Raw genomic sequence first — 72,089 nt, forward strand, 5'->3', positions numbered from 1 at the left:
CGCCTCACACAACAGACACCAGTTTGATTTCTCCCTTTAACTGTAGTGAGGTCACACTCCTGGGTTTGTGACATAGCACCAGTTGCCATGGAGATGATAGCTTTATCAGCAACTCCACTTGCAATGACTTGACAGAAAGGTTACCAAGAAGCAGATGGGCTGTGAAGGAGACAGAACCCCTTGTCTAAACACAAATAGCATTGATAATTAATTAGTTGAAGCAGTGGGGGAAATTATGAAAATGTGTGAAAGGTAAAAGGATTTTTATTTATTACAGATTTGATTGTTCTATTCCTCTTTTGCCAGAGGAAAATCACATCTCTTCCACCCTGGGAAATGTTGCATGGAACACTGAGTTAATGTTGCACTAACTGGTTTGAGTACTCAGGGGTTCACTTTCCAGACCCATTGACTTTTTGGTTAAAGTCGCAAAGTTAGTTATCTTAAGTGATTGTATTTTCTAAGGTCCAAAAAGAGATTGTAGAACAAAACAAAACAAACCTCAGATTACTGGGATGATTAAAGGATCACAGTGTCAATTTATTTCAACTTCTAAAGGCTCAATTTGAACACACAAATCCTCTATTCGAAAATGTATCCTTTGATGATAAAAGCCCTTGTATTAATTTTCTACGGCTGGGATAAAATATCACAGATCCCGAGTGACTCAAACAACAGAAAGTTGCTTTTTCACAGTTCTGGAGGATAGAACAGTTAGATCAAGGTCTGGTTTCTTGCCGAAAGTAACACAAAATTGTAAAACAACTATACACTAATAAAAATTAAATAAATAACCCAAATAAAAGGTCTGGTTTCTTTGAGACCTCTCCCCCTGGTTCACAGTTGGCCACCCTCTCGCTGGACACATACATGGTCTTTCCTCTGTGGACACATCCCTGATGTGTTCTTCTGTGTCCAAATTTCCTTGACTTATAAGATCATCCATCAGATTAGATTAGGGCCCACCTTAGTGGCCTCCTTTTTAAACTTGCCTCTTTAAAGGGCTATACCCATACATAGTCACCTTCTGAGAAACAGCTCTTCTAATGCGCCAGCCTGGGCCCCTTCACTACATCATCTGAAGCAGCTTCTATCTCTGCCTTCTTGGTTTAAGGCACTAAGGGGGAGATGATGTATTATTACATGTCTGGTGGGAATTTAAATTACATAAATAACTGTATCTTTGAGAAAAGGGTAGCAATCCATTCTTTCCTCAGTCAGTAGATGATAAGAACTTTGGGAAGTGAGAAGAACTTTGAGACGGTTTAAAATGAATGACCTAGTGATTGAACGATTGATGTCCACTCTCTGAGGTTTCCAGAGAAAATGGCTAATTTCCCAAGCCCGAAAACAAAAAACAAACAAAAAATGAAATAAACAACAAATTTTTAAGATGAAGCTAAAAACACTCCATAATTGAAAAGATATGTTCCCTGTGAGCCAGCTGTCACATCTTTAACCTTTCTATCTGTTGGTACATATTACAAACAGGAGGATAAAGCCCCAAACTACATCTAGCCTGTTAGCTGGTAATTTGATTTCCATGAATTTGGGAGCTGGTGAGGCACGCTTGCCTCCCTGTTTGTTTCAGCATTGAGGCTGGCAATTAACCGTCTTCCCTTAAGTAATCAAAGGTGTTTGCTGGGACCTCAGAGTCACCTCAGACGGGGCATTATGCTAATAACCTGTTTGAGCAAGACTCAAATTGAAGTAGGAATGGTGGCAGAAAGATGTGGCCTTTCTCTATAGAAATATCTTTATGAGCATAATTAATTGAATAGATAGTGAAAACAAACTTGTTGAGAGATTACTGAAATGATTTTCAAGTTTTCTTGATGTGAGATGCAAAGAGATATGGAAAAACAGAAACTTAGAAAAAGATAATATCAATAAACAACATGGAGAATATCACAAAGCTTATTTCATTAAAAAGTAAAGTATTTGCATCTTCTTTGTGATGTAAGCCAAATTTGATGTCTCAGGGGAGGTCTGGAAGATCTCCACACAGGCCCCTCCCTCAGTTCCTCTCGCAGCTGTCATTCAATTGATAATGTTTCTATTATGTATTTAGGCCACTGAAATGCATTATATTTCTGGGGCTGAAATCAAATGGGACATGTGGGTCTCAGAGAATATAATACGCTGTGCTCTGTCAGGTTCCTGCTGGTGGTCCTCACTGTGATGCCTTACTTCTTCCTCTCGATTATTTAGGATGGGAGGATAGGCAGGAGAGACAGAGTTAGCAAGAATCTTTGCCATCTGGACTGATGTCTCCAACTTACATCCAAACAACATTCTTGAAATTTCTTTATGCCACAGTCTTATGTCAGCATTCTAGCATGATAAAGAGTTTTTGAAGGGCTACAGAGCAGACACCTTGAGGTCATTCTTCTCCTTCAAAAAAATGAGAAGTAGAGAGCCAGAGATCACTCCCTTCCTTGTTATTTCCACAGGAAAAATAAGAAGCCTACTCCTCTTCTATTTCCTTGATACCTGTGATCATTAACAAAGCACCAAAAGAATGTGTTGTCCATGCAGGAGACATAAAAGATGCAGGTTCGATCCCAGGGTTGGGAAGATTCTCTGGAGAAAGGCATGACAATCGATTCCAGTACTGCTGCTTGGAAAATTCCATGGACAGAGGAGCCTGGTTGGCTTCAGTCCATGGGGGTGAAAAAGAGTTAGACATGACTGAGCATGCACACTCCACTACCAAGTATCTGGGGAAGGTAGTTTTCTGGGGGAAGAGGAAGATAAGTACTTAATTTATTTTCTTGGTTTGAATTCTATATACATTTCTCCTGTATATTATGTTTGACTTTTAAAAACAGCTTTATTGAGTATAATTAATATACAAAGCATATTTAATGCATTTAATTTAACAAGCTTGGAGATTTGCATACACCCATAAAACTCACTACAATCAAGGTAAGAAATATCCATCAACCCCAAAGTTTCCTTTTGCCCCTTTGTTTCTCGTTTGTGTATGTGGTAAAAACATTTAACATGAGTATCTGCTTTTTTTAAGCCACACAGTTTCCAAGTTATCCTGATTTTCCTGAACACTCCACCCATATTAAATCAAGACAGATTAAATTCTATTACATTAGAATAATATCTATCTACTTACTTACCTATCAATCTATGAGAATAACAATAGTAAGTACCTGCTCAAAAATCTGCTCCATTTTAATAATACTCAATGCATTGAAATTTGATCATCACCAAGAATTTTGATGGTTCATCACTATCCACTTATCTACTCTTAACTTATCAAACAATTATTTGGCATCCAATGGCAACCTGCTCCAACATTCTTGCCTGGAGAATCCCAGGGACAGCAGAGCCTGGTGGGCTGCCATCTATGGGGTCACACAGAGTCGGACATGACTGAAGCGACTTAGCAGCAGCAGCAGCATGTGCCAAGTACCATCCTAAGTTCTGGGGACCCAAAGACAAGTTTAAGGTAAGAGACTCTCTTGTGCTTAATGTATTTTACTGAAACAAAATGTTATATGCAGAAACATATCTTTTAAAATGGGAACTCATTTCTTTAACCTGGTCTCTCTCACCTACTGAGCAAGTTATCAACCGGCTGCTATCAAGTAAGGCAGAGTATTCCCCTTTGAATTAGTCTCTTCTGCATCAGCCCCTTGATTCCACCTCTCCATGAACTTTCACCAACCTCCCATAGTCCTTGTTTCCATCTTCTTTTTCCCCTGAGTTACTCCTTCATAGATGTTTCACTATAGAGAACGAGAATTACCTTCTCTGAATTTCTGTAATCTAAAGCTGGATCCCTTATGTTCCTTCTCATCACCCAGAGTAGCAATTTAAGTCCAAGAGGTACAACTTTTCTACCCACTTTCTGTCTCTATTTCTGCACAAATCTTTTGTGTATTTTGCAAAAGAAGAAGTTTAAGATCATATAAAAATAAAATTACAGGGCAGAACATACCACCTACTGTCAAATCTCCTATAAACTGATAGTAAGGGTTTTACAGAGGATTGCTTCTTAATAACATAATAAAACACATGTGTTGGGAGCCAGCGTGAGGAACTCCGCCCATGGCAAAGGTCATGAGGAAGGAAGCTTGGCATACGCAAAGGCGTGATCAAGCCTCAGGAAACCCCCTGTTCCCGAGCATCCACCCCAAAACCAGGGTACTTTACGGGAAGCTCTCCCCCATAACCATTTCTCTCAGAGAAGGAGTTAACTTGCAGCTCCAGTTAATAAAAATTCCTCGGCGTGATAAGAGTGTTTTAACTTATGAACTCTGAAGGTTCTCTGGCCTGCCTGATCAGGCTCGTCCGGCCTCATGGGATTGTTTACAGCCTCCCAACTGTGAGAGGCACGGGATGTTTTAAAACTTTCTAAATACAGACTCTTTTGAGAAGTTAGAAGATCATTAGTATAGTACTAGTAGGTTGATTAGGAATTATATTGGTGAAGGGTTTTTTTTCATTTGTCATGCCAATAGTTACTGCTAATTCCCTGCCCTGGGTGTGACAAGGATGTCTCAGGTCAAACCTCTCTGCTGACAGACTAGCTTGTGTGACAACCTCTCAACCATAAACAGCACAGAGAGTTTGGAGTATTAGTGTAGGGCTTTTTTCATTGATGAGTCAATGATTGCCATCAGGCCTCCATATCCTTAGGCACCTGGGAATATATTAATCAATGTATTTGGAATATAGAAAAGGAAATATAGTAGTTTTTGATGTTAGCAATACTAGACTTTTGAGTTAATGAATCTTCTCTTTTGTTATAGATCACTGTACTTTGTTATAAATCACTATAAATCACTATGCTATGTAACTTTATCACTATCTTAAGACAAAATAGATCTTAAGGGGAACATTGGTAAAGGGTTTACATTTGTTGAGCTAATATTTGCTTCTAAATCTCCATATTCCTGCCCTTATAATGAATATAACTAGCATATAGGAAAAATAAGTATTAACCTTTAAGATTAATCATGTTAAACCTTAGGTTAAGTAAATTCCTTTCTTGATTGTAACTCACTACACCCTCACCCTATAGGAATGTAACTTTATTTGGAGGGTGGCCCCTGATTTAAGAAAAAATCACCCCTGGAAAAATAAGTTTTCTGGTTAACTGACCAGTATCAGAAAGGGCCATAAAATGTCAGCAGACCTCATGGCTAAAAGATGATGAAACTCGTAAGACCTTTGTATAATTTTATATGAAGCACCTGATTGTGACAAGGGTCAGGTCTGCTGACCCCTGCGTGACTCTGTATTCATCCTTATGTATAACAAAAAGGTATATAAACAAACCTGAAAAATAAAGAAATCGGATCAGTTTCTGGAAAGACTGATTCCTCTGTGTCATTTCTTTCTTGCTCCCCGCTTTCCTGGCTGAATTACCATCTGAAATGTGGGTACTCACCAAGCCTGCTTATTCTGCCTGGGCTTCTGAGATCGGACCGAGGAGGCCTCAGTGCCTCCTCTCTTTTGGGAGAATGGAAAGATGCCTGTGACCTACATAGGTGGTGATTGGTATTCCATGTAAACCAGTTATTCAGCCTCTTTTCTCCACTAATTCTCCTACTACACTATCTGTTTCTAATCTCCCTCTATATCTGTAATTAAATAAGTTTTTTTCAGGACGCTGACTCTGTCCCCACCTTTGAATCACCCTGGATCCACCGGGGCTGGACCCCGGCACACATGTCTTGAGATCTTTTACCAATATGGCTTTCAGATGTGTAGGCTTACAGAATCTGAAGTCTTTAGGGCATTAATACACTTTCACCAACAATTATGGTCACTGAACTGACAAAATGCTGAATCATTCTCTGTCTCCGATCTTCACCAGTCAGACCTGTGAGCTGGTACCCTAGTTCACTGCTGTTTCCTCCTGAGTGAATCATTTAGGCTTAGCCATGTAGCTGTTCCTCTTACTGGGTCTCTGGTAAGGCCCAGGAGAGGAAAGGAAGGTCAACTTATTCTTTAGTCACTGTTTAGAAAAGGCAAAATAAAAGGGACAGTTAAGCTGGTTTAAAGCCTTCCTACTTCAAGAGTGGTCCACTGACAAACATTATCTCTATCACCTAAGAGTGTGTTAGGGATGCACAATGTCAAGCCCCACCTGAGAAGCACTGAATTAGAACCTCCATTTAACAAAGTCCCCAGTGATTTATATTCACACTAAAATTGAGATAAACTTGAGAAGCATTGGCTTAGAAGGTGACTCTTTCCATTGACAAAGGACAAAGAAAGAAAGTGGCTCATAAATTGGGGTTAAAAAACTTTTCTTTGGAGACAGGAGAAAATGATGGTGGTAAAAGAGAGGAGTTTGGGTGTCTGTTTCCATCTCATACAAACACACACACACACACACACACACACACACACACACACACCTCTACCTGTATTTTTCCAGCCCACTCTGGATCTCAGCTGCTAGAAATTCCTCTCAAATGATTGCTGGGTACGTAGACACCTATTCCTACCTTAGCTATTCACATGATGTCCTAAGCAGCAAGCGAATAATCTTCCACTTCTTCCTTAGCCCAAGCATTAGTTTTGATAGAGGTTGTCTCCCTAACATTGCCCTCACTGGCCAAGGGTTAAGAAGCTCACTGAAAGAAGCTCTCTTTTTGATTATTTGAAGCAAGAATCCAACAGTGCTATTTTTCCAGAAGTGGCACATATTTTTCTTGATCATTTGGGCATTCTTCATGTGGCTCCATCAAACTGAGGACTGTTGATTTTCAGTGTTAGAAGGAACCTAAAGGACCAGTTCATATTCTTATCTGATGCTGAAATTCCTGCCACAAGTCAGCTTGTCATTGCCCAGCTTATGCTTGGAGGAAACAAATGAAAGAAACCTCAAAATTCATGCTCATATGCATACATCAAGCACTCAGTGACACTGAAGCTGTCTCACTCATTATTCGAGAGTGCAGCCCTCCACTGATGACATTTACCAACCTCCTCTTAGTCCGGCATGCTTCTCTCATCAACAGTTTAGTTTCAAAGAAGTGATGCAAGAAGGGGGAAAGTCCCCTCACAAACAAATCCTTTAGCCTAAGTATGAGAATACAGTATAGTATTCATAAAGATGGCAGTTAGAGCCCAGCATGAGAGAGGTACATTTCTCACACTAATAATAACAATAATAACCATAATAGTAATAAAATACTCTATAAGAACTACCATTCCAGAGAAAATATTTGCTATTAGTATTATTGTTTTTATTATTATTATTGTGTTACTGCTAATAATAATGATAGGTTACTTGCTAAGAAACTGGTCCTTCAGTGTAACTAAGTAAGCATATTTAGCAAGGGTTCTCCTGAAGGCATTTCTTCAGTTAATAAAGGAGGCTGACAGATCTTCTCACAGCCTACTGCCAGGTACCAATTGATTGCCTCCTTCTAATAACTGTTTAATTTGCTTTCCTGTACTAATATAGTCATGCAAATTGTTGGCCTCTGCCCCTTGTTGACAGAGAGGATGGCATTCCAATAGGCCAAATGGCACTGCCCCTGGTCCCACCTAGCTCCTGCCCTACTCCCATTCTCAGCATTTGCCATCCCTGTACAGCCTCCTCCTGCCTGTAACCCAGACACAGATCTGGCCATTCGATTATCCAGGAAGCTGCCGAATGACAGTGAGAGAGTAAATCAGTCAGACCTCCAGGGCAGCAGCTGGAGGAAGAAAGAAACATCCCTTTGCCAGGTCTCATGACCTCTTTCTATGTTTAAACAAAACTCATCAGCTCACAGCACGGATTAGCATGGCCTCATTATAGACATGGAGTTAGGGTCATATAAGGCCCAAATGAGAGCAAGGTGGTTTAAAAAAAGAAAAAAATCGAAGTCCCAGGAGGAGGGGACGTTGTGCCGAGGTGACAGGAGGTGAAGGGGCAATGGGCAGTAAATAAAGAAAAGGCATCAGTGGAAGAGAACAATGACAAGCAAATGTTTGAGATTTTGAGTCAACATATCAGGGAACCCAGGGCACAATCACACTTGATGACTGAGGCAGAGATAGATGTTGGCAGTCAACACCCCAACCTGTTATCATAACGTCCTTGTCTTGATTTAGGGACCTGCCTCTTGAGAAACCTATATGAAGTTCAGGGAGCAACACTTAGAACTGGACGTGAAACAACAGACTGGTTCCAAATAGGAAAAGGAGTACGTCAAGGCTGTATTTGTCACCCTGCTTATTTAACTTATATGCAGAGTACATCATGAGAAACACTGGGCTGGAAGAAGCACAAGGTAGAATCAAGATTGCCAGGAGAAATATCAATAACCTCAGATACACAGATGACACCACCCTTATGGCAGAAAGTGAAGAGGAACTAAAAAGCCTCCCGATGAAAGTGAAAGAGGAGAGTGAAAAAGTTGGCTTAGAGCTCAACATTCAGAAAATGAAGATCATGGCATCTGGTCCCATCACTTCATGGGAAATAGATGGGGAAACAGTGGAAACAGTGTCAGACTTTATTTTTTGGGGCTCCAAAATCACTGCAGATGGTGATTACAGCCATAAAATTAAAAGACACTTACTCCTTGGAAGGAAAGTTATGACCAACCTAGATAACATTAAAAAACAGAGATCTTACTTTACCAACAAAGGTCCATCTAGTCAACGCTATGGTTTTTCCAGTGGTCATGTATGGATGTGAAAGTTGGACTATAAAGAAAGCTGAGCACTGAAGAATTGATGCTTTTGAACTGTGGTGTTGGAGAAGACTCTTGAGAGTCCCTTGGACTGAAATGAGATCCAACCAGTCTATCCTAAAGGAGATCAGTCCTGGGTGTTCTTTGGAAGGAATGATGCTAAAGCTGAAACTCTAATACTTTGGCCACCTCATGCGAAGAGTTGACTCATTGGAAAAGACTCTGATCCTGGGAGGGATTGGGGGCAGGAGGAGAAGGGGACGACAGAGGATGAGATGGCTGGATGGCATCACTGACTCAATGGACATGAGTTTGGCTGAACTCCGGGAGTTGGTGATGGACAGGGAGGCCTGGTTTGCTGCAATTCATGGGGTCACAAAGAGTTGCACACGACTGAGTGACTGAACTGAATTGAATTGATGCCAGGAGCTTCTGGCTTTTTGCTTAGCTTTCAAATTTCTGGCTCACTAAATAAAAGGACTGCAAAGATTCAAGCACAGAGAGGTGTACATGGAGGTTGTGTGCATGCTCATTCAGCTGTGTTCAAGTCTTTGTGACCCCATGAACTGTGGCCTGCCAAACTCCTCTGTCCATGGGATTATTCCATGGAGTGGGCTGCCATTTCCTCCTTCCGGGGATCTTTCCAATCCAGAGATTGAGTCTGAGTCTCCTGCATTAGCAGGTGGATTCTTTACCACTGAACCATCTTGGAATCCCACATGGAGGTCGCAAACGCTCATTTAAACATTCCCCAGAGTACCTGGTATGCAGACACCTCTAGGTCTTTCAGCACGCTATTCTGCCATCTGGCTGAAATGCTTCACGCTTTATGTCAGCCATCAAGGACCATTATGAAGACCCCATCTCCCACATGGAACTTTCTATTCCTTACCAGAGCACATAGAGACTGCTTCTCCCACTGTATTGCTTTTCCACTTTGCACCTACTCTTAGCTAATTAAAAGCAGACCCTTCAGTCCTTCACACAAGACCCTCCACTCTATCACCTAAAACATAGTTTTCTATTCCACCTCCTACCATTGTCCACATCGATCCTACAACCACATCCTACTGAACCTCATGTTCTCCTCCCCTCTGCTCCATCTCCTTTCTCTCCTCCCATGCTCAGTAACCAAGCACCCCATCCGTCAAAGGCCAGCACAAAATCCCATTCCTTCTTACAAATACTATAGGATATGATCTCTCTGTTAAACCTGATATCATTTATATCACCTGCACAGATATTTAATTTTGTGGAAAGATTAAAATTTACTTGAGGGGAGAAATTTCAAGACTCTCAGAAAAGTCCCCCTAGAACTTTTTTTTTTCCTCTTGGCCCTAATAGTTTGCTTTGAGTGTCTCAAGAGACATTTTGTAGTAGGTTTACATGGAGAACTTCATGGCAATCTGAAATATAGACAGTTTGGACTTCGAACAGGAAGTAACTCCCCACCACAAGAACTTTCTGATTCCTTTGTCATTACCAGGGAGTACACAGAATGTGTATTTTATCAATGGGAAACAAGCTAGCAAAGGGAAGACAGACACAGGACATTAGGTGTATAGAGAGATGCTTGCTACTCAGCCACTTCTGCAACCAAGAAGCAGATCCTACTGGAGGAAAGCAGGGCCTGAAAAAGTGTTTTGTTAATATAGATTTGGGACTAAAGATCGTAGCGTAAGCAAGCACTTATGAATCACAGCTCAATACCAAGTTAATATTGATTGTCTAAATGACAATAAAAGGGGGAATGTTTGTGGGACTGAAGACTAAATACTTCAAGATGATACTCAGTTAGTAAACCACACTTTGTCCTCAGAGTGTCTCCTGGGTGCCTAACATTGATACTGAGACCAAGCAAGGCCACTTTGGAGGTAGTGGGACTTCTAAGGAGAAAGAGAGAAAAAGGAAAGAAATAAAAATTCAGTAACTCTGCAAAACAAACAACAATGAATAAAGAAATTCAATAAAAAACAACAGCAAAAAATTCAACCATATGAAGACTACATAGAAGGCAGCAAAGAAGCATCTGTACTCCCAACTGGCAGAAAACCCTCTTGTCACCATCACCATCCTAGTTTACACACCACACTGTCTTGCTAGGATCAATGTAACAGCCTGCTAAGATGCTTGCTGGCCTCAGCGTTGGGTCCCGTGAGCACATCCTCCACACAGAGCACTCTTTCTGAACAAAAACCAGTTCAAGTCATCACCATCCCCACACCTTGCCTGACTAGCTCTGCCCTCAGCCTTTTCACTCTCTCACTCAGTACTTATTTAGGATTGATGAGGCATCAGGGGCACAGAAACAAAGCAGAACAAGCTTGATTCCTGCACTACAGGAGAAACTTTTCCTACAATTACGTGCAAATGCCTTGATGTGGCACACCAGGCTCACATTCCAGAACTTCCTTATCTCTCCAACCTCCTAGACCACTTTCCTGTGGGTTTGGCACTCCATTCTTAGGCTCATTCTGCATTCTTACCTTTGTTTCTCTGTTAGCCTTCTCCACACTCTTTTGCTATCATCTTTTTCAAGTGACACTTTTTGTACTGAAATACCCTTCCCCTCCCACCTTCCTGGACAGTCCCCTAACTAGCTGCTACTTCTCGCCAGGATACCTTTTATAACCCTCTGTTTTCTCTTTGCGTGTCAGCTACCTCCACTATACTGATAGATGAGGGAGATCCCACATTATTTATTGGTAGATAACTCCAGTACTCAGAGAAGTGCCTGATTTATGTGGGTGCTCAATTATCATCAGTTGGGTGCCCTAATTACAGTTTGACCTTGTGTTGCTCGTTTCTACTAGACTGAGAGGAATAGGTTCAAACTGTGCCTGAGGCAGGGACTTTGGCTCACAGCTATCCTCAGCTTGGTGAATCCCAGGCACAGAATAATATTTGTTGGATGAATGAACGAAAGAATGAATTAAATTAAAAGAAGCAGTATTAAAATACATCTACACAAATGTGATTAGAACCCAAACTTGACACTGAGCATTCTTTTGACCAAATAGAAATCTGGAACGCTCTCACAAGGGATTAAATATCTTAAGCAAAATACTAATTTCTTTTTTTTTAATGCAATAATGCTTATTTTATTTATTCTATTTTTTTTACTTTAAAATATTGTATTGGTTTTGCCATACATCAACATGAATCTGCCACAGGTATACACGTGTTCCCCATCCTGAACCCCCCTCCCTCCTCCCTCCCTGTACCATCCTTCCGGGTCATCCCAGTGCACCAGCCCCAAGCATCCAGTATCATGCATTGAACCTGGACTGGCGAATCGTTTCATATATGACATTATACATGTTTCAATGCTAGTCTCCCAAATCATCCCACCCTCCCCCTCTCCCACAGAGTCCAAAAGACTGTTCTATACCTCTGTGTCTCTTTTGCTGTCTCACATACAGAGTTAATCGTTACCATCTTTCTAAACTCCATATATATGTGTTAGTATACTGTATTGGTGTTTTTCTTTCTGGCTTACTTCACTCTGTATAATAGGCTCCAGTTTCATCCACCTCATTAGAACTGAAACCCTTTTGTATACTCTAATTTCCCCTATCCTTGCATGGTACAGTAAAAGCACTGGAGCTGAAACTGTGAGAACCTTTACAATTTTGCTTCTGAATTATGAAATGCCATATCTACCAGCCTCGACCAGAAGCAAGGCAACATGAATATTAATGTTTGGAAGGGCCTGAAGTATGCCAGCAGGATGATTTAAAGAGGAGAATAATCAGGGACTGAATCTTAGTAAATAAATCCAAGGTCCAATTTGTTTAGTCTCTCACCCACATTTTTAAAGGAAAGTTAATATTCTTTTTCAAAAGCAAATCAATATAGATTTTGAACTGCTGACTTGGTAAGTTTAAAGTGGAAATGTTTCTCTTGTCCCCAGCAGCCCCTGGCTAAATTCCTTTTTCCCAGTCTCTTTCTGCCTCATTTCAATACACAGATATGTAGGCATGCCTTCAAAACATCACTCATGAAGTATTTATTAACTTGTTACTGTCATGTATCTAGTACTGCCTTGCTATTGTGAGGACACAGACCATGGAAGGGCTTTTCTCTGTCTTCAAGGGATTTACAATACTGATGGGGAGAGTACGCACACTCTTAGATCAGTCATATATGTATATAATGATATATAATTGTATTCCATAATGATTTTGTATAATGACATATAATGACAACATATAATTATATCAGGTGCATATATATATACATACATACATATATATATATATATATATATACATATATATATACACACACACACATAAATAAAAAACTCTTGCTCCTTGGAAGAAAAGCTATGACCAACCTAGACAGTATATTAAAAAGCAGAGACATCACTTTGCTGACAAAAATTCATCTAGTCAAAGCTGTGGTTTTTCCAGTGGTCATGAATGGATGTGAGAGTTTGACCAAAAGAAAGCTGAGTGCCAAGGAATTGATGATTTTGAACTGTGATTTGGAGAAGACTCTTGAGAGTCCCTTAGACTGCAGCGAGATCCAACCAGTCCATGCTAAAGCAAATCAGTCCTGAATATTCATTGGAAGGACTGATGCTGAAGCTGAAACTCCAATACTTTGGCCACTTAATGTGAAGAACTGACTCATTTGAAAAGACCCTGATGCTAGGCAAGAGTGAAGGTGGGAGGAGAAGGGGGCGACAGAGGATGAGATGGTTGGATGGCATCACTCACTTGATGGGCATGAATTTGAGCTAGCTCAGGGAGTTGGTAATGGACAGAGAGGCCTGGTGTACTGCAATCCAAGGGTTCGCAAAGAGTCGGACATGACTAAACAACTGAACTGAACAGATGTATATAATGATATAATGAGTATATATGTTCTATATATGACACACAGTGTTATACATAGCAGGCATTGGTAGTGGCTCATGGGCTTCCCTGATAGCTCAGTTGCAATGTAGGAGACCACCTGCAATGTAGGAGACCACCTGCAATGTAGGAGACCACCTGCAATGTAGGAGACCCCAGTTTGATTCCTGGGCTGGGAAGATCTGCAGTATCCACTCCAGTATTCTTGGGCTTCCCTTGTGGCTCAGCTGGTAAAGAATCTGCCTGCAATGCAGGAGACCTGGATTCAATCCCTGGGTTTGATCCCTGGGTTGGGAAGATCCATTGGGAGATCTCCTTTGGGAGAAGGGAATGGAAACCCACTCCAGTATTCTTGCCTGGAGAATTCCAGGGACAGAGGAGCCTGGCGGGCTACAGTCCATGGGGTTGCAAAGAGTTGGACACAACTGAGTGACTAACTCACACACACACCCCCATCTCATTTAATCCTCATAGTGATTCTGAGCAGTTTATAATAGTATGACTACTTTACAGATAAAAGGTCTGAGATGTGATTAAAATACCATTGCAAGATGCTACAGCTAAGGAAGTGGCAAAACTAGCATTTGCAGTTCTGCTCTGCCTAATTATAAACTTCTACTCTTTCCACCATACTCTTTATCCATTAGTTGTCATCTCCTTTTGGCATCACTTTGTCATTTCTCATTATGTTCTAATATTTCTATTCTACTGAGACCAAGCTGATCTACTTGGCACCTCTGAAACAAACAAAGTGTGCTTTCTTGTATTGATTTGCCACCATTGCCTTGAAAAACGTAGGAGTCAGAACAGCAAACACGTTCCAAGTGTAGTATCTGAAAGCACACTGTCTCATATTCAAATTCTGACATCACCTTTTCATAGGTGCCTGACCTTGGGCAACTTACTTCACCTACTTATATTTCCTTACCTGTAAAATGAAACAATAATAATAGTATCCACAAGTGTCATTAACTATCCTTGATAACTCATTCTAGTTGTTGTATTTTATTTGTATTAGTGATATAGGAATGGTCATCTAGATGAATAAGTCTTATGCATTGCATTGAAGACTCAAAAATAGTGTGAGGATAGGAGTTTTAAATCCTCAAAATACCTTGCCCAATAGAACATAAAATATGATCATTATTTAATGGTCGAAATGGATTTAAACATGTATGCATTTTAGTACAATCCTCTCATTTAACACATGGGAAAACTGAAGCCACACCTGCCCCCCCTCCGCCCCCCGCCAAAAGGGCCAAATTCACATATCTGGTGGAGGATCTCTCATGAGCAGTTTCTGAGAGTGAAAACTCACTTAGTCCAAAGATGTCATTCCAGACTCTTATCATAACAATCAGGCTCCACACAGGTCTGCTCTACTCCTATGCCCCATTTTTAGCTGTCTCTCCATCGGTAAAAATGCTGTTACTTTATGAAGCACAAATGAGCTTTCTTTTAAAGCCTTAGGTGGTGGTGGTTGGTGGTTTAGTTGCTATATCGCATCCGACTCTTTGTGACCATATGGACTGTAGCCCACCAGGCTTCTCTGTCCATGGGATTTCCCTGGCAAGAATACCGGAGTGAGTGGTCATTTCCTTCTCCAGGGGAACCTTCCTGGCCCAGGAATTGAACCTAGGTCTCCTGCATTGTAGGCAGATTCTTTGCCACTGAACTTTCTTAGCTGGTTCTTAAGATTTATACTAGCCTAGTACTCTTGCCTGGAAAATCCCGTGGACTGAGGAGCCTGGTAGGCTGCATTCCATAGGGTCGCTAAGAGTTGGACACGACTGTGAGAGTTCACTTTCACTTTTTACTTTCATGCATTGGAGAAGGAAATGGCAACCCACTCCAGTGTTCTTGCCAGGAGAATCCCAGGGAAGGGGGAGCCTGGTGGGCTGCCATCTATGGGGTCACACAGATTCGGACAAGACTGAAGTAACTTAGCAGAGCAGAGGTCTCCCACATTGCAGGCAGATTCTTTACCATCTGAGCCACCAGGGAAGCTCATTTAAATTATTGCAAAGCTTAAATGCAGAAATACAGGTTTTAAATGAAATAAATATTTTAATCATGAGTGAAAAATCTAGTTTAACTCATTTAAGTAAATTTGGTCCTGGCACCAAATGCTAGATAATGGGAATGATAAGGTGGAATAAACAACAGTGTCCCACCTCTCTTAGGTTAGTTCATCAGGTTTTACATCTTACCTATGGAATCATCTTTTCCTCAATTAGGTTACCTTAATAAGACCAAAATAAACATTTACTGCTTGAATGCCAGCATATTCTTTTGTCTAATTGTAGGAAGAAATAAAGAATGAGATAAGACTTCAGGAATTTAAGCATTCCACATTTCTAAGAACTCCTTGTGGCACATAATTAATTTCATAAACAAGTGTTCCCCTTCCCAGTCATTTTTCTTCTCAAATAAAATCTTTCCTCTGAGTATTAAACAAAATTATAAGACTATATGTCAGTTTCTAGAGACCAGAGGAAATACACACACGCGCGCGCGCACACACACACACACACACACACATTATATAAAGCAGAGTATATCTCAGAATATGTTTCCTACAAAGAGATACTAAAATGCTTGTAGAATTTAGAATCTAGTGCTAGGTCTTTGTTATTATTCAATGTAAACCAAAATAATATAACTGCCACCATCACTAATTTTATTTAGTCCTTACAGATTCCATGCTAAGGACTTTATATACATTATCTGGTGAGCTCCTACACATAAAAAGGCATTCAGTCAGTCAGTCTATAACTCAGTCATGCCCAGCTCTTTGTTATCCCATGGACTGCAGCATGCCAGGCTTCATTCTGCTGCTTTTTGTATGATCCAACAGATGTTGGCAGTTTGATCTCTGGTTCCTCTGCTTTTCTAAATCCAGCCTCAATATCTGAAGTTCTCAGTTCATACTGTTGAAGCCTAGCTTGGAGAATTTTGAGCATTACTTTGCCAGTGTGTGAGATGAGTGCAATTGTGCAGTAGTTTGAACATTCTTTGGCATTGCCTTTCTTTGGGATTGGAAAGAAAACTGACCTTTTCCAGTCCTGTGGACAATAATGAGTTTTACATATTTGCTGGCTATTGAGTGCAGTTCTTTTCCAAGCTATTTGTAAGGCCTCCTTAGACAACCATTTTGCCTTTTTGCATTTCTTTTTCTTGGGGATCATGGTCTTTCTTGGTTTTGATCACAGCTTCCTGTACAATGTTATGGACCTCCATTCATACTTCTTCAGACACTCTGTCTATCAGATCTAATCTCTGAATCTATTTGTCACTGCTGCTGTTGCTAAGTCACTTCACTCGTGTCCAACTCTGTGTGACCCCGTAGATGGCAGCCCACCAGGCTCCGCCATCCCTGGGGTTCTCCAGGCAAGAACACTGGAGTGGATTGCCATTTCCTTCTCTAATGTGTGAAAGTGAAAAGTGAAAGTGAAGTCACTCAGCCATGTCCAACTCTTAGCGACCCTATGGAATGCAGCCTACCAGGCTCCTCCATCCATGGGATTTTCCAAGCAAGAGTACTGGAGTGGGTTGCTATTTGTCACTACCACTGTATAAACTTAAGGAATTTGATTTAGGTCATACTTGAATGGTCTAGTGTTTTTTCCTACTTTCTTCAATTTAAGTCTGAATTTCACAATAAGGAGCTGATGATCTGAGCCACAATCTGCTCCTGGTCTTGTTTTTGCTGACTGTATAGAGTTTCTCTATCTTTGGCTGCAAAGAATATAATCAATCTGATTTCGGTATTGACCATCTAGTGATGTCCATGTGCAGAGTTGTCTCTTGTGTTGTTGGAAGAGAGTGTTTGCTATGACTGCTACATACTCTTGGCAAAAGTCTGTTAGCCTTTGCCCTGCTTCATTCTGTACTCCAAGGCCAAACTTCCCTGTTACTCCAGTTATCTCTTGACTTCCTGCTTTTGGATTCCAGTCCCCTATGATGAAAAGGACATCTTTTTTTTGGTGTTAGCTCTAGGAGGTCTTGTAGGTTTTCATAGAACCATTCAACTTCAGCTTCTTCAGCACTGGTGGTTAGGTCATAGACTTGGATTACTGTAATATTGAATGGGTTGCCTTGGAAATGAACAGAGATCATTCTGTCATTTTTGAGATTGCATTTGGCACAAGATGTCAGAGTAGAAGGACGTTTGTTCATCTTCTCCTGTGAGAACTCCAAAATTGCAACCAACTGCTAAACAACTCAGCAGGAGAATGTTGGATCCCATTAAAACAGATACTCCATGTCCAAGGACAAAGGAGAAGCCCCAACAAGATTGTAGGAGGGCCAAAACCACATTTAGAATCAAACTCCATGCCATCAGAGATGTCTGGAGGGCTCAATCAAAAACTTGTGTGCACCAAGACCCAGGGACTCCACAAGAGACTGAACCAGACCTGCCTTTGCATGTTTGAGTGTCTCCTGCAGAGGCATGGGTCAGCAATGGTCTTTTGTGGGGACAGGGGGTCTGGTTGCAGCAGACCTGGGAGGCGCAGCATGTGAGACCCACCATAGAGCCACTGAGCAGACAACCCATAAACTGGAAAACAATTCTACCAAAGAAGTTTTCACACTGTTGCAAAAGTTCTAGGGTCAACAACAGATTTCCCAACCTGGAGATCCAGCAAAGGAACTGAAACCCCCCCAGGGAATTTAATTTTGAAGGCCAGTGGGATTTGATTATAGAACTTCCACAGGAGTGGGGAAACAGACTCTTGGAGGGCACAAAGAAAACCTTGTGCACACCAGGACCTAGGAGAAAGCAGCAGTGACCCTAAAGGAGATTGAGTCAGACTTTTCTGTGAGTGTCCAGGAGTCTCTGGAAGAGGCATGGGTTGACACTGGCCTGCTGTGGGGGCAGGGGTACTGAATCCAACAGTCCTGACATAAGTCCTTTTGAAGGAGGTCCCCATTACTGCCATTACCCCTACCAGAGTTTCGCCTTGGGCCAACCTACAGGGAGGGAGTACAGCCCCACACATCAACAGAAAATTGGATTAAAGATTTACAGAGCATGGACCCACCCATCAGAGCAAGACCCAGATTCCCCCACAGCCAGTCCCTCCTATCAGGAAGCTTCCACAAGCCTCTTATCCTTATCCACCAGAGGGCAGAGAGAATGGGATCCACAATCACAGAAGACTAATCAAACTGATCACTTGGATCACAGCCTTGTCTAACTCAATGAAACTACAAGGCTGCCATGTAGGGCCACCCAAGATGGATGGGTCATGGTGGAGAGTTCTGACAAAACGTGGTCCAGTGGAGAAGAGAATGGCAAACCTCTTCAGTATTCTCGCCTTGAGAACACCATGAACACTATGAAAAGGCAAAAAAGATATGACACTGAAAGATGAACTCCCCAGGTCGGTAGGTGCCCCATGTGCTACTATAGAAGAGTAGAGAAATTGATCCAGAAACAATGAAGAGATGGAGCCAAAGTAAAACAATGCCCAGCTGTGGATGCGACTGATGATGGAAGTAATGTCTGATGCTGTAAAGGACAATATTGCATAGGAACCTGGAATGTTAGGTCCACGAATCAAGGTAGATTGAAAGTGGTAAAATAGGAGTGGCAAGAGTGAGCATCGACATTTTAGGAATTAGTGAACTAGCATGTACCAGAATGGGGGAATTTATTTCAGATGACCATTATATCTACTACTGTGGGCAAGAATCCCTTAGAAGAAATGGAGTAGCTCTCATAGTCAACAAAAGGCATTAGTATCCCAATTTTACAGATAAGACAATTAAGGCTTAAGCCATATAAACTTTTCCAAAGCCAGTGGTTTCTACATGGTAGAACTGAAATTTACACCTAGGTCATACTGGGTTTATGTGTCTTCATACTCTTTTGGAACTTTTTTGCACAAAGTAGGTCTTTAGTATGTCCTTATTGAATTGTTGAATGCTGAAACAGTAGAAAAGCAACAAAAATGCTCTATTGTGAAATAAACTCCTAGAAAAGCTTAACAATCAGACTTTGAAACAGAATCCCCTGTGATCAGGCCTATATAGATTTGTGAAAGACCCTGAAGCAGCTTTGCAGAAACTGCCCAAACATGCAGCAGTGAATTCTGAAGGGGTTATGAGCACACTTTTATTGCTACAGAAAAAGAAATAGAATTTTTAGTCATAATTCATCTAGTAATACAATCCAAGTTTTGCTCTACTGAGATTTCAGGGGAAAAGAGAATAATAAAAGTATCACAGTTACTCCCTGTACAAAACTCCAGGCTTGGACCCAAACAGAATGCTATTGTTTGATAGGGGGAACTGGGATACCAAACGCTATTGACTCCATGTATAGTTCTCCCAGGCCAGCTCAGGCTTTCGAAAGACATCTGGCTCAGCAATTTTAGCTCCCCCAGCACCATCACTAGCTTAACACAGGCACGCACACATACACACCACTTTGATACAGAAATTTCAGAGTCATATAAAGTAATTCATTGTTGGTCCTATACTTGTGCTTTTCAAAATGTGCTCCACAGGCTAGCAGTATCAGCATCACCTGCTCGTTATTAGAAATGTGGAGCCTCAGGCCTGACCCAAATCGAATGAATAAGAATCCGCATTTTAGCACAATCCCTGAGTCATTCATACACAGTCAGGTTTGGAAGGCAATGATCTCTGCGGGGATCTGACTAGTTGCTTCCTTCAGGTACTAAAACAGAAGAGCCACTAAGAAGAACACTGATGATCATGTCAACCACTTGATTTTGCTGGTGCTCTGAAGTACAGTTGAATGTGAGACTGAACTGGGTCCCTGCAGCCTTCTTCTATGCACTGTGGTCATGCAAGGGCCAAGCAAAGCTTCCTCAGGCAGTGAAGAAGGGGTCACTTTCGATGTGCAAGTCCTTTATTTGCATCATTAAAATATATCCATTGCATTCTTTAAGATGGTTACATTTTCTATAAAAGCATTTTTGATCCACCATCCTATTCTAAAGACATTTTACAGGCATATATCTGTGTACTTGGAGTAGGAAATGGCAACCCGCTCCAGTATTCTTGCCTGGAAAAATCCCATGGACAGAGGAGCCTGGCAGGCTATAGTCCATTAGGTCGCAAAGGGTTGGACACAATTGAGTGACTGAGCACACATCTATGCACTAATTTATTCAAATAGTACCAGAGCATGTTCATAGACTTTCTATTGTTTTGTATTTATCTCCTCATGATTAGCACCTTTCAGTCTGGAACATTGTAATCTACTGCTTATTTAATCCCAAATGGGAAGTAGGGGAGCCTGAAAGAAATAATTACTGAAAGGGGATTTTGAATCAAATCTACTTCGGCCTTCATTTCTTGGCCTTTGGTTTTCCTAAAGAAAAAACTATTCTTGGCTTTCCCATAGTATATGAGGATTCCTAACCTTTGTTCCTGATGGGAAAATCAAACTATATGCAGTAGAATCATATTTGGAAATGGCAAAGAAGCAACGGTCTGCTCCACTGAGCAAGAGCTGTTTGAGCAGATTTGAGATCATTTCTTACATCAGGGCTTGAGCCTGATTTGTGGACCTGGCCACAGCTGTGCAAATCGTGGAGTGGTGACCAGGGGACAAAGAGCTCTGTGTTTGCCTCCTGTGGCTTTCGTTTCATTTAGGTCTCCTCGTCCCAGGAGCTTCAGTTCACAACACTGAGGGTAGGGAAATGACATTCAAAGTGTACTTTTCTCAGAAACACAATATTTCTCCTCATTTTTAGGTCACAACTGAAATAGGGTTTTAATGTGAAATTTGCCTTAGGCTCAGCAGATGGTTCCCAAATATCGTAAGCATCGGTTTGCCTTCTGTACACTGATGTGGTTATACACTGTATACACTTGCAAGGGAACTCATATCCTGTCCAAATCTGCCCTTTCCATCTCTCCTATTCCTCCCTTTTTTTTTTTTTCTGTTTATGTTGTTTGGTGCCACAACACACACCTTGCTGCATGCAGCCTTGTGCCAATCAGACATGTTTATGATGAGAGGTGAGTGTGGGTGGAATGAGGGAAACATTTCTATGCTAGACTCAGTGGACTCAGATCATATGTTGATTTTTCTTTTTTCTTTAAAAAGAAACTCCCTTTAAAATTTGGGGTGAAAAGGTAAGCACATTGCATATTGAATTTATTTACGTAGATGCTATCCCTGATAATTTTTATCTTTAAATCATCCCACAGCTGCACTTCTAACCTTTCTGGACATCATTATTAATGTTCCCAGCTCCTGGCAGTAGCTGGTAGAGGTAGCATTTCATAATTCAGATGTAAAAATTAAAAGCCAAGTGCTAGAGGGGGTATACAGTAGCAGAATGCATCCATCCAATATTTTATTGAAAGCCCTTCAGAAAACCAGCCTGTCTCAATCCTCTCTTGGCAAGGAAAAGCAACATTAACAGTTAAATAATGGTGGCCGAGAAATCCACTCTCCCTCCTTCCTTGCGGAAATAACTATAAAGACCACAGGATAGTTCCAGAAATATTTTCACTTTGAGGCTCTTTAGTCAGATCCTTAATGGGTACCCAAGGGGAAAGGGCTTTGGCAAACCCCACCTAAGACAAAGTTTGACTAATGGTTACATGAGAATCAATGGCCCCCTAGTCAGCAGGGTGCTGACATCATCAGGTGCCCATCAATGCGCCTCTCACGTCTGCTGGCAGAGAATTCAACGGAGAAAGGTCTCATGATGCCACTTATTCACTAGTTATCAGCCCTATAGCCTTTCTCTTTTTGTTAAAAAAAAAGTTCCTTTCATGTTTTTATGTTGTAGTGAACCTAGATTCTCAAGTCTCTTCAGAGAGAAGGGCTGCCTCATCATTATTCTCTTCATATTATTATCTTCTTCCTTCAAAAGCAAGTGGATCCCCACATTTGAAAGATGTTTGAACTTGGAAATTGTTTAAGAAAGATCATAACTAACTGTAAATGGAAATAAATGCCTACTAAAGCAAAATAATTAAAACAGACTCTTCACCAATGTGGTAAGTCCATCCAAGCAAGGAAAGAAAAGCAGTCTTACTTGGTCATCATGCCTTACTAGAGCTATCTCTTTCTACCAACTACTGATACTGTTTTAGAGCTGGAACAAATAAAATGAAAAGAAAGCAGAAAAAGGAATAAACTCTCTATAAACTCCCTCACCTCTCCCAGTGTTTGTTTGTTTGCTTGTTTGGGGGGTTTTGTTATTTTGTTATTTTGATATTTCTAATATCTAGCTCTCTCTAGCAGGGAAGAGAAAGTGGCCTCTTGTCAATTCTGGCCAAGATTCTACTTTCTCAGCCCTTTCTTGTCATAATTTAAAATGCTCTACTTAAAAAATGCAGCTGCTTTCTATAAAAACTCAGAGCCAATGTCTACATCCAAATAATGATAAGAAAACTGATTTTTGAAGAATTTCATACTTAATGAACCTCTGTTTTAAGGCTATTAAGAGGCTGCTTTTTCTAAAAACAGCCATGACAGGTGTCTTCACAATATTGTTGTTATTTTCATGCATCCAGAGATAGGTAAGTGCTTCTTGTTTGAGATTTACTTTACTCAAGTAATTTCTGTCCTAATCGTTGCTAAAGTGATTTTTCTAAAAAAGAAAGGTACAGCATTGCTTCTTAAAAGAGTTTAGTTTCCCTTTGTCCTCTGGTTTATTATTTTCTATACGACATGTTGAAAATGCATTTCTATTCCCTAGGACTCCAGACCCATAAGCAACTTGTTTGTTAGGCCCTATTAGGAACACAGTACAGACAGAACTCCAAAGCCTGAAAAAAAAAAAAAAATCAAAACAGGCTGTCCATTAGTATGTTGTGAATCTGCATGGAGAATGTCATTACATTTTAGTTGCTTTATTTTTAGCATGGCCTGTTTCTCGGGGCCTGTTTTTTCTAACCTGTTTTTTTTTTAGGCTGTCAGGAATGAGAAGCCAGGGACCGGAAGCTATCATCGTGACAGGCTGTATTCTGCTAACCAAAGCCAGGCAAGGGGGCTGACTCCATAAAGTACTACAAATATTTGTGTGGTTCAAAGGGGCAAGGAGATGTCCTTGGTTAGGAGGAAGTCTATAAAACATGATGGACAAGAGATTTCACAAGGCTTAACAAAATAAAACGGAGGATGCATGGGGAGAAAGGGAGAGAGGAGGATTCGAGTTCAAACTCGGATTTAGATTTTCTATGAGGACAGTTCGATATGGCTGCAGAGATGCAGCCCTTTTTTACTCTTTTTCATAAAGGCCAATAAAAACTCCAGACTTCCAACACCCTGCAAGCTGCTCCTGCCACCTCTCGGCTTCTGGTCTCCTTCCACCGCTCACACTGGCGGGTCTGCTGCACATCACGCTCCCCGGGTACCGCAGCAGATGCTTACCACCCACGTACTCCTCAGGATGCGAAGTCAGAGGAGAGAAATCTCGGTGTCTCTTGCAGCAAGGAAAAGGAGGGGAAAAATCACCAGGCTACGCTCACTGGGATTATCTTGTCCACTCGTATGATTTCTCTTTCCTTCCTTGAAGGGCTCTGTAAGTGCCCTTAAAAGTGTGAAACTTTTAAATAAAGGCATCATTCTCATTATTTGATGAGCTCAATAAACTCTGCCCCAATTTCAGGGTATTAAGTAACAGCACGGAGTTTGAAAGGGCATATCTAGCATTGTTTGAGTCCAATGGGCACATTGTCCTGCCACAACAATGTAAGGCTGTGGGAATGTGCTAGTCTCCAGAGTTACAGGCAGCTGCCACTTTAGGAACCACTTTAGTCCTGCTGCTATTTCTCTTCAGCAGACAAGACCATCTTCCCCCAGCCTCCCAGAAGGGCACGCCATGGCCACCCCAGTCCTGCTGCAACAGCAGTTAATGAGTTTTCTGTGTTTCAGGACAATTTAGGGGCAGTTTCATCATCCATGGAAACAGGGAGACTGGCAAAGACATGCCATCGTTTTCCTGCATGTGAAGGGATTAAATGAACCGAGTGATGCAGCTGGGTTTTCAAAATAATGGGCATCATGTCTTCTGTCAAACAGTCTAATTTCAGGGCCCATAAAAACGTATATCAGAATTTGCATTAGAATTCAGTAGAATGGTTCTAGGTTCTAGAGAAAGAGAGTATAATGGTAGAGAGAGAAAAGGTAAGCAATTGACTTAACAAGATTTAGGTCTTTCCCCACATTTGGGATAATCTAGAATACATTTTTATTGTCATAAACGATCAGATATGCTCTTTGAACTGATGAGAATTTTCTTTCACTGTTTTTTGGCATAACTGTAATTCCAAGCATGGTTCAAGTCAAAACAGAACACTGAATTCTTCACAAATTATGCCCTGACTCAGCAAGGAGGCTATCAGAGTACAGGGTTCTAGATTTGGGCACATTACTTAACTTTTCTTAGTTTGTTTTCTCTTCTGTAAATGCGAATAATAACTGTAATTCCTATCAAGGTTATTGTGAGGATCATGGGATATAATTTCTAATAGGCCAGTGTGTGGTTCTGACACATTTAGGACCTGCTCAATAAATACTAGGCCCTATTATTCTCAATACTGAACACATAATGAAGGGGTGAAAAACTATAGCAATTATAATTTTCTTACAAAAATATTTATTCACTGTTGAACTTGATTCTTAATGTTTTTCACCGTAGAACAAGGGTTCTGACCTCAATCATCCACCCATCAAATCTCAACTGAGAACTTCCTGTATATAAGACAAGCGGGTAGGATTCCTCCTCCTGTGTGTTTGCCTTTGCCAAGTGTCAGACATTACATAAGAAGTAGGACCTACATCCTGGGCTTATGCAGGAGACATAAGAGACGTGGCTTCGATCCCTGGGTCAGAGGAAAAAATGGCAACCCACTCGGGTATTCTCATTTGGAGAATCCCATGGACAAAGGAGCCTGGCAGGCTACAAAGCTATAGGATCACAAATAGTCCGACACAACTAAGGCAACTTTGCATGCAGATCCTGCTGCTGCTGCTGCATCACTTCAGTCATGTCCGACTCTGTGTGACCCGATAGACGGCAGCCCACCAGGCTCCGCCGTCCCTGGGGTTCTCCGGGCAAGAACACTGGAGTGGGTTGCCATTTCCTTCTCCAGTACATGAAAGTGAAAAGTGAACTCACTCAGTCGTGTCCGACTCTTCGCGACCCATGGACTGCAGCCCACCAGGCTCCTTGGTCCATGGGATTTTCCAGGCAAGAGTACTGGAGTGGGGTGCCAATGCAGGTCCTACCTCCCCAAAATCTCCATGTGACCCAGACTGTAGCTATCTGGGAGCAGCCACTTCACTTTGATTCCTGGGATCTCCAGGCGGAAAAGCAAATCATAAAATAAACCTCAGAAATATCAAATATTTAACTTATGCTGGTGACATATGCATACATTTATATACGCAAGTAATGGATTATAAAATGCACGATGCAGTAAACCCTACACAGTACTTTCCAACTGCTCATGGTAGTCTGAAGAACTTTGCAGAAGGATAAAATTATTAATATAGCAGATTTTATACAGGCTTTCATGAACACTTGGATTTCAACAGAGGCAGTTTGGAAGTTGGAATTGAATATGGGTGGGCCCGGGTCCCTCATCCCCACTTCATTCAAAGCAGCTCGTCTTCTTTTATCTGTCTTATAGCCTAGATTCTGAAGAAACTGTCTAAAAACTGAGGGTGCATTCTGATGGTAAAAATCAATCAAACAGTTTGAAAATCACAGCAGTAAAAAGGTTCAATCTGGTGACTTCTGGTGACAATCTGGTTAAAGGAAAAACTTTAACATCTCTGAAGCTTACCTGTCACACAAAATTTATAGCAGCTTAATGTTTCAGCATTGTGTCAAGGACTACTCCAAAGCTAATGCTAAATCCTATAAGCTTTTTAGTACAGATACCAAGTAAGCATCCTCCTCCGCTTAGGAATCTTATTTATGTATTTTGAATGGGGATAAGGAATTGGTCTCTTACAGAGGCCTGCACTGTACTTCACCAATCGTATGTGTGTGGGGGGGGGTGTGGGGGGTGGGTATGTTTACAGGACTGGGAGAGAGAGGATAAAATCCAGGTATAAAAACTTACATGTAAAATAATTACTTGTCTTTTTTTTTTTGGTTTAATTTTCTTTTAGCTTAATTTGATCTTCCTAATCAAAAATGCCAGCTTTCCCAGATGCTACTGTGAAGATCCAAGCACAAGTTCTTCTTCATTATCCCTTTCTATGCTTCAAGAACTCATTGACTCACTCATGCATCCATTCAATAAACCTTGCCAAATTTCCGCCATATTCCGGAGACTGCAGAACGGTGAAATGACTAGATCTAAACCTATCAAAAAAGATGTGATGGGCACACACACACATTGAATCAGCATGCAAAAACCGAATTAGCACAGGCTCTGGGGTCAGACCTGCCATGGTGTGAGATCCATTTCAACAGTTATAAAGTCTGTGAACTTGAGTTAAGCCATTTATTCTCACCAAGTCTTAGTTTCCTCATCCGTGAAACAAGGCTTAATAATATCATCTACATACAGTTCTGGTGATTAAATGTGCAACTATATGTTTAGACAATGGCCCCTAACCCAGTATAAAATGATTACTCAATAAGTAGTAAGAATTAGTTTTCCTTGAAAGCTCAAGGCCACAAGTCACTGGATTGTGTAAATTCATAGATGGAGTACCCAGGTGGCAGTGCATTAACAAAACAATGCTTTTGGCAAAAGGTTCTGAGGCAGTCTCAGTTGCTCTCAACTTCTCGGGGAAAATTTTGCTATCTTCAAGCATTTTCGAAATTAACAGAACCATAACTTGGCTTAGAGATGTACTTACTTGGTATAAATTGGCCTTTATTTTGGAAGTGAACACCATGTGAACCCAGGTGTAAAACAGAGAGGGCTCCAAAGTACTCTATAAACATGCTTTCTAAAAATGATCATATGAAAGATTAATGTAAATTGATACTGTTCTCAACACAGGAGCAATTCCCTGGGAATGACTGAGGAGATGTAAGCCATCAGCAGCAGGATAACAGCTAACACACTGAAGTAATGATAACTAAATGGTGCTCTGAGTTATTAATGCAATTTCTACAAGAGCTTTGCTCATTATGAGGATATGGTGATCAAACAAAGCAAATTTGGCTCCATAGTACTTGGCACACACTGCATATTTTTAATGCTTGAGGCTTAAAAAGCTGTGAATGCATTTGGCTTAGTATTGATGCTTTTCTGGTATATTAGCTTCTTACTGCTGTTATAACAAATTATCCCCAAACTTGGTGCCTTCAAACAGCACACATTTATTATCTTGGAATTCTGTAAGGTAGCAGTCTAATGTGGGTCTCACTAAGCTAACACCAAGTTGTTAGTAGGTCTCCTTTCCTTTATGGAAATTCTAGGGGGTAACCTGCTTCCTTGCCTTTTCCAGCTTCTAGGTGTTGGCCCAATTCCTTGGCGCCTGGCTGGCTCGCTTACTGCATCTATTGATACAAAGCCAGCAACATTGCAATTTCTAATGCTTATTTCTCTCTTCATCTTCTGACTACAGCTAGGAAAGTTTCTCTCCTTTTAGGGATTCTTGTGAATAGACTGGATTCACCTGTACAACTCAGGATAATCACTCTAGCTGAAGGTTTTGAACCTTGTCATATCTGAAAAGTCTTTTTTTTTTTTTTTTGCCATATAAGGTAAAATACAAATAATGGGGTTTAGGACACAGATATCTTTTATCTGTAGAGGGTCATTATTCTGCCTACCACATATGGCAACAGGGCGAGTGAGCTATTAAAGTTGCTGTTAAAAGACACATGGCTGTAGGTCTTCTGAATGCTCTGTTGTATACAGCCATTAAGGAAGACATGAACATTCAGAAAGTTCTCCTGCTCTGTACCTTCTGTTAAACTTTAGTTCCATCTGTAATATGACCACTAATAGACTAAGTGACCACTAGCTACCCTTCCAGTTTAAAAGGATGGGATGCCTTCTGTATGGACTAAATTTTATGTACTACTCCTTGACAAATTTAGATGATTCAGATTTCAAGGCAAATTAAAGGATCAGAAAAGATGGGAAATATTTTTTTAAAAGGACAGGAAAGGTAATATCTAGACCACGTGGATTACCCAACCCCATGATCTTTGCACTGGCCAGTCCCCACATGCAGTACTGTGTTCCTTTGGCCCTGCAGCTTTTGAAAGGAGTGGTCTGCACACCAAAGCGAGCCTATGGGGCACTAATCAGGAATGTGAGGGGTCTCTCCAGCTTGAACTATGGTGGCAGGAGCAACAAAATGTACTTTGGTGAACAGAAAATTGGAAAATGGGATGAAAGTGTGGATATGATAATTTGTCCTTATTGAAGAAAGGCGATTCCTTTCTTCCAGCAACTAAATCCACGTGGTCATTTAGTTACTCAGTGGAGGGCCAAGGTTAGATTAATGAGTAAAAGGCACAGGGAACTTTCCAGGAGTAAGACCTGGAGCATGAAAGCAGCTGCTTGTGAGGCAGTTAAGGCTGTATGATTAGACTGTGACTGTGACCAGAGGCAGTGCAGAGTCAATTCCTCCGTTGCTAGCAGCTTTATGTGGTAGTCCTAAAGATCCCCCTACCACAAAACCTCTAGAAATGTTATGAAACTGGTTACTATAAAAATAGATTAAGAACATAATTATACAAAATTTGTGCTTTAGATTATACCCAAAGAAGGATTTCCATTAAGCAAGGGTAGAAAGATTTGAGGATACAGAAGCAAAGAAAGTTTGGGGATAGATTTTAAAAAGAGTTGGCACTTTTTATTAATGCATTATTTATTCTTAAATTGCATTCTTCCTAGGATTAAAAGGTAGACTAGAGCCATGACTTTGAAATTGCATCAGTGGGGTCTTCTGGTCCTTCTGAGTGAGTCAGTTGCTGCCAGGTACGGGAAGATGAAGGGGAAAAGAAAGAACAGAGATAAAGGAGAGACAAAGGAACCATTGCCAACCATTGCCTACATTCTGCTCTCAACCACAGGAACTCCACGTTAGGGCTCCTGGTAAAGTTTCCTTTAAAAATGAAGCTCAAATGCCTTTTCAAAAGGTAATATTGGGGTCTAGCAGACTATTCAGACATAAAACTGGAGGATTTGAAATGAAATGAATCTAAAATCCTTTTCCCCATAGTTTAGAGATGTGTCATATTTTTGAGATTGCTTTTCAACTTATGTAAATTTCTACATACCTTCATGTTTTGATATTCCACCATTGGGTACTGCTTTGTAGTGTGATCTGATGGAGACAACACACACACATTTTTAACATCTAAACCATGATCATACTATATTTCAAGAAACTCCATAGACACGCCTTATGGAACCCTAAGGGTTCATACAACGGAGATAAAAATCTGCTGTTCCACAGTTTACTGACTTTGACTAAATTCATTAGAACAATTCCTAAGTGTATGATAGATAATAACAACAGACTTCTGCAACTTTTAAAAATAAAAACTATCAAAAGACAAATGACAAGCCAAGGGGGACATACATGCTGCTCATCACTGAAAGCTAATTTCTCTAATAATAAAGGACTCCTAAGACACTGACAAGAAAAAGGCTCACAATCCAACAGAAAGATGGACAAAGGCCAAATATACAGTTAATAAACAGGAAATGCAAATCACCTTTAAATATATAAATAGATGCCTAATTTTACTTTTAATAAAACCTATTTAACTGGCAAAATCCAAAAGTTTGATAATAGTACCTTGGTGAGTCTGAAGAAACAGACAAAAGTTCTTGTGTGTTCTTCCATTGAGGGCTACTTAATAGTATTTATCAAAATGATAAGTGAGTATACTCTTTGACACAGCAATTCTAATTCAGAGGATTTACCCTGCAGATATAAGTGCATATAAAAAAGATTTATGTATGAAATTACTCATTATGTTGTTGTTTATAATAACACAAAATTGTAAATAATTCAAATGAACTGACTATACAAATAATGGAAATCCATATAGTGAGATAATATGTAGCTGCAAAGATGAATGCAGTAGCTTTGCATGCACTGATCTGCATGACCTAAATCACTAAAAGATCTCTCAGAAAAAAAAAAAGCAAGATGCAAAACACTGTGCAGAATAGCGCAGTATTTGCCTTTTTATGTAAAATGCATCCAATGATATATAGTCATGATTGTTTTTATATATATCAAGAACATTTGAAAGTATACTGATACATATTAATTGAATAGTTATTTGTGACTGGATAGAAAAAATAGGCAGAGGAGACTCTGGATGAAGAGGAAGTTATTTTATTGTTACACTTTAATTTCTCCAGTTAGATGAATCTCTAATCTCTGATCTCTTTTTCAAAATTAAATTTAAAAATTAATTAAATGACCACCTTCCGACAAACTAAGATTCACCTCAACGACTATTCATGTTTTTGTAAGGGAGCCTATTCTTTAACAAAGTTTTTTGAAACGAGAAGAAGACTGACATACTAAAAATAATAAAACCATAATCCAGGTAGGTGGATGAGAAGTTAAGTATCTCCACCTCCCCTATTAACATAGATAAAGGGAGTAATCATAAACTTTAATTACAAACTTTCAGACAATGAAAGAAATAATTTTTTTTTAAATTGAATTATCTAATTTTTATCATCTGATAAAATATAGCCTACCATCATTTTTTATAATCTATTATGATTATTATAACCTATAGCAGATTTTATATAGAAGCATTATTAGTTTTATAAAAATTTAAGAAGATCATTCCTCCGCTTTTAAAATTTACTGTGTAGTAATGTCAGCAATACTTCTATAGGATATACAAAGCATATTCACATTAAATAAAGATTAGTTATTTTAGTGTAAGAAATGATCATAAGGCTATTTTAGATAATAAAAAGTAGCTAACCTTTATCTAATTCTCTCTCTAAGAGAGACACTACACTTGATGTAGTGTCTCTGTAGTGTCTCTCTTAGAGAGAGAATTAGATAAAGGTTAGCTACTTTTTATATCTAAAATAGCCTTATGACCATTTTTTGCACTAAAATAACTAATTTCTTTGGAAGGAATGATGCTAAAGCTGAAACTCCAGTACTTTGTTCACCTCATGCGAAGAGTTGACCCATTGGAAAAGACTTTGATGTTGGGAGGGATGGGGGCAGGAGGAGAACGGGATGAGAGAGGATGAGATGGCTGGATGGCATCACTGACTCGATGGACATGAATCTGAGTGAACTCCGGGAGTTGGTGATGGACAGGGAGGCCTGGCATGCTGCGATTCATGGGGTCACAGAGTTGGACACGACTGAGCGACTGAACTGAACTGAACTGAACTGAAGAGAGAGAAGGTTAAGTGTTTTTTCCTAAATTGTCCCTGAGCAACAAGCAGTCTCTTAATATCCCCTTTACACAAATGAAGAAACAGGCTTTTAAGCTGGGTATCTTGATGAAGGGTAGGCAGCTATTTCGTGAAGAAGACAGAAGCTGAACCCACAGTGAGACTCCCAAGGCAATGTTCTTGACCACCACACACCACAACCACTCCTGTCCCAAAACAGAAACCTGGGGAAGCACATTTATAAGGAAATCCAGGAAAGCTTGGAATAGAGGAAACCAAAGTCACGGTGAGAAATCTCCTGGTGCAACCCCATGGACTGTAGCCCACCAGGCTCCTCCATCCATGGGATTTTCCATCCATGGGACTCTCCAGGCAAGAATACTGGAGTGGGTTGCCATTTCCTTCTCCAGGGGATCTTCCTGACCCAGGGATCGAACCCAGGTCCCCTGCATTGCAGGCAGATGCTTTAACCTCTGAGCCACCAGGGAAGCCCGTGAGTCAGCATAGATTTGGAATTTATATGTTAAAAAGGTCTCAAATGTTCTAATGTAGCTGGAGAAAAACCTAAATCTGGGAATGGTTGCCATAGATTTTTTCCTATGAATATGCTGTCACTCAAATGGAGTTTTAAAAGGAGCCAGACAGCAGTCGGTTCAAGGACACATCCTCCCCAGATCCTGGAGTGCAGCTATTCCCTGCTGCTGAAGAAAGAGCCATCCATTTGCTTTGGCTACCACACTCTCAGTTGGCAAGGTCAATGTTCTATTTTTAGAAGCTGTGAAGGTTGGCTTCATTCAGCTGGAGGGCCATCTCCACAACTGTCTCCCTCTGTAGATATAGCACTGCAATAGATGTGTGTGGCAGACAGCAGACACCGTCCTTGCCCTTGACAAGGTATAGAGCTGTCAATGTGAGCAGCTGAGATTTACATACTTTGAAACAATTATAGAACCATAAAAGACAGTGTGTAATCAAGGGCCAGACCGTGCGGTATGGCTCAGCTTATGCAGAAGCAGAGAAGGAATATGATGAAGCACAGTAAGAAAAGGTTTTACAGAAGGATGGGTCTTGAGTTAGTCCAAGGTTATCAGAGGAAGGAGGTCATATTTAGGGTGTGAAATAAGAGATTGAGAAAAGGCTGAGAGGCCAAAGTCATATTTTCAGAGTAGTTTAGAGCCAACATAATGTTCATAATTATTTTTTTTTGTTCATGCATCATCTTATTTTCATTTTGATAACCTACTGCACATTTAAACTCTGCTAAGCATAGGGAATACAAAGGAGAGTATGATAAGATCTTCATCCTTATCATCTGAGGATGAAGAGTTTACTTTTAGCTGGGGTAGCACTTGTGTATATTGAGAATGGGATGGTATGTATGTTAGAGGGTGATAGCAGCAAAGGAAGAAAAACTCACTGAATGGATGAGAGATGGCAAATATGAATGGAAATATAAAAGGTGTCTAATAAAAGAAACCTGGGAGATGAATCTGGAAAGGTATTTTGTTCCAGAATAAGGAGAATCACAAATAACTATGACTTGACATCATAATGTATATTGAGAAACATAATAAAGGCAAAGGAAAGATAGTGAAATTCAGTGTAAATAATTAAAAAATAATACTTTAGGGAATGGAGATAACTGAAAGAACAATATAAAAGTCATGATTTTAAGGATATACTGAAGAATATAAATAAAAGAATAAAGCAAGGAATAAAATGAGGCTAGGGAAAATGTCTAGAAGGGTTTGGGAAGAGCCGGGACTAATGTCATCACAAGAGGACTAAAGTTTAAAAGGTTGAGAAGAGAAGCCTTTAGAATGAAACGTAATAATAATACATTTTTTATGATTGAACATAGATTAGGAAAGACTGGATTGACTAAAATACCATTCCCATACTTTCAGGTCTAACATTTGTCTAGCTTTCTATGTAGACAAAAATAAGGATGTTAAGAGAAGTCTTTCTGGAAGCAAAATAGTGGGTCCAATCTTATACACCAAGGGTCTGTGTACTTAAAATGAGATTCTATCCCATGTGTCAAAATGTACCTATAAGTATAACTAATTGCCTTACAAAATCTACATTTCACACTTGTATTGAGTTTTCTCCTTTCTAAATATCAGGTTTCACCACATTATAATTTAATTTAAAAAGAAAAAATGAGTTTTAGAATGGCATTCTTTCTTTCTTTTTTTTTCCTTAAGCTCTGAATTATAGTGAGTCAAATCGAGCAGAGAGGCTTAAATGTGCTACCTGAGCGAATCTGCAGAAGTAGTCACAGTTAGAAGCATTTCTCTGGGAAGGATAAAGACCTTGATGGATGATCCAACCGTTTGTACAAGGTCTGATAGAAGAAGCTATTATACAAGCTGGGATTGTGATTCATGAGAGTAAATCCAGGTGACTACTGACAAGTTCAGATGAAGAAATTGGGTTGAAGCCACGCATTAAACTCAGGTTACAAGGACTAAGATAAGGAACAAAGTAAGTAAGATGATCAACTTTACTTCAGAACAACTGGACAGGAAATCCTAAAAGAGTCAGAAACAAAGCAGGAATTTTAAGAATTCTGAGATTATCTGACAAAATAAAGGCTGGGAGCTCACTCATGGTGGTAACCACTCATCTCATGTGGCCTGAAGCCCAAGAAGAAAACACTGTGGACCAGAATGGGCTGTTCCCTCCTCCTTTGGGCCAAGTCCTACAGAAGATGCTGGAAGTCTAAGTAGAAAGTAAAAACAAGTGGACATAGCATTGATCCTTTTGAGTTAATGAAGAATATTCAAGGTCCCCATGCTAGGGGAGCAGGGAAAGCACACAGTCAAGAAGGTCCGGATAATCATTCAGATCAAACAGCAAACAAGACAAATGGACTTGGGCCTATACAGTTTGGTTGGATAGACGTTTCCGCAGAGGCATGGCTTGTGCTGCTGAGGTCAAGGCCAGAAAGGCCAGTCTATGGACAGACCTTAAGACTTAAAGGAGCTCTTCTCTGGAATTGTGTCTGTTTCTGTATATTGATATCTTGACTCGGGGCTTTGTTTTGTTTTCCTTCTACTTTTCTAGTAAACTTCCCCTTGAAAATTTTCCACCGTGTGATTAGAAAGCTGGAGGGCACAGGCGAGGTGATGGCAGCTGCCATCTCAGCTGGAGAATATTCACTCCTCTTCTTTTCCTTTCTCAGCAGCTGCTGAGGCTGAGGCTCAGACAGACAGAAAGGTGAAACCCCTGGAGGAGAGACAAGGCAGCTGTGATCACTGGTTCCTTCCTGCCTAGGGTGTTCTCTGACTGTAAGGCTATGTCCCCTTTTAAATATATAAACGTTCATATACATATATATGTATATGTATATTTACAAATATGTACAAAATAGTGAAGTCATCAGTAGCTACTGCATGCTCCCTTAATCTTTAACAGAAAACAATTACTGCTTTTGAATTTAAAAGTACAAATAAGCTGCACCTAGAATGGTTTAAGATATTACACATAAACGACACATAAATGATAACGCTAGAATAATGTGTTCTAACAGTATACTGTGCCTTTAGCAAATTGCATTCCAACATATTTCCAATTTCATTTTGTGTTGAGAAGAAACAAACCTCCCTGGGCACTTTATAGCTCAAAGTATAAAACATACTGAAAAACCACTGAAAACAGTATTGTTTCTTCCCTTCACCTGTTGTGCAGTGTTGGTATGTCTTCATCCAGATCAGAAGTAGCTAGATTTCAGTATTAGCACAGGAATAACAGGTAAAGTTATTTCTCCATGCTGGTTGCATTGGATTTCACTGGCTCCTATTGAACCAACTTCCCACTGATCTCAATGGGAGTGTTGCCTGAGAGAAGGTGGTAAAATTAAGCCTTGTGGTTTATAAAGTACCTTGGACTTTGAAAAAATATATAGATTTCTGTTCTGTGGTAGACCTTAGTGACTCTTCCATGCACTAAATTCTCACTGAGTGTGGAGATAATGTGGGACATGGAAAAGATGGGGAAAATCCAAAGCAAATTAAGGTCTAGCCAATATCATTATGCGTGAAGAGGCAAATGCTAAAGCCTTTTTTTAAAAAGAGAAAGTCTAATGCATGTCTTGACTATTTGCTCCACTGAGAAATTGAATATTGAGAAATCAAACTTGCAGCTTTACATGAGCTGAGGTTTATGGGATGGGACAGAGCCAAGCTGATATTGCCAGATTTATTTTGCATATAACCTTTTTAATCCTGCAGATATGAAATGCAACATTGAAAGTATTCACTACTCAATAAAGACTTTCTATTGCTTAGAGAAATAGTCAATAAACATGCTATTCTTCTAAGCCGAGATAATATTGCTGAAGCCCCTTGAGATTCATGCTGCCCACACAACCTTTTGGCACAGCTTCTTAACGTGATCACAAAATACCTAATACTAAAAATTAGACTATATATCAATACAATCATTAAAAACATCATGTTATTTTATATGTCATTCCTTTGCTGGAGAAGGGAAAAAAAGCATATATTTTAGGGTGGAATAAAGTGGTAAAAGAGTTCAAGGAAGGATATAAGAATATGTTATCTGAAAATGAAATCAGAGTCCTTGTTGGTGGTCAATAAGGGAAATGAGATTTTGTGATACCATTTATATCCTTCTCAAGAAGGAACATTACAGAAACACCAAGGGCTTGAGAATTATGAAGGATAACTTTGCTGTTCAGAAAACTGGATAGAATCCCATAAAAGGTATAAATAACTAATAAACATGACCCTTCTCTGGGAATTTTAAATCTAATGTAAAAGCTTGACAAACTTCAGTGAACTACATGCCACGTGGAATATTTTCATGGCTTTCAGCATATGGAGATATAATTAGAGTTAAGCCCAACTACACACAGACATATGCAGGGAAATTGCTATAATTACTGAAGAAATTGCTATTAGCTGGGAAGTTCTGTGAAGGCCTTGAGTTCTGGATAGAGCTTTAAATGAAATGAACCATGGCCCACAGTGAAGAAAACATGTCAGACTAGACATTTCGAAGGTCAAAGTCAAGAATGATGAATTCAGATTCGGAGGCCAGCTAATAGATTTGGAGACAAAAACCAAAAGAGGTAAGAAGGAGAAGTGAATAAAAGGCCTGCCAGGAAGCACAATTAGGTAAAGAAATCACTAAGAATAGGACTTAAATGTACGTTGGATAAATTAGTATTAAACGTATATTATATTCTATTACCTTAGTAAAAGTAGTTCCTGTCTACTGGGTCCCTACCATTTCCCAGGCAGTGTGTTGCTTTACATACATTCTTTTTGACCCTTTAAACATTGTGAAATAATATTATCCTTATTTACAGAGGGGCATAACTGTATGCAAGGAAATTAGCAACTTTCCCATGGTATTGCGATTTGATAAAAGAGGCAATTAAGACACTCAATGCTATTACTATAGAATGACAACATTACAATGACTCTAGAGAAAGACACTCTGTTGTCAACACTTCGGCTAGATCAGAGGAGAGAGAGGCTTCAGAAAAGAATCCTGTGGTAGTTCAAACATGAAGTTAGAGCTGTGAACTGTTGCTGCAGAAGGTTGATCTAAACACTGCAGGGTAAAAATCAACAGAGGCTGTAAACACTAATATGCTGTTGTTTAGTTGCTAAGTCATGTCCAACTCTGAGACCACATGGACTGTAGCCCGCCAGGCTCCTCTGTCCATCGGATTCTCCAGGCAAGAAAACTAGAGTGGGTAGTCATTTTCTCCTCCAGGGGTCTTCTCAACCCAGGGATCGAATCTTCAAACCTGCGTCTCCTGTTTGGCAGGCAGATTCTTTATCAGTGAGCCCCTTGCACAGCCAAACAATGGTATAAACAACATCAAAGATTTATGACACTGGCCCTTAACGTATAGAATATGTTTAGGCTAAAAACGTCATAGAAGCATAGTTTGAAACACAGGCTAGGAAGTCAGATTACCTAGGCCTGAGGGGATCCTTCCAAAGTGCAAACTTTGAGATCTTTGGCAAGTTGCAAAGATTCTGTTATCCTGAGTTTTCTAATTTCAAAATAATTGTTACCATTAATATCTCCTATCCCATGATACTGCTGTAAAAATTAAATTAGATCTTGCCTATAAAATGCATAACATAAGGACTGATTAAGATAATACATCTTCAATAAATGCTACTATTATTGGCATACGGACCTCAAATTGTCTATTCATTTTTACTTATAAAAACCTGGGGAATATGAAATTCATTCTTCCCCCTCTAAATACAGTCACTTTGAAAGGTTTTTGTAGCTTACAGTAAGAAAAGCCTTATGTAACTATCTCATGTGCAAGTTGCACACACATTTCATGAAAATATCCTCATTGACTGTTATAAAAACTGATATCCCCTTATATTGCATTCTCTTCTACTTCTTTCTTTTTAAAAAATACAAGTTGTGACTCACCAAGTTAACTTTATGATTCACTAAATGGTGTCAACCCACAATGTGAAAAACATTTCTAAATCTCTCCTTGGGTTAATCAAAATTATTATTGCATTGTGAATCTATATCCCATTGTGTAGCATCTCAAAGATTTGATTTTATTGAATTGAGCTTAGGCATTATACTTTTGGAATAGTTTGAGAGGCTTTATAAGAATAAACCTCATGAAATTTAGAACTTTATTCATTGTAGGCATTTTTTGAGAGTCTGGTACAAAATCTCATACAATATCTCATTTATAAGAGCTCTTGTATGTTTAGATCTTACTTGTTCTTTAAAAAAAAAAAAAAAAAAAGGAATCTATGGATCATTCGAGGCATCAAAATTAAAGGGTCTAACTTTCCTGAGAGAAAATAAGGAAGAAATTATATATGTTGTCCTTACCACTGTATTTATCTTATCATCTCATCATATTTTTCTATACTTAATTCCCATTGTTCCAATTCACTTTCATATTTTCCTGGTATCATTTATTTTTTATGATTTTTAAAGAGATAGTATTGCTGCATGGTTCAAAATCCAATAGATTCAGAAGGGTGTATGGTCAAAAGTCTCTCTTTCATCTCTGTCCTGCAGCCATCCAGGTCTCTCTCAAATCAACTAATACAATCAATTTCTTGTGAATCTTCTCAAAGATCTATAATACCCCAAGAGGCATAAAGGTAAACTGACATGTCTTTTTATGATCTACCCACCCATCTAGCTAGCTGCTTCTCCTCTCCCAAATGTGTTCCCTATTTACATAGTTTGCTGAAGGCCATTCCATATCAGTATGTGGCCTCTTCAGTGTTCTCCATGGCTGAATGATGGCCCACTGTGGATGGAAATTATTGTTTAACCAATTTTCTACCATTGCATATTTGTTTTTAATGTAGTTACTAACAATGACAATTACAAAAAGCACTGCAAGGAGCCCATTTATATCATTTAGCATGTGTGTACATGTATTTTAAGTTAGACTCTTAGAAGTGGAATTTATGGCTGGTGGATAAGTGTGTTTGTGTTTTTGATAACTATGTCAAACTGCTCTCCATTCAGACTGACCAATTTATGTTCCCAGTAGCACATATGATGATTTTGTAGGTACTTCTGTAAAATCATTCCAAATCCTCTTTTAAAATTGACATGCCATTGATATCTAAGTACGTTATTAAAATGGGAATTAAATTTGGTTATAGGCACAGTAAGATTTAAAATTAGAGAAACTTCCCAGTCACTCTATCTAATAGAGAAAGGAAGATATAAAATTAGTGGAAGATTTGGGAACTACAAACATAAAAATTATAGTTTTAACTAAGAATGGATAAGTTCATTGGATGTGAAGATGGATAGGTGGATGGACAGGTGAATGCATGTGGATAGATAGATCAATACATTAATAGACTGATAGATTAATAGATTAATAAGTGATTCCAAGATTTTCCAGTTAGTGGTAAAGGAGAACAAGTCAGCAAAAAAAGATGTATTTACAAGGAGGTGTTAATAAAATATGACAAGGAGTAGGAGAGTACACATATACCAGGTTAAGGAAAGAATTAAGATGGAGAAGAATCTGGGACTTCCAGGGTAGTCCAATGGTTAAGACTCTGCAGTTCCAAGTCAGGGGGCAAGGGATGATCTCTGCTCAGAGAACTAGGATCCCACATGCCATGTAGTTTGACCAAAAAATAAAATTCAAAAAAAAAAAAAAAAGGAGAAGAATCTAATGAAAAGAAAGGCTACAATGTCCAGAAAGAGAGACAAAATCTCTGAGTGTGGCCAGGGTAGCAATACTAGTGATGAGAGCAAACCAAGGGAAAGAGAAGGGTGGAAGGCAGGTTTAAGGAAATCAAAAGGCAAGATTTCCTATGGATGCTGACTATAAATGCTGTGCTGACTTTCCAGGAATAGTCCATGTGATTCTGAATATTAAAAAGATGAAAAAGTTCCTTTCTCCAATGGAGAGAACCATATGACCAAACTATATTTTCTACATAATTAGAGTATAACTATCATACAACAAAGGAAGGATACAATATGTAAAGGCAAAGACTGCAACTGCTTTAGCCCTCACAGATATGCAACATAATTAGCACAAGCTTCCTTAAACATCTTGTACTCATCCAGCCAAACTATTTACGGAATGTGCCAGTTCCAAATATGAATAGGTTAATTAAATACTCTGCAGTATTTATAAATTCCAACCTGTGGTTAATATAGTTAAAAGACTGTTCACTAGCATGGAGGAATATCTTCCTAGCAATTTGTATCTAATATGCAGTATTAACCAACGCACATTAAGATACTCGTCAAAATAAAAAACATGAAAAAGAAGTTACTATTGTTGTAGTGTTTTCTACTTAACGTTTTATTTTATTTTATTTTATTTTTTAAAGCTGAAACTATGGCTCTTCATTTTCACAGGGACAGTTCAAAGGAAATATCAGTAGCTTTTGTTTAATGCAAAAAAAGAAAAAGAAAAAAGCACCACCCCTACACAAACACCCTCCTTGAGAACTTACATCTGTTATTAGAAGCCTGGTTAAAGGATTCAGTTTAGAAGGGAAATACAAGGCAGATTTCTCCAGATAGCAGTTATTAAAGAAGTTTGGGGGTAAGAATTTCAAAGCTAGCTTGGTGGGCTTATTTCCCAGGCTCAGCGTGATTTGGAAGAGGTGTCACAGAGCTAGGCATAGGGTAATGGGACAGTGGTCACTGCCCAGAGCCTTGGAACGGGTTTTACTGTCACACAGTGCAGGCAACAGAGACTGAGATAACAAGAAATAATCAAGGCGCCAACCAACGTTTTTGGATCGCGCATTCATCATATAGGTCCAAAAGGTGTAGGCATAGGCCGTGTTGGGGTAGAGGTGCCGGAAGCTGTCAGTGAGGGGCACAGCCTGCAGCAGTTCCCCGAAGCCCTGCCGCTCTTGTGGAGTGAAGCCAGCATTCTTTTTGTTTCCCTTTGGGTTGCGAAGGTCAATTTCTTCATGAGCCACGTTGAGGTCTCCACATAGCACAAGGGGCTTGCGGGATGCCAAACCCTTCAGGAATTTGCGAAAGGCTTCATCCCAGCGCTGGCGATACTCCAGGCGCACCAGACCTCGGCCTGCATTAGGCACATCGGCTGTCACCAGCACAAACGCCTCATGTTCAGCCACAATCACTCGGCCTTCCCGATCGTGTTCTTCCTCACTGATGCCATAACAGACTTTGAGTGGGCACTGGCGGGAGAGGAGGCCCACGCCACTGTACCCTTCCTTGTCTGAAGGAGCTGACCAGTACTGATGGGATAATCCAGACAGTTCTTGAAGTTCAACTGGTAGTTCGTTCTCGGAACATTTGGTCTCTTGGAGGCACAGGATGTCTGGGGCTTCTTCCTTTACCCAATCTAAACCTTTCTTCTTAATCCAGGCTCGAAGCCCATCCACATTCCACGAGCAGATCTTGAGTGTGGCTGATTTGCCACTGGGTGAGGTTTTCTGATCTGGGGGGTCATCATGCAGAACTGCGCCCTCTCCTACTGCCTCTTTTTCATTCTTTTTCGCTCCTGCCTTACTCTTCGTCGCCTCTGGCTCAAGTCTTGGGCTCTTCTGTGTCTTCGACCACCGCTCCCTTTTTCCCACGTTTCGGCATCTCTGTAATGTACTCCCTTCTGCACCAGTTCCGCTTCGCCCACTGAAGCGGTATTTTGATCGCGTAGCCCTTCAGCTGACCTGCTTCGGCCCCTGTCTGCCTCCTCCTTAACCCAGCACAAAGAAAGCTCTACTAAACACTGTATCCTTTCATCCTTTGAGAAGATTTTAGAGGATAAAGTGGTATGGAAGAAAAGTAAGTCCAAAGGAGACAAGAATTGTGGATGAATGAAGAGTAGAGTAACAAGAAGGAAAAATAGGTGTCAGAAATGAGAAACAGAGAACATGGATAAATAGATAGGAAATAAGGAACTGAGAAGTCCAGCACTGAACGTCTAGAAAATTTACTCTGCAATAAAGGCCCTGAAACTGGTCTCAGTGTTACAGTAGCTAGAGAAGGGCTTCCACTGCAGTGAGGAGGGGCAGGTGAGATCAACCGGGACGGAGATACATCATAGAAAACACATATTAAGAGACTGCCTGGTCCAGAACTCTCATTTTATGAACTGGAAAACTGAAATCCAGGGAGGGGAAATTATTTGCCTTTGTCATTAGGCTATTTTGCAGGAAAACTGAAGTTTTTAGTTTCCTCACTCTAGACAACTTAAGCCAAAGTCAAGACCCAGTAAAGATCACACTCCTTCAGTTCAGTTCAGTCACTCGGTCATGTCCATCTCTTGCAACCCCACGGGCTGCAGCATCCAGGCTTCCCTGTCCATCACCAACTCCCAGAGCTTGCTCAAACCCATGTTCATCGAGTCAGTGATGCCATCCAACCATCTCATCCTCTGTTGTCCCCTTCTCCTCCTGCCTTCAATCTTGCCCAGCATCAGGGTCTTTTCCAATAAGTCAGTTCTTCACGTCATGTGGCCAGAGTATTGGAGTTTCAGCTTCAGCATCAGTCCTTCCAATGAATATTCAGGACTGATTTCCTTCGGGATTGACTGGTTTGATCTCCCTGCAGTCCACAGGACTCTCAAGAGTCTTTTCCAACACCACAGCATCAATCAAAAGAATCAATTCTTCATTGCTCAGCTTTCTTTATAGTCCAACTCTTACATCCATACATGACTACTGGAAAAATGTTCCTACATTCCCAATGATCTTACTGAATACTTTCCAAGTAACATCCTCCTAGCCACACATTCAATGGTTCAAATATCTATGTAACCTTATAAGACCTCAGTGGATCCATAGAACAAGTCCTCTATCACTCTATCAACAGTGTAGAAAAGAAAACAAAGACCCCAGAAGTTGCTATGCTTAGCTAGACAGTGATAAGTCTAACACATTGTTACTCACCTGGCTCATAATACAATTGCTATCATTTATTTTCCAAAACTGATATGTGATGGGCTGTCTATCTAGAGTGAAGTGAAGTTGCTCAGTCCTGTCTGACTCTTTATGACACCATGGACTGTAGCCTACCAGATTCCTCCATCCATGGAATTTTCCAGGGAAGAGTACTGGAGTGGGTTGCTATTTACTTCTCCAGAGGCTCTTCCTGACCCAGGGATTGAACCCAGGTCTCCCTCATTGCAGGCAGGTGCTTTACTGCTTTACCGTCTGAGCCACCAGGGATACACACACACACACACACACACACACACACACACACACACACACTCATTTTAATATTTAATCATACAGCACCTGTTATTTTTACATAGTTGTTCCAGATGAACAACTTCTCTCTTCTCAATTACTTTGTTAAACTCCCAGGAGGCAGAAACCCTGTCTTACGTGGTATTTTGTCATCTTGTCCCATTAACACCTCAGGCTTGCCGTCACCATGTAAACTGTACCCACCTAAAGATTTGCAGACGGGTGGCTGTTTATCTCAATCCTTACTTGGGCATGATTCTAAGTGAAAATTAAACTATGTTTCAGAGGACTCTCAGGAGACTCTGCTATGGAGATGCCAATGCCATTTCTACATTTTGAAGGCTCACTGACCAGCTAGATGCTCACTTTGAAGAATGCCATTTGACAACTAGCTTTTATTCTAATTCATAATCTCTTTTTCATCACTCACGTTTCTTGAATTTGCTGTCAGTTTAAGCTGGCCCAAGAGAAGTGACTTTTACTATTTGCAGTTTCTCTGTTGTTTAATCAAATGGTGGGTGGAATCAAGGTTGGCTGCTCTAAAACTGCATCCAAGCAGGGACTCTTAGAGGGTGGAAATGTCAGCCTACCTACTGGGAGCTATTCCAAAGCCAGCTGGATCTGCCTCCAACACTCTTAATTACCATTTTGTATTTTAAATGTCTCAGTCAATGTGCCCTCTTTAAAAAAAAAACGTAAAATAAAAAAGTTCAGGTAAACACAAAGGAAAGGAGGCTCGGCAGAATGCAAGTTTCCCCAAACTTCACCTGGTAGAGAAAGCATAGGTAAAACATTTCTTAGCATGTTTTTTTGAAGATGGTAGTCAACTGCTGAAATGCACAAAGTGATCTCTTCTTTCAGGGATTAATTACCACAAGTCATAGCTCAGCCCTCACCTATATTGCCAAGAGAGGCATTTAATTTTGGGTACCCAATGATTTGGAAATTACTCTGCAAATAAAACCCTATAATCCTAGGTGTTGCCAATGACTTCATCAAGGAAGTTAAGCTAATTTGATAAAAGTGAGGAAATTTATGTCAGGCTGCACACAACTTTTTTCATTAGCACCCTGGTTCCAACTTCTTTCTTCCATTTTTCTTATCTTTGGCCCCACCTTTTAAACCCAGTTTGTTTTGTTCAACACCCATACTCTAGTAGTCAATGAAGTTGCAAACATAGCTGTCAATGGAATACAACTGAATGGAGAATGGTGGTTGTGGTGGTTTAGTTGCTAAGTCATGTCCGACTCCTGCGATCCCATGAACCGTAGCCTGTCAGGCTCCTCTGCCCATGGGATTCTCCAGGCAAGAATACTGGAGTGGGTTGCCGTTTCCTTCTCCAGGGGATCTTCCCGACCCAGGAATTGAACCTGAGTCTCCTGCATTGCAGGCAGATGATTTACCAACTGAGCTATGAGGGAAGCCCTGAAGGGAGAATATTGCGCATTTATACCGTAGAAACGATCCCTTTGGATGTACAGTTCAAATAGACTCAAGATGAGGCTTCGGATTGTGTTGACATTTCTTTAACTTTCAGTTTATGGCAGCCATCTTCAAAACATAAATGGTAATCCTAGTAACACAGTATCATAGTAATTCACTGTTAGAAAATAAAAATCATATGTCTATATGTATGGGTTACACAATTCTCACTAGAATTTCCTATTCTATATTACACTGTAGACAAAATTTATTTAAGGCCAAAATTATTCAGATCACATTTTAAATGTAAAATCCCTATAATAACAAGATTATAAAAATTTTACTTCTTTGGGAAGTAGTGTAGCACCAGTGGGAGGTGGAAGGCACTAACTGTAATGGTATTAAATGTGTATTGTGCTTTATTCATTGAAAGATATTTACTATTTTCATCATACTCTTTATAAAATCCAGTGGGAAACAAGTTTTAAATGGAATTTATATCTGATATGATTTTAAAGAAAAATGCAATTTTCAGAGGAGACAAGGGTGGGATTATTTTTGATAACAAAAATGTTATACACATTTACATGTGTATATGGGTGTGTATTTCTGTATGTGCTTGCTAGTTTCACAAATAAGCTGAATACCCACTCTAAAAAGCACTTCCCTTCCCAATATATACTTTGGGAGATCATGATGTCTTTCCTTACTCATTTATGAAAGTTTTTTTTTTGGAATGAGTCTATAAATGAATGGTGATAGAAAAAAGTCATTTTATTAATACTTTGTCAAACTTTGTTTCAGATGAAATATAAAACTGTTTAATTTGCCACAGTTAATCCCAAATGGTATCTAACTGTTCTTAAAAATAAAATCTACACTTGGCAGACAGAGTCACCACGTTTGATGACATGAACATAATGGGGACTGGAGTTTTATGGTATGACCTTAAGAGACCCTTCAACAATTGTTTGAGCCTTGCCAAGATCACGAAAATAGGCATAGCATTTTCAAATATGATTGGATTGAAAGTGGAAAATTCTGAAAGAGAAGAGAATACCAGATCACCTGACCTGTCTCTTGAGAAACCTGTATGCAGGTCAGGAAGTAACAGTTAGAACTGGACATGGAACAACAGACTGCTTCCAAATAGGTAAAGGAGTACTTCAAGGCTCTATATTGTCACCCTGCTTATTTAAATTATATGCAGAGTTCATCACAAGAAACACTGGGCTGGAAGAAGCACAAGCTGGAATCAAGATTGCCAGGAGAAATATCAATAACCTCAGATATGCAGATGACACCACCCTTATGGCAGAAAGTGAAGAAGAACTAAAGAGCCTCTTGATGAAAGTGAAAGAGGAGAGTGAAAAAGTTGGTTTAAATCTCAACATTCAGAAAACTAAGATCATGGCATTTGGTCCCATTACATCATGGGAAATAGATGGGGAAACAGTGGAAACAGTGTCAGACTGTATTTTTTTTTTGGGGGGGGGGATCCAAAATCACTGCAGATGGTGATTACAGCCATGAAATTAAAAGATGCTTACTCCTTGGAAGGAAAGTTATGACCAACCTGGACAACATATTAAAAAGCAGAAACATTACTTTGTCAGCAAAGGTCTGTCTAGTCAAGGCTATGGTTTTTCCAGTGGTCATGTATGGATGTGAGAGTTGGAATATAAAGACAGCTGAGCGCTGAAGAATTGGTGCTTTTGAACTGTGGTGTTGGAGAAGACTCTTGAGAGTCCCTTGGACTGTAAGGAGATCCAATCAGTCCATCCTAAAGGAGATCAGTCCTGGGTGTTCTTTGGAAGGACTGATGCTGAAGCTAAAACTCCAGTACTTTGGCCACCCGATGCAAAGAGCTAATTCATTTGAAAAGACCTTGATGCTGGGAAAGATTGAGGGCAGGAGGAGAAGGGGACGACTGAGGATGAGATGGCTGGATGGCATTACCGACTCAATGGACATGAGTTTGGGTGGACTCTGGGAGTTGGTGATGGACAGGGAGGACTAGCACGCTGCGGTTCATGGGGTTGCAAAGAGTCAGACACAACTGAGTGAACTGAACTGAACTGAAAGGGTAGAATTCATATTAATATATAAATTCTATTTTGTGTAAAATAAAAAGACCTCAGCCATTGTATCTTATATTCTCATCATGTATATAGGCGGAAGAAAGGAAACTATCATTCATTTATTAATACATTCTTTTTTTAATAATTTTTTTTGACCATGAACTCTATACTGGCTATATAACAGGAGACTGTTTATCACATGGGACCACTCTCACAGTGCTTACAGTACTTAAAATAACAACTGCATAAATATACTTTGATAAAAATTTTTAAGTAAAAATACAGTGTGCTAGGAAAGCAGAATATCAGGGGACCTCTAACACAGTTAGGGGGGTCACAGAGGACTCCCTGAAAAAGCAAGAAAAGCTAAGGTCCAACCACTGTATTAACTGCTTTGGGTATATTATCATTATCATTATTTTATTTCCACAGAAGTCTTAACAATTATATATTATTACCCCTATTTTATGGATGACAAAAACCAAGATTTAGGGAGATTAAGTCATTTACCTCAGTGCACACTGCTACATGAATCATAATTAATATTTCAATCATGTCTATCAGATTCTTAAACTTACGTTCTTTCCACTCCACCACACTGTCTCCAACAATGCCTCAAATAGTCTGGCAAATCATGCTGCGCTTATTTGCTAAACTTGCAGGGATCCTCAGGATGTTAAACGTCACTCAGTTGACATCGTCTAATGAAAACTATTTATGCCAAGGGAATTTTGAAGATAATCCAATACAAATCAGTACCATTTTGGATGAGAACAAATTGGTAAATTGATCCAAATCCATCTTTTTCCTTGTAGAAGTCAATTTCCATGGAAAATATAGATCCCTTTGGCGTAGTAAGAAGCAGCAATCTGGGACATGGTGGACTATATCATTCAAACAGATTTTGAACAGATTCTTTGGCTAAATTTGCTTCATCTCTCATACTCAGAGACTGTTGGCACTCTTCACTGGATAAATTCATGTTCAAACAATCCAGGGAGTTTCAGTAAAATGTATACACATTGTATATGTTCACTTCAATTATACACGTATTTACTGGGTACCTTCTAAAAGGAAAGCTTTGTGTGATGCTTCACCTCTTTCCTTCAGGAATGAACATACCTATCATCTAATAGAATGGTACCAGAACAACTTATTAACTAAAGGGACATAAGTTAAAGGAAGTGATTTAAGTGTTGTCAGAACAAAGTGCCAGGAAGATTGACTGGAGGAAAGAAAGCATATCTGGTTGCTGAGAAAAATGGCATTTGAGGTGAAGTGGAGAGGGTGGGTTGTGGGGAAGGAAGAAACCCCATGAAAGGGTACACATGTCCAAATCATAGGCTGTGGAGAAGCTTTTGGCACACTTGGACAGAGTGGTTGCTTTTGACTGAAAGATAGAGTAGCTAAGTTCTGGGGGGAGGAGTTGGTAATATCCTGGAGTTGTTATTTGAAGGGTGGTGGTTTAGTTGCTAAGTCGTGTCAGACCCTTCATGGACTGTCAGACTCTTCTGTCCATGGGATTCTTCAGGCAGGAATACTGGAGTGGGCAACCATTTCCTTCTCCAGGGGATTTTCCCAACCCAGGAATCAAAGCTGGGTCTCCTGTATTGTAGGCAGATTCTTTACCAACTGAGATACTAAGGAAGATTTATTTGAAGGAAACTGGAGAACTTAAGGATTTTGAGGAAAAGATGAGTGTGTGTTAAGGAACATACTTTAGAAAAATAAATTGGGTGAAAATGTAGAGAATTCTTGGAATTAGGGGAAGAAGAGATAGTGAGGAGAAAATTTTGGAGATTAATAAATATTAACAAATTGAATAAAATGACCATAATGAGAAAAGGTAGTGGTATATCTACAGAGTACAGTGATCTATAGTACTGCTACTGTGTTACTGGTAACTGTAAAACATCTAAGTTCGTGTGTGTGTGTATATATATATATATATATATAAGTCTACATTCATATATATATATGAATGTATACATACACAATGCAATATTGTGCTCAACTGTGTCCAACTCATTGTGGTCCCATGGCTCCTCTGTCCATGGAATCTTCTAGTCAAGAATACTGGAATGGGTTGCCACTTCCTACTCCAGGGGATCTTCCCAACTCAGGGGTTGAACCCACATCTCTTGCATCTCCTGCATTGGTAGGCAGATTCTTTACCACTAGCACAACCTGGGAAGACCCAGTGGAATATTACTTAGCCATAATGAAATACTGCCAATTGCAATATCAAGGATAGATGCAGTAACATCATATAAATTGGTAAATCCATTTTGAAAAACTGTTTAACATTAACAAATCTGAATGTACTTACATCTATAACCAACAATGTCACTCTTCAGTTCAGTTCAGTCGCTCAGTCATGCCCGACTCTTTGCGACCCCATGAATCGCAGCATGCTAGGCCTCCCTGTCCATCACAAACTCCTGGAGTTCACCCAAACTCATGTCCATCAAGTCGGTGACGCCATCCAGCCATCTCATCCTCTGTCGTCCCCTTCTCCTCCTGCCCTCAATCCCTCCCAGCATCAGAGTCTTTTCCAGTGAGTCAGCTCTTCACATGAGGTGGCCAAAGTATTGGAGTTTCAGCTTCATCATCAGTCCTTCCAATGAACACTCAGGACTGATCTCCTTTAGGACGGACTGGTTGGATCTCCTTGCAGTCCAAGGGACTCTCAAGAGTCTTCTCCAACACCACAGTTCAAAAGCATCAATTCTTCGGTGCTCAGCTTTCTTCACAGCCCAACTCTCACATCCATACATGACCACTGGAAAAACCATAGCCTTGACAAGACGAACTTTGTTGGCAAAGTAATATCTTTGCTTTTTAATATGCTATCTAGGTTGGTCATAACTTTCGTTCCAAGGAGTAAGTATCTTTTAATTTCATGGTTGCAATCACCATATGCAGTGATTTTGGAGCCCCCCAAAATAAAGTCTGACACTGTTTCCACTGTTTCCCAATCTATTTGCCATGAAGTGATGGGACTGGATGCCATGATCTTCGTTTTCTGAGTGTTGAGCTTTAAGCTAACTGTTTTACTCTCCACTTTCACTTTCATCAAGAGGCTTTTTAGTTCCTCTTCACTTTCTGCCATAAGGGTGGTGTCATCTGCATATCTGAGGTTATTGATATTTCTCCCGTCACTCTTAGGTATGTACCAAATATATGTGTACATAAGATAAAAATATGTGTATAAGAATGTTCATAGCATTTATAACAGTCCCAATGTTTGGCTGTTGTCATGAAACACAACTGTTCATAAATAGGGAAATGAATAAATGGATGAATGGGTTGTGTAAGATTCCACAATGGAATACTACATAGGAAAGAAAATGAATGAACAGCTGCTACATACAACACTGACCATATGAAGCCAGACAAAAGAACACAGTGAATACTGTTTCATTCATATAAAGTGCCAAAATAAGTCAAACTAGTCTATAGAATCAGAAATCAAAGCTGTGGCAGTCCATGGAGAGAATAAGTGGTGATGATTGGGAGGGGGCAGACAGGATTTCTTAAGTGCTGGCAAAGTATTAGGTTGGCAAAAAGTTCATTTAGACTTTTTTTTTCCTATTAGAAAAACCCAAATGAACTTTTTGGTTAACCCAATAGTTTTTCTTGGTCTCAGGGGTGATTGCACAAGTCTGCTAATTTGGTGAAAATTCATCAAGATGTCCACTTATGATTTTTTTACTTTGCTGAGTGATCTACTTCAATAAAAATCTATTATGTTAAAAAGATATATGTGGGAAATGGGAAATGTTACAGAAAGGTGAAGACATTGCAAATATAAACTAGAAGTGATGCCAGTAAGATGCTTAGTCATTTCAAGGTTCCCTATCTTATTCAAGATATTACAAGGTGGTCAAACATCTGGTACTTCAACCTTCAGAAAACCAGAAAACACACAGGAAAGATGGATAGGGTAAATGTAAAATGTAGAATTACCTTCTGTTCCCACACACACCCATTTACTTGGGGGGTAATTTGTGACACAGCATGAACACTCTGCATTAAATTACTTCTCCTAGGTATTTTAGCAAGTATTCATCTATGTGTATCTGTCTCTAATGCTGGGGTCTCAAAAAAAGGACAAAGAAACCAATGATCTGACTGTAAGCATTCAAAATATTTGCTTTGTTAAAGTATGTGCTGTCATGTTCTGGCATGGACATTTCCATTACAGATAAACAAAATGGTCATTCATGCGTATACACTCATTATTACAATCAATTACATAAGTCTTGCTTGATGGCTGATGATTCAAAGCTGTAGGTCCCAAAGTCTGGCCTGGCCTTATTATATATGCCCATTAAAACTGCATTCACATGACAGTGATCAATAGGTACGTCTACTACATAGATAAAAGCAAAGGGAATAAAATTTAAAGATTTAATAAAACTTAACAGTCAAACTGCAAGGAGATCCAACCAGTCCATTCTGAAGGAGATCAGTCCTGGGTGTTCATTGGAAGGACTGATGCTAAAGTTGAAACTCCAGTACTTTGGCCACCTCATGCGAAGAGTTGACTCATTGGAGAAGACTCTGATGCTGGGAGGGATTGGGGGCAGGAGGAGAAGGGGACGACAGAGGATGAGATGGCTGGATGGCATCACTGACTCGATGGACGCGAGTCTGAGTGAACTCCAGGAGTTGGTGATGGACAGGGAGGCCTGGCGTGCTGCGATTCATGGGGTCGCAAAAAGTCGGACACGACTGAGCGACTGAACTGAACAATCAAAGAACAGTTTGAATCCCAACGGAAATATAAAACACTATGAATTTTAATTGAAATATAGAATCTATTGTTTTTTTTTTTCTTATGCCCTAGCTCTGATTTGTCATTTGCAGGCTCTTTGTAACTGATGTTAATGAACTGTTACCCCTGAGCTGATTTTTGGTGGATAGGGGCTGAGGAATGAGCCTAAATAGATTGCCCTCTACGTGTACCAGTATTAGACTTTTTGGCAGAAACTATAGACTAACAGTCACAAAAAGGAATTAAGTATCTCCTCATAACAAGGGATAACTTCCTCAAAGGCAGGTCCTTGAGTGCTAAGGGGACAGACTGGCATAGAGTTTTCACTCTTGGGAGCAATGTCATGCCTTCATTGTGGATGCCTTTCTTCTGGTTTAGTTGCCTACTCATTTTCCCTAAATTGAATCTACTTTCACAATTTAAATGCAAAAACCATAACATAATAGATTTGACAATAGGATATGATTGAAATGCTTTGGCACTAATCTATTTTTTTCTGGAATGGGAAGGCAATTTTTGCTGAATCAGAAGGATTCCTCTCTGTGTATTGCTGACCAGATCATTGGTTTTTTCAGTTCAACACAACATTCATTCCGGTGCAGGATCTACAGGAAGGCAGTGATGGCACATGAAGGTGGTAGTTTAGTCACTAAGTTGTGTCTAACTCTTGGAACCCCGTGGATTGTAGCCTGCCAAGCTCCTCAGTCCATGGGATTTCCCAGGTACGAATACTGGAGCGGGTTGCCATTTCCTTCTACAGGGCATCTTCCAGACCCAGAGACTGAAGCCCTGGCTCCTCATTGCCTGCGGAGTTCTTTTACCACTGAGCCATTGTCTGTGCAGCAATGGCGCAGACAGACCCCAATTCACAGAACAGGCCAATATACTTAACACGTTGTGGTGTGTTTGATGACCACTAATCCATAACATACATAAACACATAACACACAAGCCATGAGGGAAGACTTGACCTATAAAAGCTGAACCTAACAGGGTCCTTTGCCCAATCAAATTCTCACTAATTCTTTAATCCCATTTGCTTCTTTTCTCAAGGTCCCACATTGTGCTAGCCTTCCTCATTTTCACCTTCCTAGTACTAAGGGAATTAATTGATTGTTTTGTTTTAAAAGGCTTCCTGCAGGGCTGTAGACAAGCTGGGTAAATAAAAATAATCATGAGAGAGTAAATTGTGTCTGTACATGATATTATATCCTACTCAATTATGTTAATGGGGACTAAAATAATTATAAGATGACTATTCCTATTTATGCCACTACTGGTGTAAAATTTACTTCCCTCATCTAGGGCTTCATGGGATCTGTGCATTCTGGGGCTCTACTTTTTTCTCTGAAAACTTCCATCTGATTATTTAATTTACTTGATAGTAGGCACCAGAAAAAAAAAAGTAAATAAAAGAGGTAAGACCAAATCAGTTAAGATATTCATTCAAATATTAGGAGTTTTGAAAATATCAGACATCTATACTCTTTACGTCCCTATTATGACCAAAGTTCAAAAGAAGTGAATAACTTGTCCCTGGATGTTTTGGTGAAGATACAAAAAGAGAAAAATAATCAACGAGACGAAGATAGTAGGCAACAATTAAAGTTTAATTACTCTGGTTTCCTTTTCATTCTGCAGATGTGTTTTTCTACTTCATCTTAAAAATTAGGCTGAAAATCCATCTGACCTCCTTCTAACCTCCAGCCATTCATTTAAAACATGACATCCAATGGACATCAAGCTTTCAAGTTTAGCAAGAGAAAGGTATATGAGCTGGAAAGGGCAGCGTATTTGCGGAATTGAGGGTATTCTGTATCCCAGAAGCTATCAGGTGTGTTCCATGTTTTGTTCATTTAATTTTTAGAATAATTTTCTAGTAAAAGGATAAGTTTTACTGAGGTGCAGATAAGTTATATAACATCCTCAATTTCACATTTTTATATATACAGCAAAACCAAAACTGTAACCAAGCTGTCTGATCCAAAGTCCATGATTTTTCCAATACATGGTCTTGAAAAATACATGTGTATTATTACACAGTATCATAGTTTTTTTTTTTAAACGTATGTTATCACTTATGATGCAGTGAAAATAAATTTACCTTAAAATAAGACATGTTCTTTTAAAAACTTGGAAAACTGCAGCTACCTCAGCAGGACACTAACAGCAGAAAATACAGCTTCATTTCTAATGCAAACTATCCCCAAATAAGTGGCTTTGTCTCCAAGACTATCTGATTTCTGGCAGTGTACCTAAGAGGCAAGGTTACAATGGCAATCATGGAGAGATCAGTGAAAGTGTCAGTCCTGGGACAGAAGATCAATTGTCTGCATTGTGAGTTCTCCTTGCCCAGAACCCCAGGGACTCAAAAGCAATCCCATTCTGCTTTCAATACCTCCTTTCTCTCCGCTCTTGAATAGTCCCATTTGAAAGTAGCCAGTCTAAAGTTCACGGAGAACTAACTCTAGCTCAGAGAGTTCAAACATTTAGTTGAGCTAAGAACCTGGAAGGGCAAATTATTATTATTTTTTTCTTTTTTATCTCAACTACTTGTGACTTCTAAATTAGGATGACGAGATTTCAGATACAGTATTTCCTGCCTCTAGTCAAGTCAGTTAATACTGTAATTTGCTGTGTTAATGGTACCATTTGCCCCTTCTGATCCCTTCCTGCATGCAGAGGCAGCAGTTTAAAAGGGGTTGCATAAACTCTCCTTCCACTAAGGGAGAGAAGGCTTGCGATTATCAATAATGCACTTTGCAGGATAAATAATGCACTTTGCAGAATATAAGTCAACATCCTTAGATATTGACTCTGAAGACACTTGATGGCATTACCATTAATAGGCGACTGTAAAGAACATGACTAAAATACCTAATGCTATATTTCATACCACATGGAATTTTCACATTACTAAAATAATATCAGAATATAATCTTGTCACTGATTATCAGGGATAACTGAGTAAACAGAACTGCTAGCAAACTGCATATATTTCTAATCAAAAACAATTTCAATAAGGACAATTTTCAACCCTGAGCTGCAGAAATCTAAGATTACTCTTATCATCATCTATCCTTTGTAGTTTTCTTCTCTTTTAAACTCTGCCTTTGTTTGCCAGTCTAATCATAAAAATCAGAAATTGCAATTTCAAGAAGACGCAAAGAGACAATATCAACTTTGAACCTAAAGTGTTTCTTCTTGTAGAACTCCTACAAGCAGTTTCAAGTCTTAGAAATTCTTACAAATCGTGACAACAACGATTAGAAGTCCAGTAGCTGCTACAGTAATTGCCCCATAATCATATCTGTAATATCCGACCTGGTTTATGCATACAATCTATATTCTAATAGTAGTCAACAGGTCACAAGTTAATAAAAATACCATTAACGTCCCCCTGTGACTAAGGAAGAAAGATACTCATCTTATGAGGCCACAGTAGGCCAATATAAATTCCTTGGCTATTAGCATAATTAACTGTGCTTGCCCGTGGATTTCCCTGGAGGACCTTGTGGGTACAGGTTGACCTTGAGGCGTGCTCTTGGTGGTGTTCTGCCAGAGGGCACAGACTGTCAAGGGTTGAGGTCAGCGCTGAGTGAGGGTCTGAAGAACATGCCTGTTTCTGTAATTTTGCTGGACACCGAAAGCATTTGCACATAGTTTATATTTTCTCGGGTGCAAGTGTATAAAAACCGCAACCAACAATAGTTGTGAAGTTGACAGTTTTCTATGACATCTCAAGCCTCTCTTTGAAAAGATAAACAAAAATGATAAACCTTTAGCTAGACTTATCAAGTTTAAAAAAAAAAAAAAGAGAGAGAGAGAGAGGATGCAAATCTTCTTGTTCCTCTTTCCAGGCTCAAAGCTCACAACTTCGTTTTCTTCCAGACAAAAACAACACATTTGCCTGCTTTGCAAAGCTCTCCCTTACCTAATCAAAACACAAAAAGCATTGGCAGCAACTTTGAAACCTTGACCAACACTCCATCATGTTAAAGTTCTATGTTTTCGCATTTTAAAGCTTTTTTAATGCATAGAAAAATTTTTTTCTCAGTAAAAAATGAAAAATGGAGATTCAAGATCTGAGAAGAATGAAGGAATGTTACCACTTATCTTTGAGATGTCTCCTACTGACCTTCACAGCAAATTTGCTTTACTGACGTCTAACTGCAGAACCAAGCCAGGAAAGTCATGGTGGAGTCTAAATGTGTGCTTTTTTCTCTCCCCTCAATCACAGCTCTGCTGTTCAATGTGGAGCACTCACTGGTCATTTTCAGTTTCTTAATGAAAATTTTTAAAGGTATAAACATGCAGAGAATAATATTAGAAACACATCTGTAACCTTCTTTTGGTTTTACTTATCTTAATACTTTGCTGTATTAGCTCCTGATCTCTTTTTTTTTTTTTTTAAGAAATAAACTGGTATAGATACAGATGATATTTCTTTACCTTTATCCTGAGGGAGAACCACTCTCCTAAAGTTTTCTATTGGTAAAGTGCTTTTCCTAATAAGCAATTTGCAGCTGAGCTTTTTGTGTTTTTAAATTATAAGCGATGGTACCCAAGTTTGGGGATGAATTGTGCTCTCTCCAAATTTATATGGTGAAGCCCTAGCCCCCAGCCCCCTTAGAATGAACTGTATTTGGAGATAAGGATTTTAAGGAATTGAGGGTGAGGAGGCTGTGATGGAATGCCCTAATCAATCTGACTGGTAGTATGAAGAAAAGAAGAGATACCAGCGAGGGGCACAGCAAAAAAGCCATGTAAGAACACAGCAAGAAGGCAGCCACCAGCAAGCTAAGATAGGAGGTCTCAGGAGAAATGATACCTGCCTACATCTTGACCTTGGACTTCTAGACCACACAACTATAAGAAAATAAATAACTGTTTAAGTCATCCAGTCTATAGTAGTTGGTTATGGTAAATCCCTAGCAGACTAATACAACAACCCCTGAAACAAAAAAAAAAAAACAAAACAACAAAAAAAAAACAACCTTTTTTTCCCCCTGATTTTTACTTTTTTCCTACATTGACACATTGCCTGAGTTCACTTATCGAAGAGTTGCACAGGATTCATCATATGTATGAGCTGCAGCTGGATTTATTCACTCCACAATGGGCATTCAGGTCACTCACAATGTTCTGCTAAACTAAGCAATGTTCAGTTGAACTTCCCTCCACATCACATACTTGAGAGTGGCTCTCTACCTACATACTTATATCTAGAAGGAATTTTTTTCTGTTTTATGAGGTGTAGGATACCTATAACACCACTAGCTTAAGATCTTGTCAAATCACTATCAAACATGATTGCAACCAAAAACCCTCCTCCCTATAAGTGTAATATGAACAATATGTTGCTTCTTTACATTCTTCCCAAGACTTGGTATTGTCAGACTTTCGTATGATTTTCCTCATCTGATGGGTGAGAAGTGTGGCTGTTTCAATTTTTATCTTGCATTTCTTTGATGATAATGAAGTTTGAGCCTCTCTTCATGCTTATTAAACATTCCAGTTCACTGTTCCTAAAACTGTCTAGTTGTGCCACTTTTTTCATTTTTAGTTGAATTGCTTTACCTCTTTTTTACTGATTTGCATGACTTATTTACATATCCAGGCACCTGATCTTTGCAGGTTATATACAATCGTGAAATCTGTCAAAGGCTGTGGCTTGTATTTTAACTTTGTGAATGGTGTTTCTAATTCAATGGTAACAAAATATAATAAAAATCATCTTTATGGTTTAATACTTTTGTGTCTTATTTCAGAAATTGTTTCCTATATCATTATAAGCATACATATTTTTTCTAAAAGCTTTTAAACATTGCCTTTCATATTTTATCTTTTAATCATCTGTAGTTCATTTTATTGTATGACACAAAACAAAGATTTAATTTTACATTTTCTATGTAGCCAATTCTTTCCACACCATTTATTGAAATACATCATTACTTCTCTAATTACCCCCTCATCTACTAAATACTACCTCATTTCTATATATGCTTAATTTCTATATACAGTTAAGTCTGTCTTAAAATTGCTAATTCAGTCACCTATCACTGAAGTAATGACACTACGTCCAAATAACTACAGCTTTATAGTACGTCTTGACTTTCATAGCTGCTGAATTGGAAGACTGGATTAGCTCAAGCTTCTAGCATCCAGGATACCTGGTCGTGGAGAACAGGACCAGTAGTCACTGTTCAAGGACTTTGGTCACAGATGTGTCAGTGTACTGAGGGAACAGAAGAGAGATGAGGGATGAAAAAGTAGAATCGGGATGCACTTTTAGGAGAACAGTGTACTTCAGCCAAGCAGTACTGTGTAGAGGAGAGAAAAAGGTCTGCAAATCCTAAATGTTTGGAATATATCATTCAGTTCCTCGGTCATTTAATGTTGTATGATAAATAACACCTGGCATCCGGTAACTTTCCACACTGATCTTGACTTCAGAATGACTGATAAAAAGTTTAAAAACATTATTATTTCATTTTACAGAACAATAATTATATTTGAAAATGTGGGTCATATTAAGTGTATCGCTTATTTTATTAAAACAGCAGATGGTCTTCATATGTATTCACGAGTCATGATACACTGTTTATGTGGACTCTAGTGAAGGAGGAAGTCAAGAGCGAACATGAACCAGTGACAGACAAACAGCAGTGATGACCCAGTCATGAGTATGATTTTTATATTGGTCTATTTTAGCTCTGAGGATTCAGATGCTAATTTATAGCAAATGAGCAAATACTGAAGCCTTGGACCTGGTTTGTTCAATTACTTGTTGGGTGGTAAGGGAGATGAAAGCAAGGGGACTCCAATTAAGAAATCATGACCCATATTCTCTATTAGTTATACTAGTAAGTTGTGCACAAAACAGAGAAAACATAAGAAAAGAGATAACTTACTATTCGTTTCAGGCTAAATCTTTGAGATTGAGTATGGGGGGAGGGGTTGTTTGTTTATGTTATCTGGTCTCTATAAGAAAGAAAATTGAAGAAGCTGAAAATCACTGATTAATTCAATACCATTTCCCCATAATGCCATGCTAGGAAGTAGGATTCCTATAAATATTTCTTACTTTTATAGCTTTACCAATTGAACTTTAGAAAAATGTCCTTTCTATTGAATGTCCCTTGATCTTGAAAGTACTATCCTATCTCCTTAAATATTACTCCGATATTCCTCTCCCTACCCAAAATGCATCCCAGTGGACACAACCATTATGACAAAACTCTCTTCATGGATACAACAGCTTTTCGATTGTTAAGGGAAAAAAAAAAAAAAAAACAGATACAAGAATTTTTCCTGGGTGGATCTATTCCAGGATAGAGGTGTTTTAGAGTCTATATTCTGTAGCAGAGCAATGCACGAAAGCACTTCAGAAGCATCAGGGAGCTGCGAGCCAGCAAAATTCCTATGGTGCACAACAACATCCATCCCCTCTGGGCCATGCTGTTTAGTTTCTGCAGCCTGCTATTTGGGTAATGTCATAACACTAGGGAAATGACTGAAGAGCTGGAATATGTTAAAAAAATGTATCCATGTACGCATCAGGCTTGGGCAGAATGAGTGGTTTTATTCGGCTGTGTGTCCAGATGGTTGCTATGAAAGAGCTATGAAGAAATATATACAAATACATGCAACTACACATAAAAATACCTAAACACATAGGAAATAGTCAGGGCCATCAAAGTACACATCCCAGATAACTGTGTAGGGCCAAGGCAGTCACCATCCCAGGTATGTTGACATGTCCCCGGTGTCTCAGGCTGCTGATGGCTCACAGCCAAATCCCTCTCCAGTGAAAGTTTGTTGAAATGCTTCACTTGAGGTTATGCCTCTTTCCCCAGGGTAGCATGCATCCAAAAACTGGTCTATATGGTGACATAAGGGTCCAGTTCCCTTGCTTTCTCTGGGGGACAAGGGATCATCCTAGCTCCAGAACCCCAACAAGGATGGCCTGAGGGCTCTGGTGTGTTGCTGTGTTTTACTCAACTGCACCCTCTGCCCTGACCTGTGTCCCTTCTCAGGTGTTGTTTCCAGGAGCCTATCAAAATTTCTGTACGGAATTCTGAGTCTCTGTCTAAGGGAACCTAACTTAAGACTATTGATACGAGAAGGGAGCCTAGGGAAGATTTTAAAACAGAACCTGGGAGCCAGATCACCTACTAGCTTGCTGGTGATGAGTCCCTCATCTCGAATGGCAAGTCAAGCACTGACAACCCCCCATATTTGACTACAGTACTATTGCCCAAACTTTCATCATTGCAGATGTAATACCTCAGCTTTTTGAGAGGTCTAGGGAAATAAAGAGAGGACTAAGGAATCTGATGTCTGTTGCTGGAGACCAGCAACCATCGTGCCTTGGAGAAAGACAACTAAAGGGTAAAGGTGATTAATCATCAACATAAAGCAAAGTGTGAGAGTCAGAAGGCCTTCCTATGGCCTCTCTTCTCTGACAGGCGAAGGGGAGAAAAAGCTGAGGATCAACCCAAGACTTAATTATAACAGAAGCAGAGCTCCAGATAAGGTTTAATTCCCAACCCTGCCAAGGCTGCTACCAAGGTTAAGAGTGGGACTTAGAGACTAAGGGAGGGAACATCTGGGCCGTGTTCTTTAAAGTAGTGAATTCACAGGATCCCATAAGTATGCTGAGCTTCCTGCAGAATTCCAGGCTTACCGGCTAAAATTTAGTGTTCATTCCTTATTTAAACATAATGCAGAGGCTTTTGTGTTACAAGGTGACAGGCCCTCTGAGAGCTACCACCACTTCTAAATACTAGGCCAGTAACTAGAATCAAATTGCAACAAAACCTGGCTAGGGAGGCGTTGAACCTACTAAAGGAAAGAGGGCTGATATCATGGTACAATACTCAAGGAACTGTAGGATTTAGCTAACATGTACTGGCAGGATTTGGGGTTGTGCATATGGGCCTGAATCCTGTGAGACAGTCTTTTTTGCAACTGGATCTTGAAGGTGCTGATCAATGTGAATGAAATATGAAGTTGGATAAAGAAGAGTCTACCAATTTGGCAGCATTCTCCCATGATACAGAATTGAATACCCTAGCAAGAACATTGGGAAACAATGCTCCTAAGATAACTCAGGAAGACTGGATAGAGTATTGTGTGTATGTTAGTCACTCAGTAGTGTTTGGCTCTTTGCAACGCCATGAACTATGGCCTGCCAGGCGCCTCTGCCCATGGAATTCTCTAGGCGAGAATACTGGAATGGGTTGCCATTCCCTTCACCAGGGGATCTTCCCAACCAAGGAACTGAACCCAGGTCTCCCACACTGCAGGCAGATTATTTGTTTTCTGAGCCACCAGAAAGCTCAGATAGAGTGATAGTCCATGCTAATTGAGTAGAAATGCTCAGTGTTTCATGGTACCTGGCAGAGAAGCTCAAGGAAGTAAGCTTTCTAGAGTGGATACACTATCTGAGGTCAGAAAACCCAGCAGATTCTGTATTCCATGGAAGACAGTTTCTTTACCAAGGCAATAAGGGATGTACTGGCAACAAAGCTACCAGCATCAATAATCACAGTGATGTCCATTCTTTATAGGCTGGGGCTGATGGTAGGAGACAATATTAAAAGACCTGGGCTCTCTAATAGCAATAAAAATGGTTGGATCCCCAAATAACAGAGGCCAGGTAGAAGCACTAAATCCAGGCAGAAGCAAGGTAGCTTCTGCAGTTATTGTAATGAATGGCACTGTCAGAGTAGCAGTCAGGCTAGAGGAGGGTGGTTTGGGAAACAAGTGTTCTTTGTGAAGCTTCCCACATAGAGCTATGACATAGTTAGTAGAACAGTCTTCCCAGGACCAAATTAGATGGGCAGCCAATAAAGATACCATACAATCAAGACAAAACAACAACACCCAGATATATGACCAAAAGGCTAAGGGTGACAGCTAAAATAAAATGCCACTATCTCAAGTCTAGTTATCATTCCTGGGGATAGTCTCAGATTTGGAGCCGTCTCAGTGAAGATCAGGATAGATCATAACCCCTAGCTCTTACCTATGGCCTATAGACATTTACTTAAGTAATCATACGCTGGCATTTGAGACTCTCAGACAAAGGCTTAGGTTAACATTATTACACATTGACCTGAAGCTTCACAATGGCCCCATGTTAGAGTGGAGGGTGCAAGTGTCCTAGGCATCAGAGTCCTGACCCACTCAACTCACACTGAGCTACTCAATCATCGTTGGACATACTTAGTAGCTGACAGAATCTCTACACAGGTTCCTTGATCTGACAATATGAACTATTATGGGGGGAAGGTGAAATGGAAATATCTGAAACTGCTCCTATTCTAGTCAAAATTGAAAAGCATGAACAATATTGCATCATGAGAAGACGGAAACAATTAGGACCACCCTGAGAGTGGAAAATTCTGAAAGAGATGGGAATACCAGACCACCTGACCTGCCTCTTGAGAAAACTGTATGCAGGTCAGGAAGCAACAGAGCTGGACATGGAACAACAGACTGGTTCCAAATAGGAAAAAAGAGTACATCAAGGCTGTATATTGTCACCCTGCTTATTTAACTTATATGCAGAGTACATCATGAGAAATGCTGGGCTGGAGGAAGCACAAGCTGGAATCAAGACTGCCGGGAGAAATATCAATAACCTCAGATATGTAGATGACACCACCCTTATGGCAGAAAGTGAAGAGGAACTAAAAAGTCTCTTGATGACAGTGCAAGAGGAGAGTAAAAAAGTTGGCTTAAAGCTCAACATTCAGAAAACTAAGATCATGGCATCTGGTCCCATCACTTCATGGGAAATAGATGGGGAAACAGTGGAAACAGTGTCAGACTTTATTTTGGGGGGCTCCAAAATCACTGCAGATGGTAACTGCAGCCATGAAATTAAAAGACACTTGCTCCTTGGAAGGAAAGTTATGACCAACCTAGATAGCATATTCAAAAGCAGTGATATTACTTTGCCAACAAAGGTCCATCTAGTTAAGGCTATGGTTTTTTCAGGGGTCATGTTATGGGTGTGAGAGCTGGACTGTGAAGAAAGCTGAGTGTCAAAGAATTGATGCTTTTGAACTGTGGTGTGTGCGAAGACTCTTGAGAGTCCCTTGAACTGCAAGGAGATCCAACCAGTCCATTCTAAAGATCAGTCCTGGGTGTTCATTGGAAGGACTGATGCTGAAGCTGAAACTCCAATACTTTGACCACCTCATGCGAAGAGTTGACTCATTGGGAAAGACTCTGATGCTGGGAAGGATTGGGGGCAGGAGGAGAAGGGGACAACTGAGGATGAGATGGTTGGATGGCATCACCAACTCGACAGATATGAGTTTGAGTGAACTCTGGGAGTTGGTGATAGACAAGGAGGCCTGGCGTGCTGTGATTCATGGGGTCTCAAAGAGTCGGATACGATTGAGTGACTGAAATGAACTGAACTAGAGCGTGCAGGGGTGGTGATTCTCATCATACTGCCATGTATTCACCATATGGAGTTTGGCCACAACAAAACCCAGAAGGATTCTAAAGGATGATAGTGAACCACCAAAACAACCAAATGATGCTATTAGGCATGACCCAGCAATCTTTGTTATCATAGGCTAACACAGTCTCAAGTACATAGTATGTTGCCACTGATCTCATACATGCATTTTCTCACTATCAGGAAGGAAAACCAGAAATAGCTCACACTCATGGAGGAAAAGCAGGAGTATCATGTTCTTGTCCGTCAGCCTGTTAAATCTTTCACTCTCTGTCACAATATATATCCAAAGGAATTTGGATCATTGAGACATTCCATAGATCACATTTTTCTACTATTTTGAGGCTATTTAAAATAGACTCAATAAGAAAAGTATATTAGAGGCTTCTTTTACATAATACAAAGATTCAGAGACATGCCATATGAGTGAGTTTTTAGGGCTTCTGTCATCTTGACCATGTCAGGACATCCCCTCCAGAGGAAATGACACATTATAGCATCCTGCATCTCTCACCATGGGGCATAATGCCACCTAGGCTTCTTTGATTTCAGAAGAGTATTTTACATTAAAAAAGAATGTTCTGGCCCATTTCCTGAGTGGACTGAAAAGCCAGCATCTTTGAGAAGGTCCTGGAGTAGGAAAGAGCCCTTCAGGCAGATTGAGGCTATGGTGCTGGCAACCCTGCTACTTGGAACATATGAATCCTGAGACCATACGGTATTGTGAGCATGTGTCTTGAGAAAAACACTTATGCAGTCCTGGAACTCCTAACAGGAGAATAACACAGATACCTAGGGTTTTAGAGCAAAGCCATGATATCTATAGCAAAGAATTATATATAAATTGAAAAACAATTTCTAATCCTTGGTTGAAACAGAGTACCTGATGGTAAATATCAAGTGGCCAAGGGAATCCATAGATATCTATGATGAGCTGGTTCTGTGAGACCCATCAAATCATAAAGTAGGGTGGTCCCAGCAGTAATTTATCATAAGATAGATGTGAGAAATCTAAGATTAGGCATAAACAAGGCCTGAGAGTATGGCACCCCACTCAGTACTCTTGCCTGGAAAGTCCCATGGACCGAGGAGCCTGGTGGGCTGCAGTCCATGGGGTCGCTAAGAGTCGGACATGACTGAGCGACTTCACTTTCAGCTTTCACTTTTATGCATTGGAGAAGGAAATGGCAACCCACTCCAGTGTTCTTGCCTGGAGAATCCCAGGGACAGGTGAGCCTGGTGGGCTGCCATCTATGGGGTCGCATAGAGTCGGACACAACTGAAGCGACTTAGCAGAGAGGATTACAGAAGGGCTGCACGAACATGTAGGTAGTTCAGATCTCATGTCATCCACTGTGTTACATCAAAGGCTCTTCCTCAGTTTATACCTAGGGATCAATCTAATATGCATACAGGGTATAGAAGGGAAGTCTCTTTATGATCTGTTGAAAGAACAGTAAAAAGTGGAGGGGACATCTCAGGATACTTGTGCAAGCAGAAAATGGACTGTTGCTCCACTTGAGCTCAATTCAGGGGAGAGGGAAAGTACTCTCACTGGGCAGACATCTGAGTGGTAGACCTGAGTATATATATTTGTGTGAAAATAGACATGTCCTGAGATAACAACATACTGGGGCTCAAAGGCAATAATGTACACCGTAGCTGAGTCCTCAAGAACCTGCCAAGAGAATGACTGGAAGACTGTATTCAAGGATATCTGAAGAAGCAGCATGTGGATGGGCTTCCATGAAGCATGAAGAGCTCTGGACCGTGTGTTAGCACTTAGTGTAGAGCAACTATCAAGGAAGAAGCACCTGTAAGATGAAGTGGAGGGACTATGCCAGTCCCTGGACACTGGCTATCCTCTGTCATCAGCCATCCCAGTGCTGGCACAATGTCCACACATATGGTGACAGGTACAGAGACTATGTATGAGCCCAGACTCCAAGGCTTTCCACTCACCAAGTCTGGTCTTACTATTGACAGTACCAAATGTCCAAACTAGTAGCCAAAGAGACCAACACTAAGTTGGAGAGAGGGCACCATCCTTTAAGGAGAGAAACAAATCACTTGGTAGAGGTTGGTCAGGGTGCTACTCTTTGCCTTGACTGGGGCAAGCTTGATACGTCATCTCAGCTCCTGAGGTCCCTGTAGAATGAGCTGAGCCGTTAGCGTTGAGCCTTTCCCTCTGCCCAGTCTTCTTAGCTTACTGTCATGGGTGTCGTCCTGAGAGGGCTCCCTAAGAAATCTGTAAACAAATTTCCATCTCATAGTCTGTTTCCCAGGTAATCCAATCTAAGACAGACGGTAAGGCCAGGGACTTCCCCAAAGGTGAAAGTAATTACCTTCAGAAAAGAACATGCACTGATATCAAATGTCATTTTTTCTATATCTTCAGATTCAGTAAAATGGTATTACTTCTTATTTGAAATAAGAATTCTCGTTTTGCTCAAGGGTGAGTTAACAGCTACAATTTGGAGAAATAAATTATTTCATTCACATTCTATTAAAGTGACTCATTGTTTCTCTGTCATGACCTAGAAAGTTATAGAATTAGCTCTTACATGGACCCCACATATACATACAATATACCAAAATGCTTTAAGCAAGAAACACTGCCTCATTTTGTACATTATAAATGTGAAGTTGAGAGAGATTAGTTGCCTTGCCTAAGCCATATAGCTGGGTTATTGCTTAAGGGGAAATCAGAAACCAGATTCTGCAATGCTTAATATAGTTTTTTTTTTGTTCTATTAATATGCTATCTTTCTAAGTCTTTGAAATCCATTAAAGTCTAAGCAAAATAAATCACTTTAATGGGGATATTTCTGGAATAGGAAATGGCAAACTACTCCAGTATTCTTGTCTGGGAAATTCTGTGGACAGAGGAGCCTGGTGGGCTGCAACTCAAGGGGTTGCAAAGAGTCGGACATGACTGAGCATGCACACACATACTTACTTCCACATGGGAAAAGAATTATACGTTGGCTAACTTTTTATTTTAGAATGTTCTTTCTTTTGACATAGGACATGTGTTAGGCATGCAGAAGTATTTATTTCAGATTATGCACAAACCCGTCCTCTCACTCACTCTCCAGCAGTCCTCCTTTCCCTCTGTACCTGCTGGTACACACTGGCGCCTGTGTACCTTTGTGTCCATAAGTCGTAAGCTATTCTGAACATGCAGTATTGGAGGGACCTGATTCAAAATATGGAGTGAGCTTCTATGCACTAAGTCACTAAGACATCAAAATTCCAGGGGAACCAAAGCAGAGGGAGGTGATGGAATCAATGCATGAATCTGGAACTGTGAGCTTCCAGAGGCAACAAAGAACACAGGGGAAAACATTTTTTGATCCTACTTGTTGGAGAGAAATGGAATGTACCCAGAATTCACAGTTCTATGTTTACTACTATCTTTGTTGGAGAGAAAAATGAAAGAATTTATCTTTAAGATCACCTTAAGTAGAACTATAGTTGGCCCTTGAACAATGTAGGGGTTAGGAATGCCAGCTCTCAGCAGAGAGGAAAATTCACATAACTTTATAGACCACTTTCCATAGCCTTGGTTCTGCATCTGCAGATTTAACTAACTTTGAATAGTGTGGTATTGCAATATGCATATATTGGAAAAAATCTTCACATAAATGGACCTGAGCAGTTCAAATACATGTTGTTCAAGGGTCAACTGCATTAAAAAAAAAAAAAAAAGGAATGCCCATTCCCCCCCCCCACCCCCAGGGAAATTGATCCCAGATTTCACTGAAAAAACAAAAACCTTGCAAAGAGTAAAGATTTTTTAATTTAAATTTTAAAGAAAGAATTTCTGATTTATTTTAAAGAAAGAATTTCTGAGACTTATTTCAATTATCACAGTCTCCACCATCACATAAGTGCTCTGAAGTCAACTCAAGTCTCTTGAGATTCAGTTCATACTCACTGCAACATTTTCTCTTCTTCGCAGTGATGAGAAATAAACATGAGATGTTACCAGCCCATTCTTTGGACAATAGTTACAAAATTAAAATTCTATGCAACTTATTTACAATTATCCTCTGACTATACACTGTATATCTTTATATTCTAAAGAGCTAACTAAACTAAGAAAATGAAAATACATATATATAGCTGATAAATAAGTCAAGTAGAATTCACATGGAGTCCATTCTGTATTTATCCTAAATTAAAAAAAAAAAAGTGTAATACATAAACAATGTGTAGTAGGCTGCAGTCCATGAGGACGCAAAGAGTCGGAAATGACTGAGCAACTTCACTTTCACTTTTCACTCTCATGCATTGGAGAAGGAAATGGCAACCCACTCCAGTGTTCTTGCCTGGAGAATGCCAGGGACAGGGGAGCCTGGTGGACTGCTGTCTATGGGGTCGCACAGAGTCAGACACGACTGAAGTGACTTAGCAGCAGCAGCAGCAGCAGAGTATACAATGATAGCCTACCACCAGAAAGTGTAGAAAAACAACAATAAAAAGGACTAACTGAGAATTAAAAAAAAAAAGAAAAGACTGAATGACATGTTAGAAAAATTGAATAATATTGCTTACAGGCAAAAATAAGAAAACTAAATTTCAAATAAAGAAAAGAATGCAGTGGTATTTCAAGGACAATGATCAGCTTGCTTTTCTTAGAATATAGGGTTTTTTTGAAGACAATATTTTTTGCTTTTTAAAAAATTTTTTAATTTATTTATTTTTTATTGAAGGATAATTGCTTTATAGAATTTTGCTGTTTTCTGTCAAACCTCAACATGAGTCAGCCATAGGTATACATATATCCCCTCCCTTTTGAAACTCCCTCCCATTTCCCTCCCTATTCCACCCCCGCCAGGTTGATCCAGCCCCCCTGTTTGAGTTTCCTGAGCCATACAGCAAATTCCCGTTGGCTATCTATTTTACATATGGTAAGGTAAGTTTCGATATTATTCTTTCCATACATCTCACCCTCTCCTCCCCTCTGCCCATGTCCATAAGTCTATTCTCTATGTCTGTTTCTCCATTGTTCCTTGTAAATAAATTCTTCAGTACCATTTCTCTAGATTCTGTATATATGTTTTAGAATACGGTATTTATCTTTCTCTTTCTGACTCACTTCACTCTGTATAATAGGCTCTAGGTTCATCTACCTCATTAGAACTGACTCAAATGCATTCCTTTTTGTGGCTGAGTAATATTCCATGTGAAGAGCTGACTCACTGGAAAAGACTCTGATGCTGGGAGGGATCAGGGGCAGGAAGAGAAGGGGACGACCGAGGATGAGATGGCTGGATGGCATCACTGACTCAATGGACGTGAGTCTGAGTGAACTCCAGGAGTTGGTGATGGACAGGGAGGCCTGGTGTGCTGCAATTCATGGGGTCACAAAGAGTCAGACACGACTGAGCGACTGAACTGAACTGAACTGAATATTCCATTGTGTATATATATCACAACTTCTTTATCCATTCATCTGTCAATGGACATCTAGGTTGCTTCCATGTTCTATCTATTGTAAATAGTGCTGCAGTGAACAATGGGATACATGTGTCTCTTTCAATTTCAGTTTCCTCAGGGTATATGCCTAGGAGTGGGATTGCTAGATCATATGGTGGTTTTACTTCTAGTTTTTTTAAGGAATCTCCGTACCATCTTCCATAGTGGCTATAGCAATTTGCATTCCTACTAATAATGCAAGAATGTTCCTTTTTCTCCACACCATTTCCAGCATTTATTGTTTGTAGACTTTTTGATAAGGGCCATTCTGACCAATATGAGGTGATATCTCATTGTAGTTTTGATTTGCATTTCTCTAATAATGAGCAATGTTGAGCATCTTTTCATGTGTTTGTTAGCCATCTGTATGTCTTTTTTGGAGAAATGTCTGTTTGGATCTTTTTCCAACTTTTTGATTGGGTTGTTTGCTTTACTGGTATTGAGTTGTATGAGCTGCTTATAAATTTTGGAAATTAATCCTTTGTCAGTTGTTTCATTTGCTATCATTTTCTCCCATTCTGAGGGTTGTCTTTTCACCTTGCTTATAGTTTCCTTTTCTGTGCCAAAGCTTGTAAGTTTAATCAGGTCCCACTTGTTTACTTTTGTTTCTATTTCCATTACTCTAGGAGGTGGGTCATAGAGGATCTTGCTTTGATTTATGGCATCGAGTGTTCTGCCTGTTTTCCTCTAAGAGTTTTATAGTTTCTGGTCTTACATTTAGGTCTTTAAACCATTTTGAGTTTGTCTTTGTGTATGGTGTTAGGAGGGCTTCCTTTGTGGCTCAGCTGGTAAAGAATCTGCCTGCAGCGCGAGAGATCTGGGTTCGATCCCTGGGATGGGAATATCCCCTGGAGAAGGGAAAGGCTACCCACTCCAGTGTTCTGCCCTGGAGAATTCCATGGACTGTATAGTCCACGGGGGTCACAAAGAGTTGGACATGACTGAGCGACTTTCACTTCACTATGGTGTTAGGGTGCTTTTTAAAAATTTTTTATTAGAGGATGATTGTTTTACAATGTGGTATTGGTTTATCAGTCATAACTATACATATATATTCCCTCCCTCTTGAACCTCTCTCCTACAATGTTTTTTTTTCTTTTTTTAATGAAGAACTTGACTTATTATGATAATGAAAAAAGGAGGAAGTATACTCTGCCATATACAAACTCAGCCACCGTGATTGTACCAAGAAGAAGTGGACTTGAGTCAGAGGAAAGAGCCAGGGCACCAGTTCTATACCTGCCAGCTTACTTGCTTACAAAACTCCCTTAACTTCTCTGTGCCTTAATGTTTTATTTGAAAAATGAAGCAAAGGGACAGTCAACTGCCATCCATTTAGTCCCATATTCTATGATAATTCTTGTTTTCCCAGGCTTGCTACTTAGGAAGACATAAGACAGTGATTTTAGACATATTAATTGAGCACAGAATCTGCTAACAATATGTTCCATTCACATAGAACTTTATACGTTTACAAGTTTATTTGAATTCCTTCAGTTCAGTTCAGTTCAATCACTCAGTCATGTCTGTTTCTTTGTGCAACTCCATGGACTGCAGTACACTAGGCTTCCCTGTCCATCACCAACACCTGGGGCTTAATCAAACTCTTACCCATTGAGGCAGTGATGCCATCCAATCATCTCATCTTCTGTTGTCCCCTTCCCCTCCTGCCTTCAATCATTCCTAGCATTAGGGTCTTTTCAGATGAGTCAGTTCTTTGCATCAGGTGGCCAAAGTATTGGAGTTTCAGCTTCAGCATCAGTCCTTCCAATAAATATTCAGGGCTGATTCCCTTTAGGATGGACTGGTTTGATCTCCTCACAGTCCAAGGGACTTTCAAGAGTCTTTTCTAACACCACAGTTCAAAAGCATCAATTCTTCAGTGCTCAGCTTTCTTTATAGTCCAATTCTCACATCCATAAATGACTACAGGAAAAACCAAAGATTTGACTAGACAAACCTTTGTTAGCAAAGTAATGTCTCTGCTTTTTAACATGCTGTCTGGTTGGTCAAAACTTTTCTTCCAAGGAGAAACATCTTTTAATTTCATGGCTGCAGTCACCATCTGCAGTGATTTTGGAGCCCTCAAAAAATAAAGTCTCTCACTGTTTCCATGGTTTCCCTATTTATTTGCCATGAAGTGATGGGACCAGATGCCATGATTGGTTTTCTGAACGTTGAGCTTTAAGCCAACTTTTTCACTCTCCTCTTTCACTTTCATCAAGAGGCCCTTTAGTTCTTCTTCACTTTCTGCCATAAGGGTGGTGTCATCTACATATCTGAGGTTATTGATATTTCTCCCAGCAATCTTGACTCCAGCTTGTGCTTCTTCCAGCCCAGCATTTTTCATGATGTACTCTGCATAGAAGTTAAATAAGCAGGGTGACAATATACAGCCTTGGCGTACTCCTTTTCCTATTTGGAAGCAGTCTGTCGTTCCATGTCCAGTTCTAACTGTTGCTTCCTGACCTCCATACAGATTTCTAGGAGGCAGGTCAGGTGGTCTGGTATTCCCATCTCTTAAAGAATTTTCTACAGCTTGCGGTGATCCACACAGTCAAAGGCTTTGGTATAGTCAATAAAGCAGAAATAGATGTTTTTCTTGAATTCTGTTGCTTTTTTGATGATCTAACAGATGTGGGCCATTTGAAATCTGGTTCCTCTGCCTTTGCTAAATCCAGCTTGAACATCTTGAAGTTCACAGTTTACATACTGGTGACCTGGCTTGGAGATTTTGAGCATTACTCTGCCAGCGTGTGAGATGAGTGCAACTGTGCGGTAGTTTGAGCATTCTTTGGCATTGCCTTTCTTTGGAATTGGAATGAAAACTGATCTTTTCCAGTCCTGTGGCCACTGCTGGGTTTTCCAAGTTTGCTGGCATAATAGGGACAGCACTTTCACAGTATCATGTTTTAGGATTTGAAAGAGCTCAACTGGAATTCCATCACCTCTGCTAGCTTTGTTCGTAGTGATGCTTCCTAAGGCCCACTTGACCTCACATTCCAGGATGTCTGGCTCTAGATGAGTGATCACACCATCGTGGTTCTCTGGGTCATGATGATCTTTTTTGTATAGTTCTTCTGTGTATTTTTGCCGCCTCTTCTTCATATCTTCTGCTTCTGTTAGGTCCATACCATTTCTGTCCTCTATTGGGCCCATCTTTGCATGAAATGCTCCCTTGGTATATCTAATTTTCTTTAAGAGATCTCGAGTCTTTCCCATGCTATTGTTTTCCTCTATTTCTTTGCACTGATCACTGAGGAAGCCTTTCTTATCTCTCCTTGCTATTCTTCAGAAC

General features: G+C 39.9%; 1 pseudogene across 1 annotated transcript; it reads right to left on the reverse strand.

Moving 5' to 3' along the window:
- Nucleotides 40,700–42,072, reverse strand: LOC102189521 (annotated as a pseudogene). The gene has a single exon (XR_001295429.2). The product of XR_001295429.2 is annotated as a DNA-(apurinic or apyrimidinic site) lyase pseudogene (transcript).

This window comes from Capra hircus, chromosome 1 (assembly GCF_001704415.2).
Source record: "Capra hircus breed San Clemente chromosome 1, ASM170441v1, whole genome shotgun sequence".
Taxonomy (NCBI): domain Eukaryota; kingdom Metazoa; phylum Chordata; class Mammalia; order Artiodactyla; family Bovidae; genus Capra; species Capra hircus.